Source organism: Procambarus clarkii, chromosome 8 (assembly GCF_040958095.1).
Source record: "Procambarus clarkii isolate CNS0578487 chromosome 8, FALCON_Pclarkii_2.0, whole genome shotgun sequence".
Taxonomy (NCBI): domain Eukaryota; kingdom Metazoa; phylum Arthropoda; class Malacostraca; order Decapoda; family Cambaridae; genus Procambarus; species Procambarus clarkii.
Window position 1 is genome coordinate 54,065,381 of NC_091157.1, and position 67,106 is coordinate 54,132,486.

Genomic DNA, 67,106 nt, shown 5'->3' on the forward strand with positions numbered 1-67,106 from the left:
AAGATTTTCTAGAATTAATTGACGATTGCATTCTTACGCAACACATTAAGGAACAAACGCGGGAAAATAATATTTTAAAATTAACTTTTCTACTATACACAGACGCCGTCTTGTAGAATCGGCTCTGATACACAATGTACCCAACATGAACTTGAGTCCTGGCTTTGTTGCTGTGGACTCTTCCCTTTCACAGTATATACTCAAATGCTCTAATCTTTCTAACAAACGTGACTTAACATAAGCTTACCCCTTCCATTTATCTTTCTTTCTCTTTCCTTTTCTTTCTCTCTTCTCCCCTTTTTCTGTTCATTGTCTTCTCCTGTCTTGCTATCCTCTTCTTTTTCCTATTACTATCTCCTTCTCATTCGGTGCTTATAATAGGAGCTGCCTCGTAAGGGCCAATAGGCCCTCTGCAGTTCTCATTATTACTACTATCCCCTACACCTTACTTCCCTCCTCAGCTCTCTCTTGCCTATTTATTGAATGTCGTCGTCGTCGTCGTCCCTTCAACTTCTAGTGTGTGATCTGGTCAACATACTTCAGCCGATCAATCATACTCCGATTGGTCAACATACTTCAGCCACGTTATTGTTGTGACTCATCGCCTGTCCATTCATCCATGTTTCGGTAAGCATGATAATATCTATTTTTTTCTGTGCAGACAAGAGCATTTAATTCGTTTATTTTATTTCTTAGACTTCTACTGTTAGTGTAATATACCCTAAGTGAATTGTTATTTTGAGGCCCTTCAATTTCAATGATCATTTTGCCAATTCCTTTCTCCCCCAAACATATACTTTTATTATCCTTCCTCCAAATCAATTCCCATACCACTATCTACTAACAGTTTAAACCCAAACAAACACCTCTAACCACTGGTTCCAACGAGTTCGCAACAACAACGACCCAAGCCCTTGATAGATGCACCCCATCCCGAGCATACATTTCATTTCTTCCAAAGAAGTGTTCCCAGTTGTCTACGAAAGATATTGCATTACATTTGCAATATCTTTCCAGCCTGCAAAAAACACCAAGTGCCCTCGACATCCATTCATTTCCCACTCCCTTTCTTGGAAGAATGCCACATATGATCGGGAATCCTCCCTTGCTCCTAACTATTTCTACTATTGTTTTGAATCTCTGTATTCAAATCAATCAAATCAAATGTTTGGTAGCCCTCGATAGATGCACCCCATCCAGAGCATACATGTCATTTCTTCCATAGAAGTGTTCCCAGTTGTCTATAAAAGATATTGCATTAGATTTGCAATATCTTTCCAGCCTGCAATTGACATCAAGTGCCCTCGACATCCATTCATTTCCCACTCCCTTTCTTGGAAGAATGCCACATATGATCGGGATTCCTCCCTTGCTCCTAATTCTATTGTTCCTTTGAATCTGTATTCAAATCAAATATTTATTTAGGTAAGGTACATACAAGAGATTTTACAAAGAGTGATGGATTGCCATATTGGCTAAGTATATTGTGTGTGGCTAGATAAGAGAAAAGCTGCTTGTAGATTAGATTTTCAAAAATTTGTGACAAGTTAGGCAGGATTGATATAGGTCTGTAGTTGTTAGCATCTGTAAGATCACCACATTTGTGTACAGGGGTTACTCTCGCTCTTTTTAGGATATCTGGAAAGGTTTGGAGTTCAAGTGACTTGTTATTAGTTCCTCACTCCTAACTCGCCCAACATCATTACCCCCTGCACTAATACAAATAATGGGTTTGTTCCCATTTCCTGTCATGATATCTTTCATGTTTCCAACAATATCACCAATACCAGCTCCCGGATAGCAAATCCTTAACCTGTTCCCCTTATCTCTGGCACAAAACGTTCTGTCTAAATACCTCACCTGGGAATCTCCCACAACCAAAGTTCGCTTCGTTCCAATCAGGAACGTTAGTTTACCTGCGCTTCAATGCTCCTCGTTGCTTTGCCTTTGCCTCCTCCTTGAACTACAGGTTCACCACAGCACTCGTCCTCTAACACATCAAATGCGTTAGAAGTCCTTAGGCTATTAGGTGTCGGTTTTGCCAAGGTCTTCTTAAGACCCCTATCCTTTACAACTTGCCAAGACGAGGTCTTTTTAATACTGGTTAATATATATAATATGCCTAAATATTTATATATATTAACTCTATATTTTTACCGTATATTTTCAATATAATGGGCCTCCGACGTCAACATTCAACGGTTTGTGTCTTCTTGGCTGGAGTGGAGACTTTCTTCTTGGTGGGTGAGGAGACTCTTGGTTGGGTTGAAGCGTTGCTACATCCAGCTACTGGGGCATTTGATGATGTAGGAATCATCATTTCTGCTTTGGAGGTCTTGGAGGCAACGGCAGGTATGTTCGTTTTGCTGCCTTGATCTATTCCGTTGCTGTTTCTTAGTGGAGTAGTGCTTCTTTGTTTCCTCCAGTTGTTGGAGGCCCTGTCCTTGCTCAGACTAGAAGGATTTGGTATGTCAGTTTGTTGCTGATCATCATTTATTCGGATTTGTCGAGGGGTGTACCACTGGCTTTTTACCGAGGGTCTGGTCGATTGGGGTCTAGAAGTTGTTACTTTGGGTTGCTGGGTTGACCCGAAAGCTAATATTATTTTTCCCCTTTCTGGACATCGTTTGTTCCAGGCGTGATGTGTATCCCCGCAGTTCGGACATTTTGCTTTCGTTTGTTTGCTTTCTTTGTGCAGATTCTTGCATATGTCGGTATTGTGGAGCTGCCTACATACACCACATCGTTCCAGGCCTCTGCAGCCATCTTTGTGGTAGCCGAAGCGCTGATATCTGTAGCAGCGCATGGGTTCTGGGTTGTACAGTCTTAGCCTGAATTGACCATAGATCCCAACACTCAGTGTTGATGCGAGGTCCTTTTATTGTTACAAGAACCTGTCTTGTTTCTATATTGTTGTGCTTGCATCTTTCCGCCGTTGTAACATTTGGGCATTCTAAGAGACTGTTTACATGAACTTCGACCGGGAAATTTTGGCTTCTAGTTTGGTTTCTTTGGACGTTTCTTCGGTTCTTCTTTGTTTGTTTGCCTTTCCGTTGCCTACAAGTTGCCACGGTGCTTCGTTTAGCGTTGGGTCGTCTTCAGCAATTTTCCTTGCTCTTGCTACTAGATCACTGTGTCCTTCTGACGTTAATAATTCAGGAAGGATGGTTAGGAAAGACATATATACGGGGGAGACATGGTTACACTGTATTAAAATAGTAACTGAGGGAGTGACTAACTGTGTACTGCTTCACTCAGCGACTAACCTTTTTCGACTGAACCTTGGGTGACAAGAAACCGACCACTCTCTTAGAACAGTGCAATTATAGTTCCTATTCCAAAACCTAAAGTCCCAGGAAATCCAAGACCCATCTCGTTAACAAGCTGTCTGGCCAAAACTGCAGAAAGAATGGCCTTAATCGAATTGAATGGAAAGCCAATCCACTACACCAAAATATGTTTGCTTACAGAAAAGGTGTTGGAACCACAGAATGCCTTACCTCCCTCCTGAATCAAATCAATGACATACCTGGAATCCTTATTTTTCACAACCAGTTTTTCACAACCCTATTTTTAAACAACCAGTTGAAATTCACTCAAGAAATTGAAAATCTTCGGCAACGCTGTAAAAACAGAAACTCAGCTTTGCGCTCCCTGACCAGTCTTAGAGAGGGTGCATCTCTACCAGTACTCAAAATGTACTACGTTCAAGCAGTTAGGTCACTCATCGACTATGCTTCCCTTGCTCTTACATCCCTCAGTGATAACCAATGGGAGAAATTGTCTCAAAGTGTCTCAAAATGATGCTCTGAGAACAATGCTGGGAGCACCTATATGGACGCGTAGAGAGAACCTTAGAATGGAAACAAATTTACCAGTATTAGAAAACAGGATGAAACATAAAAAACAAGGATAGCCACCATAATAGGAAAACTTACTGGAACAACCGCCAGGCTGTCAATCAAAGACAGCATACATAGATCCTTTCAGAAAGACCTACAGTATAGAACAAGCTCATGGATGGATAATGTGGTCAAGATTTTAGAGAAAATGGACCTGAAATGGACCATTGAAAACAAAGGGGAAGATAGACCATATCAACACTTTCGACAGCCTCCTCCATGGGAAGAATCGAATCTAAAGATAATCATTGAAAGATTACCAGTTAAAAAATCAGCATGTGACCCGCAGAGGCTCAAGGAAGTAATAGAACAACAAATGGAAACTATCTCTGGACCCACATCTCACATCTTCACAGACGGATCAGTTGATCAAGAAAAAGGTTCTGCTGGGGCAGCAGTTTACACTAGCAAACATGAAGCTTACTGGAGCATGAATAGTGGGTGCTCAACATTGCAAACAGAATTATATGCCCTGAAAGAGGCAATAAACTACACAGTTGACAATAATTTTCATGATGTCATCATTCATACAGACTCTAAATCTTCGCTCCAGGCATTGTTATCCAGTCAGCACAGAGACAATATACAACTTCTCACAGAAATTCAACATATAGGAAAAGAAGCCCATAATCGAGGGCTGTCAATCACCCTAAATTGGTTACCAAGTCACATCGGCATAGATGGTAATGAAAAGGCAGACTCACTAGCAAAAACTGTCACTACTCTACCTGTTGTACAGGTTCAAATACCTCCAAGTTTCTCACAGATAAAGGAGCAAATCAAGAAGAAAATATTCTCAACTATCAAAAGTCGCCAAAGTAGCGGAAGGAAGATCCACTGCGATATGGTACGAACAAGCCACTGTTCGTGTATCTTTGCCTCCTCTTTCAAGCCTGGTAAAAAGATATCCAGAGACATTGCAGTAGCCATACACAGACTCAGACTTGGTTACAAGTGCTGCTGGGAGGTAATGAACCCAATAGTTAAAGAGTGTCACATCTGTGAAACCGAAACAGAGGCGCCAAAATTGCACTACTTACTAGAATGTGAAGCTACTGAATCCCTGCACATCAAACTCAACATTAATTCAACGACAGCAGCTGCATTAGATGCACATTCCACCGACTACAATGATTAGAAAAGCTGTTGAGGAATGGGACTCATTAGTGAGCATTCTGCATCTACATCCGCCACCAAGATAATATTAACAAAACAAGATTAAAACCAGTGCACTAAAACAGAAGCGATAAATAAGCAGGGAAAAAGGAGATCTCCTCCTCAATTCTAAACGTAGACCCAAATATCACAGGAAAAAGGTTATCATGTATAACCAAACTCAATTACGGGCTCACCGTGCTACATGGACACTTCGTCCTGAGTAGCTAAATCTGAAACAACAACATTCTACATTCAAATTTAGTTTTGTCTTCATTAACCACCAGTCCCATATGGTGACCCATTGAACTGTTTGAACCTTTGAAATATCTTTGCCCTGAAACAAAATATCCTCGGCATATATGATCGGAGTTACCCCATTTGAGAATCTCTGAGATGCTATCATATTCATTAGCACATTAAACAGCGTGGGTCTCAACACTCCTCCCTGAGGTGTGCCGAGTTCAAAAGATCTCACACCTGACATACAACCCTTGATACCACACCTAAGCCTTCCTTTCGTAAAGATTATCCCCTATCCAGCGCAATAATCTCCTTTTAACACCAAGACCAGCTAATTCATATAAAATAACCTCTTTGTTGGCTTTATCAAAAGCTCCTTGTAAATCAATAAAAAATTCTATAATAATCATTATCATTAACTAGACATTTAATAATACAGTCAGAGGTACTTTTTCCTCTGTGGAATCCGAACAAATTACTAGACAGCTGATCACCTATTATATATAAAAGTCTATTTAAAATGATCCTCTACATCATTTTACAAAAACACGAGGGTAAGGACACAGATCTGTACTCTCCATTAGCTTTAGGAATAGGGATGATCAAAGCTTTTTTTCCATTTACTGCGAATTCTGCCCTCCTTATAACTAATATTAAAGAGGTCTATCAGTGGGCTTTTCGTCATAATGGCAAGTTCATTAAGTATTTCATAAGTTACTCCATCCTCCCCAGGGGCGGTAGATTTCCCAACTTTAATCGCCGTTATTAGTTCTTCTCTGGTAATACCAGAGAAGAACCCGAACAAATTGCTGGCCTGACACTGTTTATTAAACCATGGGTTATTATATTCCCTTTACTGTTGGTATAAATCTTTCTTCGGCCTCCTGGTATTTCCGTATGACTAGGTCCATCATATCTTGGACTGTTTTTCATCTAATTTTTTCCTCCCACTGCACTTTTTCACTCCCACTCCCGGATAGTCCCTTATCCTCCTGTAGTCAACTCTCCTTTCCCAGACTTCTTGTCCTATGGTCACAAGTTTGAATTCCATCATGTAGTCAAAGACTAGGACACAATTTTTCGCTGGCCCCTAGAGGTATTTCATGCTCCAAATTCTTGATGTCTTCTACGTTCTGGGTGAAAATCAGGTCTAATAGACTCGGTGCATCTCCTCCTCTTAACTTTGTGTCTTCCTTCACATGTTGTGTTAGGAAATTCCTGTCTATAACATCTACTAACTTTGCTCCCCACGTTTCGTCCCCTCCATAGGGATTCCTTGATTCCCAATTTATCATGATTTAGGTCCCCCATGACCAGCAGCTTTGCTCTCATTCTGTGAGCTAATGTTGCTGCCTTCTGCAGTTCATCTATGCATCTTATTGTTGTCATCATACTCCTGCCTGGGTCTTCTACTGTTTGGTGGGGGATTGTATATTACCAAGATCACAATCTTTCTCCCATCTGCTGTCAGGGTTTCATGTATGAAGCTTGTGCTCTCATTGGTAACCCGATTTCCCAGGTCTTCAATCTTCCCTTTCCGCTCTATTAGGAGCGCCACTCCCCCTCCCTATCTCTGTCCTCTCTTTTCTTATCACCTGGTAGCCCTCCAAAAAGATTGCATCTGAGATCACGTCATTTATTTTCCACTATTGCAACTATGTCAGGATCTGCCTCACTCACTTTTTATAAGAACATAAGACAAAGGTAACTGCAGAAGGCCTATTGGCCCATACAGTGCCAATATTTTATAACCATAACCATATATTATAACTATAACCATATTACTATAAATATATAATCTATTTATAACCACCCAATCTCACTCATATACATGTCCAACCCACGTTTGAAACAATCGAGGGACCCCACCTCCACCATGTTACTCGGCAATTGGTTCCACAAATCAACAACATTGTTACTGAACCAGTATTTACCCAAGTCTTTCCTAAATCTAAACTTATCCAATTTATACCCATTGTTTTGTCTTCTGTCTTGTGTTGATACTTTTAATACCATATTAATATCCCCTTTGTTATGTCCATTCATCGACTTGTAAACCTCTATCATGTCAACCCTAAATTTTCGCCTTTCCAGTGAATGCATCTTAAGCTTTGTTAATCTTTCTTCGTGTGAAAGATTTCTAATTTGGGGAATTAACTTAGTCATCCTACACTGGACACGTTCAAGTGAATTTATATTCATTCTATAGTACGGCGACAAATACTACGGAGACTTTACCAGTCTCCGTGGTGTAGTGGTAAGACACTCGCCTGGCGTTTTCACCATCTGGTCACCATTTGGTCCGGGAGACATCTCCCGTCACGCTGGGTGCAGTCGCACCTCCACAGATCTCTAGTATCATCTATTGATACTGGTGATGGCTCAAAAGGGCCACCACTTACGAGCTATTCATGCCCGTGCCACCTTTTGGGTGGCTTCATCTTCATCGTAACACATTCACAAGGGAGACATCATGCAGGGTGCATTCGCACCTCCACAGATCTTCAGTATCAGCTCTTGATACTGGTAATGGCTTAAAATAGCCACCACTTACGGGCTATTTATGCCCGTGCCACCCTTTGGGTTGCTTCATCTTCATCTTAACACATTCATAAGGGAGACATCTCCCATCATGCAGGGTGCATTCGCACCTCCACAGATCTCCAGTATCAGCTCTTGATACTGGTAATGGCTTAAAAGGGCCACCACTTACGGGCTATTCATGCCCGTGCATCCTTTTGGGTGGCTAAATCTTCATCATCATCGCCTGGCGTTCCTGGAGGGGTGTTTGGGGGGGGGGGTGAATGTGGGCTGGGGGGATCCGAGAAGTATCTGGGGGGTGAATGGGGGTCTGAGGGGGGTGAATGGGGGTCTGAGGGGGGTGCTTGGGGGGCGAATGGGGGCTGGGCATCTAGGGAGGTAGGTAGGAAGGTCTGGGGGTAGGGCCTGGTTAGGTAGGTTTGGAGTAGGAAGGGAATACTGGGTCTGAAGATTAGGAAGGGTCTGAAGATTAAGAAGGGTCTGAGAGGCATAGAGGGGTTGAGAGGTAGCGTATGGTTGAGAGTCAGATAGAGGTTGAGAGGTTAGGGGGAGAAGGATAGAGGGGGTAGGGGGGGGGGGAAGAGGGGCGGATGGATCATAGATAGTGAGAGAGGGGGGGAGGTGTTATTAGTCAGGGGGAACTCAGGGTAGGAGTGGTCATTAGGGAAGAAGGGAGGGAAAAGGGAAATGGAGGAGGAGGTGTAGGGTCCCCCCATCCCCCATGGGGGGACCATGTCCCCCCCCCCCCTCTCGCAAGGGTAGGGGGGTCACATGGCAGGAGAAGGAATGAGGAGGGGTGATGGCTGGGCAGGTTTTGGGGGTTGAGAGGATGAGGGCTGGGAGAGTTTTGGGGGTTGAGGGGATGAGGAGACCCTTGGAATGTGGGATGAAGCAGATGGATTTGAATGCGATGGTGTCAGGGGAGGTGTTGGGGAGATAAGAAGGAGGAGGGAGGGCTGATTTGGTCTGACGCTCAAATGGGAAGAGTTGTATAGTGGAGGTTTCCTCGCCTGTGGGCTATCTGTTCCTCTTTTGTCATGTATCTGTCAATATACATGTTGTAGTAGTTTTTGCTACCTCTGGGTAAGTGTTTGTGATGCAGTATGTAATCTTGCCAGATGTGTTCCAAAGTAATGAACATGTAACTATTGCAGGATGTGTTCAGAAACGGTAAACATATAACTATTGCAGGATGTGTTCGGAAGTGGTGTATTTCAGCCTGCCCACAGAGGTGCTGGAGCTGGTGTTTGCACATGTGCCTATAGTACATCTGTTGACTGTCGATGCAACTGTCTGCCGCTACTGGTACACAGTTATACTTAACCCTGCGGTGAGTAATGCAACCCTACAGTGAGTAATGCAACCCTGCAGTGAGTAGTAGAACCCTGCAGTGAGTAATTCAACCCTTCAGTTAGTAATAAAACATAATGTTGATATATGTAATCGTTCACTGAGTAATACATTATAGTGGTGAGTAATATAAACCTACAGTGAGTAATACAACACTGAATTAAATATTACATAAATTGTGCATTGAAGTTTTCATGTTATGTAGGAAATGAATTTCGAAATTATATGTAAGTATGGAAAATTGCTGCATTCAGAATGTGAAATTTTCGTAATTAACGTAATGTTCGTACTGATACATTAATGTACATACGTAATGTACGTACTGTTATGTAATTACATAATGTCATACTGTTAATTCGTTTGTCTTAATTCTCTATTGAACTATTTCAGTTTATCCCCTGGAGAAAAATTCACCATAGACTGAAACTGGCGCCATGGAGAGTACCATCCAGCATACCGCTCTTCCACACTTGCAGGAGTGACATGGTGCCAACCACTCACATCATGTCTACCCACTGTCAGCGCCACGGTTTTACTTCCGTGAGAGACTGTATCCCCAGTGTCATCAGGTAAGATAACACAACGATAGACTGTATCACCAGTATCATCAGGTAATATATCACCACGAGAGACTGAATCCCAAGTGTCATCAGGTAGGATAACACCATGAGAGACTGTATTACCAGTGTCATAAGGTAAGATAACACCATGATAGACTGTATCACCAGTGTTATCAGTTAAGATAACACCATGAGAAACTGTATCTCCAGTGTCATCAGGTAAGATAACATCACGAGAAGTTGTATTCCCAATTTCATCAGGTAAAATAACAGCATGAGAGACTATATCACCTGTGTTATCAGTTTAGATAACACCATGATAGACTGAATCACCAGTGCCAGCAGGTGAGATAACACCATGAGAGACTATATCACCAGTGTCATCAAGTAGGATAATACCATGAAAGACTGTATAAGTAGTGTCATGTAAGATAACAGTAGTGGATACCAAGACTATAACAGTTCATTTTAGCTTTCTCATGGCAGGATTGTAGTCTGGGTCGTTTTAAGTTACGTGGTGACACACGGTCATAGTCCGGGCCCTTTTTAGTTACCCCTACAATGCACAGTTGTAACACAGGGCATTTTTAGTTACCTCGGTGATGCGCGGTTCCAGTCTTCCCTAATTTTAGATGAGTGACATAATCAGCCAGTTTTTAATCATCTTTCAAATAGTCCAGTTTTTGAAAATGTAATGAAAATCAATGAAAATGGGATTTATAATAAATATTTATTATAAATCCCATTTCCATTGATTATTTATTTATACCCATTTTCAATTATTTATAATTAAATCATATTTTCAGTGATCGCATGTGTATTACCATTTTCAAAGATTGCTTGTTTATACCAAATAGCTACTTATAGATTAGTTAAACCTGAAACACATTTATTCCCCCCCCCATGTCAAGTCAGTCATTAACTGACACTAAAAATTTAAATAAACTGCACAAGGCCTCTCCACAAGAAGCAAGAAAAAAGCACAATGCTCTTTCACCCTATGCCCCTGTTACCTAGCAGTAAATAGGTACCTGGGAGTTAGTCAGCTGTCACGGGCTGCTTCCTGGGCTGCGTGTGTGTGGTGTGGAAAAAAGAAAGAAAAAGAAATTAGTGGAAACAGTTTATTGACAGTTGAGAGGCGGGCCGAAAGAGCAGAGCTCAATCCCCGCAAGCAAAACTAGGTGAAACTAGATGAATACACACGCACACACACCAACGTCTCTCCGATTATTGAATAAATACCTAATTGATATCCCTTAGAATCATCCACTTTAATCATGCTACCTATATAAAATTCCAGACTGGCAGTAGGATGCGGCTTCTTAAAACTATCCTTATAAGAATTCCATAAAGCTTACTTAAATGGCCTTAGGAATTTTTTGGATGAAATAGATTGGAAAATCTATTGGGCTGGTCCTGGAGCGAGAGGTGAACATTGCAATGGGTGATGTTAAAAGGGAATTTCGATGTGGAATCAAATTATAACTTACATACAAATATTATAAGAAAGCACAGGAACGTAGTACACAATACAAATTCAATAGATCGAATAATAATGACCCGAAATGGATAGTAAATGACCTGAAGAACCTTACAGGAAGAAAGAGAGCTTGTTACAAAAGGACTTAAAATAGAGAAGGCAGTTTAGAACAAGAATTCATTCCATTGGTTAGAAAAGTTTAAATAGAGATAAGGATGGGAAAAAGAGACCATGACGTTCGTATTGCAGGGCACGCAAAAACAAATCCTACAGGGTTTTATCAGTTATATCAAATAAAGATTAGGGAAAGGATAGATCCTTTGGTGAGGTTCTTCAGTTATATCTTGCTCTGGTTAGGCCCCATTTAGATTATGGAACTCAGTTTTGGTCGCCGTACTCAGTTTTGGTCACTTGAACGTGTCCAGCGTAGGATGACTAAGTTAATTCCCCAAATTAGAAATCTTTCATATGAAGAAAGATTAACAAAGCTTAAGTTGCAATTACTGGAAAGGCGAAGAGTTAGGGGTGACATAATAGAGGTTTACAAGTGGATGAATGGACACAACAAAGGGGATATTAATGGGCTATTAAAAGTATCAACACAAGACAGAACACGAAACAATGGGTATTAATTGGATAAATTTAGATTTAGGAAAGACTTGGGTAAATACTGGTTCGGTAACAGGGTTGTTGATTTGTGGAACCAATTACCGTGTAACGTGGTGGAGGTGGGGTCCCTCGAATGTTTCAAGCGCGGGTTGGACATGTATATGAGTGGGATTGGGTGTTTTTTTTGGTTTTATAGTAAATTATCAATTGTATTTTCTTATTTTTGTTTGTTGGGCTAACGTTCCTATCAACAATAACTCTCAGGACTCTTTCCTCTGTTTTATGAGCCTTCGAAAAGAAGTTCCTGTAAAATAGTCAAATAGGTGGTACAAGTGTTGTGTTGTGTTTGACTCTTCAGAGGTTGCATGGTGTTTCACTTTTCTTTTTATGACGTCTTCAGCAAAACCGTTAGAGTAGCCATTGTTGACTAGGACCTGCCTTACCCTACAGTGTTCTTCATCGACTTCACCTTCCATCCTGAGCTGTGGCTGAGAGCACAGTCGAAGTAATCATTGACAACACTTCTCTTGTACCTGTCTGGGCAGTCACTATTGGCACTGAGGAACATTTCTATGTTAGTTTCCTTAGTGTAGACTGCATTGTGGAAGCCTGTTCTCATTTCCATGGCTGTTACATCTAGGAAGGGTAGCGTCCCATGATTCTCCATCTCGTACGTGAAACTCAATACAGAATTCTTCTCGAATGCCTCCTTCATTCAATGCAGGAACCTGATGTCAGAGGTCTGCAGCAGCTGAAGGAGGCTTTCGAGCAGAATTCTGTGTTTAGTTTCATGTAGGAGAGGGAGAATGCTGGGAAGCTGCCCTTTCTAGATGTAACAGATGTAGATGTAAGAGACAACATTAGCAGCATGATAGAGCATCACTAACGGTGTTGTGGATATTGGAGGATGACGGGCAGCAGGCAGGTGCCAGAAGAAAGGGTAAAGGATCACTAACAGTATTGTGAATATTGCAGGATGATGGGAAGCAGGCAGGGGCCAGGAGCTGGAGCAGCCACCAAGTTGGTCCTTGAGAGACACAGACTGTACACCTTGGCAAGTGATACTCTGGAGAACATGGAGGAGGCGCTCATGCCCAGACCCTTCAACCTCTGGCACGTCGCTACCCTCATTGTGTTCCGTAGGTGTTCCATGCTCATGTTCTCCTCTCATTGTATTTATTTTCCTGCCTCGCTCCTGTTCTCCTCCACTTGGTCCTGTTCTCTTTCCTCCTCCTTCCCAAGTCTGCAGTTCTCCTCTAGTTCGTGTTCTCCTCACTTTTATCCTGTTCTTCCATAGCTCGTGTTCACCTTCAATTGCTCATGTTTTCCTCCCCTTTCTCCTGTTCTCCTTCCCTTCCTTCTGTTCTCCCTCCCACTATGTCCTGCTCTCCTTCCCTTTCTTCCGTTCTCCTCCAACTGTTATTCTTCTCTTCCTATGCTATTGCTATACTCCACCTGTTCCTGTTCTACTCCCATTTTGTCTGTTTTAGCTGTTCTGTTCACTATCCATTGCTTCCGTTCTCCTTCCCTTGCTTCTGATTTCCTCCCTTAGCTTCTGTTCTCCTCTCCTTTCTTCTGTTGTCCTTTTCTTTCTCCCGTTCTCGTACTAATACTGTTCTCCTCCTTTGCTCTTGTTCATCTCTCATTGCCCTCCTCTCAGCTCACCTTCTCGTTGTCCTGATCCTGTTCTCCTTCCCTGGCTCCGGATTTCCTACATTTCCTCTTGTTCTCCTCCCGTTGCCTCAGTTCTAGTTGTTCCGTTTCTGTTCTATTTCCCTTGCATCTGTTTTCCTCCCCTTGCTTCTGTTCTCCTCCCCATTCTCCAGTTCGCCTTTCCTTTCTGCAGTTCTCCTCCTCTTCTTCCGGTTCTCGTCCCACTGATACTGTACTCTTCCTCTTGCTCTTGTTCACCTCTCATTGCCAAAGTTCCCTTTGATCCGATCCTGTTCTCCTTCTCTTGATCCGGCTTTCCTCCATTTCCTCTTGGTCTTCACCCCCTAGCTCGTGTTTTAATCCCATAGATCGTGTTCCCCTCCACTTGATCGTGTTCTCCTCCCCCTATTTCGCGTTCTCATTCCATTGATCGTGTTATCCTCCCCATGATTGTGTTCTAAACCCCATAGAACATAACATAAGAACATAAGAACAAAGGTAACTGCAGAAGGCCTATTGGCCCATACGAGGCAGCTCCTATTCTATAACCACCCAATCCCACTCATATACTTGTCCAACCCGTGCTTGAAACAATCGAGGGACCCCACCTCCACAATGTTACGCGGCAATTGGTTCCACAAATCAACAACCCTGTTACTGAACCAGTATTTACCCAAGTCTTTCCTAAATCTAAACTTATCCAATTTATATCCATTGTTTCGTGTTCTGTCCTGTGTTGATACTTTTAATACCCTATTAATATCCCCCCGGTTATGTCCATTCATCCACTTGTAAACCTCTATCATGTCACCCCTAACTCTTCGCCTTTCCAGTGAATGCAACTTAAGCTTTGTTAATCTTTCTTCATATGAAAGATTTCTAATTTGGGGAATTAACTTAGTCATCCTACGCTGGACACGTTCAAGTGAATTTATATCCATTCTATAATATGGCGACCAAAACTGAACTGCATAATCTAAATGGGGCCTAACTAGAGCAAGATATAGCTTGAGAACCACACCAGGTGTCTTGTTACTAACGCTGCGATTAATAAATCCAAGTGTCCGATTTGCCTTATTACGAACATTTATGCATTGATCCTTTTGTTTTAAATTCTTACTAATCATAACTCCCAGATCCCTTTCGCAATCCGACTTCGCAATCACAACACCATCTAGCTCGTATCTTGTAACTCTATCATCATTACCTAACCTCAGAACTTTACATTTATCAGCATTAAACTGCATCTGCCAATCCTTTGACCATTTCAAAACCCTATCTAGATCAACTTGAAGTGATAGTGAGTCCTCCTCCGAATTAATTTCCCTACCGATTTTCGTATCATCGGCAAATTTGCAAATGTTGCTACTCAAACCTGAATCTAAATCATTTATATATATTATAAACAACAGAGGTCCCAGGACAGAGCCTTGAGGCACTCCACTTACAACATTTTCCCACTCTGACTTGATTCCATTTATACTAACTCTCTGTTTCCTTTGGTATAGCCATGCCCTAATCCAGCTTAATATAGCACCCCCAATACCATGAGACTCTATTTTTTTAATCAGTCTTTCATGTGGCACTGTATCAAAAGCTTTGCTAAAGTCAAGGTATACAACATCGCAATCCTTACCACTATCAACTGCCTCAACAATGCTAGAATAAAAAGATAACAAATTTGTTAAACATGAACGGCCATTTATAAAACCATGTTGCGACTCAATTATTAATTTATGTTTTTCAAGATGAAGACGAATTTTATTTGCTATTATAGATTCGAGTAACTTTCCCACATGAACGTGTTACCCTCCCCTTGATCGTGTTCTCCTTCCCTTAGCACGTGTTCTCATCCCATTGATCATGATATCCTCCTCTTGATCATGTTTTCCTGCCCTTAGTTCGCGTTCTCATCCCATTGATCGTGTTATCCTTACCTTGATTGTGGATTGTGGTACCCATTATAATTATGATCAAATTTATTCATTTGATATATCACGGAATAGTGATTTCTGTATGTATCGAACTGAGTTAGGTTGAGTATAAATAGGAGGTGTCACGTATGGGCCAAGTAGGAAGATGCCTTTTTTATTGTTTTTAGATAGCCAATACTTTCCACAGCCAGGCTGTTTACTCATCCTTGCTGATAAGCAACAATAAATGTTATACAGGTGGAAATGTTAATTGAATATCGACAAGGAAATATACTCCATAATTCACCTATTCCGTATAATGTGAGGGAAGTGAATTAGCAATGATTTGATGTTGGCAGTGTCGGAGGACGTGTGGGACGTGGAGGGGGCGGTCCACCTGCTGCTTCACCCTCACTCTCCCCTCACTTATGTTGATGTCACAGAGGCCTTCTACTGCTTAGCTTCCCTTCTGATTTACTGCACAGATCACTTCTGTTTTCCAACAAGGTGAGTTAACTATTATTATTATGTTCGGGTCATTCTTGTGGTGAGAAGTTTCACGATAAAAAGTATAAATGATCACAATAGTAGCAACAATAGTAATCTCATCTGGATAATATATAAGAAACGTTATATAGATGCAATGAGGTTTGTCGAATTGCCCCTTTAAAAGAATGTCGGATAGCAAGGTGACCCTCACGAACTTGGTGGTATGGGACCAGAAGAGTCTCTGGAATTCCACTATTATGTGACCTTTGTAATCTAAATACAAAAAAGAGAGAGATGTCTGTCCAATGTCAAAGGCAATACGCTTGCATAGCCTCACCCAGTTTTGTAAAGTGATTACCGAGGTGTATTTGTCCAACACAGTCGGATTGGGTGTGCTTTATTATCTAACTATAAAGTGGTCGGCTCCCATTGTCACCACCATCAAGTTGGTGGAAACTCTGGCACTATGTTAATGACGTAAAATATTCAATTCCCAGGCATGTTTCCAGGTTGTGTTGACATAGGGTGGGATCCAGCACGGATGTATCGACATTAGATTAATGATGCCCGTCTTACCAAGCACTTGGTTGATCCGGGTACCAGGTTGATCTGGGCACTTGATCGATCCGGGCACCAGGTTGATCTAGGTGCTGGTTTGATTAGGGAACTGGGCTAATTTGGGTACTAGGTTGATATCGGAATTGGGTTGATATGAGCAATGGGTTGATATGGGCATTGAGTTACTCTGAGCACTGGGTTGATCTGGGCACTGGGCTGATCTGGGGTCTTGGGTTGATCTTGGCACTGGATTGTCTTGGCACTGGGTTGTCTTAGCATTGGGTTAGTCTGGAAACCAGGATGATCTGAGCACTGTGTTGATCTGGGTACTGAGTTAGACTGGGAACCGGGATGATCTGAGCACTGTGTTGATCTGGTCACTGGGTTAGTCTGGGAACCGGGATGATCTGGGCACTGGGTAGATATGCGTACTTGGTTAGTGTCAAAGAAACCTGAAGTACAATGTGTAGTGTCACAGTAATCTGACGTACGAAGAGTAGCGTCACAGTGACCTGACGAACCAATGACCTATCACACAACATCAGGTGTCAGAGTGACCTGATGCACCCAGTGTAGCGTCACAGGTACCTGACAAATTGTCGTTTCACAATGACCTGACGTTCCAGGTGTTGCGTCACATTGACCTGACGTACCAAGTGTAGCGTCACAGTTACCTGACGTTCGAAGTGTAGCGTCACAGTGACCTGACGTACCAATGTAATGTCACAATGACCTGACGTACCAAGTGTATCGTCACAATGTCCTGACGTACTAAGTGTAACGTCACAGTGACCTGACGTACCAAGCGTAGTGTCACAATGACCTGACGTACCAAGCGTAGTGTCACAATGACCTGACGTACCAAGTGTAGTGTCACAATGACCTGACGTACCAAGTGTAGTGTCACAATGACCTGACGTACCAAGTGTAGTGTCACTATGACATGACGTACCAAGTGTAGCGTCACAGTGACCTGACGTTCCAAGTGTAGTGTCACAATGACCTGACGTACCAAGTGTAGTGTCACAATGACATGACGTACCAAGTGTAGCGTCACAGTGACCTGACGTACCATGTGTAGCGTCACAATGGCCTTATGTACCAATGTAGTGTCACAATGACCTGACGTACCAAGTGTTGCGTCACAATGACCTAACGTACTAATTGTTGCGTCACAATGACCTGACGTACCAATTGTTGCGTCAAAATGACCTGACGTACCAAGTGTAGCGTCAAAGTTCGAAGTGTAGCGTCACATATACCTGATGTACCAAGTGTTGCGTCAAAATAACCAGACGTACGAAGTGTAGCGTCACAGTTACCTGACGTACAGAGTGTAACATCAGAACGACCTGACGTGTCAAGTTGAGCGTCACAGAAATCTGACGTAACAGATGGAATAAGTTGTAACAGGTCCGGACTTGGGACAGTTCTAACAGGTTGAGTGTCCGACAAAGTAGAGTCTAGGGACTTTTGTAACAAGTAGCGTCATAGCAGTGAGTCTTCCACATTGGTGTGAACATCAGATGATGTTTTATCAAGAAGTAGAAAGAGGGTTAATAATTAATCAATTTTAGTAATTATAGTTAATTTAAGTTCGTTCAAGGGAAATATTTTTATGATGTTTACAGTCCAGAGACTGATGTTTTAAGAAGAATTCACGATATTATTAGCTGGTGAGGTTAATGGTGACATATTGCAATGATTTCCTCGTGTTCGTCTGAGGGAAAAATCCATGGCAATCTCGTTTTCTTTGAGTTATCTTGTGAGTAGTAAATAAACAGGAAGAATATTTGTCAAATGTATTGAAAGTTAATAAATGGGGTTGTTTTTCCGATAAGTACCACCACCTGGAGTATTAAACTCTACCTCTATGATAACTTACAGGTACTACAACCTAGTGTATTATACGCTACCGCTATGATAGCCTTACAGGTACTAACTTCTGTATGGTGTATTATACACTACCTCTTTGATAACATTACAAGTACTACCACCTAGTGCATTATGCACTACCACTATGAAAAGCCATACAGGTTCCACCACCAGGTGCATTATTCTCTTTCACTATGATAACCTTAGAGCTACTTCAACCTGTTGTATTATACAATTTCTCTATGATAATCTTAGAGGAACTACCACATGGTGTATTATATACTACCTCTATGATTTACTTACAGGTACTACTACATGGTGAATTATACACTACACCTGTATGAGAACAGATGGAGAACTGCAGGAATAAATTATCACGAAGACCTACAGCAGGTGATTGGGGGTCAACAGCTGCAGCAGGTGTCTGTGGGTCAACAGTGGCAGCAGGTGTCTGAGGGTCACCTGCTCCAGCAGGTGCCTGTGGGTCAACAGCTGCAGCAGGTGTCTGTGGGTCAACAGCTGCTGCAGGTGTCTGAGGGTCACCAGCTCCAGCAGGTGTCTGTGGGTCAACAGTTCCAGCAGGTGCCTGTGGGTCAACAGAGGCAGCAGGTGTCTGAGGGTCAACAGCAGCAGCAGGTGTCTGAGGGTCAACAGCAGCAGCAGGTGTCTGTGGGTCAACAGCTCCAGCAGGTGTCTGTGGGTCAACAGCAGCAGCAGGTGCTTGTGGGTCAAAAGCGGCAGCGGGTGTCTGAAGGTCAACAGCTCCAGCAGGTGTCTGTGGGTCAAAAGCGGCAGCGGGTGTCTGAGGGTCAACAGCGGCAGCAGGTGTCTGTGGGTCAACAGCGGCAGCGGGTGTCTGAGGGTCAACAGCGGCAGCATTTGTCTGTGGGTCAACAGTGGCAGCAGGTGTCTGTGGGTCAACAGCGGCAGGTGTCTGTGGGTCAACAGCGGCAGCACGTGTCTGTGGGTCAACAGCGGCAGGTGTCTGAGGGTCAACAGCGGCAGCAGGTGTCTGTGGGTCAACAGCGGCAGCAGGTGTCTGAGGGTCAACAGCGGCAGCAGGTGTCTGTGGGTCAACAGCGGCAGCAGGTGTCTGTGGGTCAACAGGGGCAGCAGGTGTATGTGGGTCAACAGCGGCAGCGGGTGTCTGTGGGTCAACAGCGGCAGCAGGTGTCTGTGGGTCAACAGCGGCAGCAGGTGGCGTTGGGTCAACAGCTGCAGCAGGTGTCTGTGGGTCAACAGCGGCAGCAGGTGGCGTCAGGTCAACATAGAACACAGAAGGTCATCCACAGCGAGACTCTTCATCTTACTCAAGAACAACTAAGAATCATCAATCATAAAATAAAAGCTAATCATGTAAGTAACGTCCTTTAGTTTGCACTTTCTGCCAGTAATGTAAGTAACGTAACAATGTGTGTGTACTTACTGAAGACAGTCATGTAAGTAACGCCATAATATATGTACTTACAGCCAGTCATGTAAGTAACGTCACTACGTGTGCACTTACAAAAAGCCATTCAAGTAAGTAGCATCATTCCGTGTGTACTTAGATCCATTCATGTAAGTAACTTCGCAATGTGTGTTCCTACAGCTAGTCATGTAAGTAACTTCGCAATGTGTGTTTTTACTGTCGGTCATATAAGTAACGTTACTACTTGTGAACTTACAGAAGACAGTCATATAAGTAACGTCACTACGTGTGTACTTACAGTAAACACCGGGTTGTACAGTTACAGTACCGGGTTGAGAAGAATGTTATAATTGTTGTCCAGATTGTGAAGAATGATATAATTCAAGCAGGTAATGTTGACCAGACCACACACTAGAAGTTGAAGGGACGACGACGTTTCGGTCCGTCCTGGACCATTCTCAAGTCGATTGAGAATGGTCCAGGACGGACCGAAACGTCGTCGTCCCTTCAACTTCTAGTGTGTGGTCTGGTCAACATACTTCAGCCACGTTATTGTGACTCATCGCCTGCAAGCAGGTAATATTATAATCAAGCAGATAATTGTTGTCAGGTTGTGAATGATGCTAAAATAATTGTCATGTTGTGAATGATGTCATAATTGTTGTCCAGGTTTCAATGGATGTTATATTTCCCGTCCATGTTGTGAATGATTGTATTATTGTTGTCAAGGTTGTGAATGATGATATAATAATTGCCTGAACTTTGAGGATGTTATAATTGTTGTAAGGCTGTGAATTATGTTATAACTGGTGGTTCAGGTTATGAATTATATTTTTAATTTGTTGTCTAGGGTCTGAAACCTAGAATAATAGATATGCTAATTGTCAATGACATTAAAGATGGTTGTCCAGTTTGTGAATAATGTTATAATTATTGTCCAGGTTGTGAAGATCGACGCCTTTGCAGGAGCAGGCAAGACTACAACCCTGCGGAGGTTGTGCCAAGAGCGACCACACACAAGGTTTCTCCTGCTTGTCCCCACTAAGTCACTCGAAGAACAATGTTCACAAACATTCCCCATCAATGTTACGGTGAACACTGCTCAGTCTATGGCTTTAGCACAAATTGGAACAAAGTAAGTTGAGCATGCTGGTTGCAATCATACTATTTGGCTATCCGGTGGCTACATTCACACTACAGGGTGCATGGTGGCTACAATCACACTACAGGGCTGCCTGGTTGCTACATTCACAATACAGGGCTGCCTGGTGGCTACAATCACACTACAGGGCTGTGTGGTGGCTACATTCACACTACAGGGTGCCTGGTGGCTACACTCACATTACAAGGCAGCCTAGTGGCTACACTTACACTACAGGGCTGCCTGGTGGCTATGCGCACATTATAGGGCTGCCTGGTGGTTACACTCACACTATAGGGCTGCCTGGTGGCTACACTCACACTATAGGGGCTGCCCGATGGCTACACTCACACTATAGGGCTGCCTGGTGGCTACACTCACACTATAGGGCTCCCTGGTGGCTACACTCACACTATAGGGCTGCCTGGTTGCTGCACTCATACTATAGGGCTGCCTGGTGGCTACACCCACACTATAGGGCTGCCTGGCGGCTACACTCACATTACAGGGCTGCCTGGTGGTTACACTCACACTATAGGGCTGCCTGGTGGTTACACTCACACTATAGGGCTGCCTGGTGGTTACACTCACACTATAGGGCTGCCTGGCGGCTTCACTCACACTTTAGGGCTGCCTGGTGGCTACACGCACACTAGAGCCTCAAACTAAAGTTCTGGTGCTGGTTTAAGATTATCTGAACCTCACACTTGGCAGTGCTGTTGTCGCGTGTTTGATCTTAACTCCGTCTCTCTTCTTGGCCTTGGAAATGTAATAGTCATATACGAACCTGACTGATCTACAGTTGATGGCAGTTGTACTAAAGCAACTTCCTGCTGTTCTCCAGGTTCATGAGGAAACTATTCGCCCGCACCAGTCTTCATCAATGTGACGGACAAAACAAATATATCTTAATATTTCAAGAAATCTGACATTTCAGTGTTTGGATTAGGGATTTCAAAAGAGCAACAAATCTTTATGGTTGGTTTGGAAGAAATTATTATTCAATAATGTTTTGTTCTTTTGTTTTTCAGGTTTTCGTCAATTAATAAATTGGAGGACACATTTGGTCTGATTGATACATCTAAGTTCATCGACTTATGTAACCAGTCAAAAACCAGGTAAGACCAGCAAAGGCAATGAACAGTAGGATGTGTTGAAATATGGTCACTAAATTACTACATTATTTTCTCAATGTCTAATTTAAATGTCATCACAAACATTAGAGAATTGATGTGTGAAAGTCTGGTATAATATTATGTTTCATGTTGATCATTTAAGTCATTGGACACTTAACTCCCTTGGAATTAATTATCTGTATGTATGACAGCTATCTGTATAGCTTATGAGTGAAACACTGCCTCTCCTGTATGTATAGTAGCTGATTGTACAGCTTAATAGGGACACACGTACTGTTTGTCCTACATGAATGACAGCTGCTATTACAGCTTAATAGTGGCACACTGTATATCTTGCATATACAGCTTAACGATATACTGCATGTATGACAGCTTCACAGTGACACACTGCATGTCCGGCATGTATGATAGCTGCTTGTACGGCTTAACAGTGACACACTGTATGTCCTGCTTGTATGACACCTGCTTGTACGGCTTAACAGTGACACACTGTATGTCCTGCACTTATGACACCTGCTTGTACGGCTTAGCAGTGATACACTGCATGTCGAGCATGTATGGCAGCTGCTTGTACAGCTTAATAGTGACACACAACATGTGTAGCTGGAAAAACCCTTTCCAGCTATACAACCGGTATAGCTGGAAAAACCAGCTATACAACCGGTATAACTGGAAAAACCCTTTAGGATTTGTCTTCGCTTGCTCTGCTATGCGAACTTCAAAGTTTCTTTTTGCTTTCTTTATCTCTTTTTTAGTATTTCTAACCAGTTGTACGAATTCCTGTTCTAAACTGACTTCCCAATTCTTAATCCTTTTTGTACCACGCTCTCTTTTTACCTATAAGGTTCCTCAGATCCTTTGTTATCCACTTTGGATTATTAGTATTCAATCTATTCAATTTATATGGTATACTACATTCCTGGGCTTTGCTTAGAATATTTTTAAATAGGTTATATATTTTGAATCCACATCGAAAAACCCATTTTACGTCACCTATCGCTGGGTTCACGTCTTGCTCCAAGACAGGCCCACACCCTATTCCCAAGACTTTCCAATCTATTTGACCCAAAAAATTTCTTAGGCTATTGAAATCAGCTTTTCGAAAGTCAGGCACTAACAGAATTTTCTCCTACAGATATATTCCATTCAATGCTAAACCTGATTTCTTCATGATCACTGTTCCCTAGCTCACTCCCTATTTCGATGTCCTTAATTTGTGTTTCCCTGTTAGTTTACACTAAATCTAAAATATTATTTCCCCGCGTTGGTTCCTTTATGTGTTGCGCAAGAAAGCAATCGTCAATTAATTCTAGAAAATCTTCTGCTTCAATATTCCCTGTTTTGTTTAACCAGTTTATTCCACTAAAATTAGAGTCACCCATGACATAAATACTGTTAGATATAGATGCTCTAGATATTTCATCCCATAGATGCTTTGCTTCCATTCTGTCTAAATTTGGTGGCCTATATATAACTCCTATTATAATATTATTTGCTTTTTCGTTTAATTCCATCCAAATAGTTTCTATATGTGGCTCAGTTTTGAAAACTTTCTTTGAGACTACATTTCAAATTGTCCCTAACATATATGGCTACTCCCCTCCTCGTCTAATATATCTATCTGTGCGAAATAGTTTTAATACATTTATTTGATATTCACAATCTTTAGCACAAAACGTTCTATCCAAATATCATATCTGGGAATCTCCCACAACTAAAGTTCGCTTAGGTACTTCCTTTACTCTCTGAGGGGCCTGCGCTTCATTGCTTTCCCTTTCGCGTGATCTGCAGTCTCACCACAGCACTCGTCCTCCAATATGACAAATGAATTAGAAGTTCTTAGGGTGTCTGTAGGCGGCTTTATCAAAGTCTTCTTCTTCCCCTGAACTTTACAACTTTCCAAGACGAGATCTTTTTACTACTGGTCTCCTTCGTTTCTTCTTGTTGTCGTTTCAGCTGTAGTACCTCCCGTAAAGAGTCCAACTCTGTCTTCAGGGTTCCAACTAGAGTCATCAGGTCCCTCACTACAACTTCCATATTGCTATGATAATATAACTACACTCAGGAGCTCCGGCTAACACACCCTCTCACCCTTACACAACTAGTGTATTATACCACTAGGGTATAATACTATATATACCACTATACCACAAAACCAAGATAATACTAAACTCGTTCTTTAGACCACTAGGGTATTTCACCACTGGTTTATTACAAAAGTAGGTTTTAAACCACTAGGTTATTAAGCAAATAGATGGTTTTATGGTTATTAATAGATGGTTATTAATAATGGTTTTTTCAGCTATACCGGTTGTATAGCTGGAAAGGGTTTTTCCAGCTATACATGTTGTGTGTCACTATTAAGCTGTACAAGCAGCTGTCATACATGCTGGACACCACTAGGGTATTACACCACAAGGTTACTACACCAGCAGGATTTTACACCAATAGATTATTACACCACTAGGTTGAACAAATCCATTCTGCTCGGGTGCAGGGGGGGGGGGGGGGGATTGTGTAAAAGCCTGGTTTGTGCCTCGGAAAGGCTACGGGATCCAGTAAGTTCAGTACAACTTCGGTTTCAACCCATTTTACCCTGTCGTAGCTCAGTCGATTAAGGCAGTGTCTGGGATGCTCCCAGACGCAGGTTCGAATCCTCGTCACTGCCCTTGTGGATTTCTTCATTTGATGCATCACGTTAGTGTGATCTCTGTGTGTGACCACTAGGTTATTACTCTACATGATTCTTACACCACTAGGTTATTACTCTACATGGTTCTTACTCCACTACGCTATTTCTCTACATGGTTCTTACACCACTAGGCTATTACTCTACATGGTTCTTACACCACTAGGCTATTACTCTACATGGTTCTTACACCACTAGGTTATTTCATCACTATGCTATTACACAACTAGCTTATTATGCCAATTGGTTATTATGCCACTAGGTTATTACACTTCCAGCTTACTACACCTCTAGGCTATTACACCACTAGGTTATTTCATCACTATGCTATTACACAACTAGCTTATTACGCCAATTATTATGCCACTAGGTTATTACACTTCCAGCTTACTACACCTCTTGGCTATTACACCACTAGGTTACTACTCAATTAGGTTATTGCACTTCGAGGTTAGTACATTAATAGGTTATTAATCCAATAGGTTATTACTACTCTAGGTTATTATACCACCAGCTTATTTCACCACTACTCCATTTGGTTATTACACCTCAAGGTTATTACTCCACTAAATTATTACAATACTAGATTATTTCACCACTAGGTTATTACACCATTATGTTATTACTCCACAAGGTTATTACACCAAAAGATTATTACACTACTAGCTTATTACACCACTTGGTATTTCTCCGCAAGGTTCTTACACCACTAGGGTTATTACCACACTAGTGCATTATACCACTAGGAAATTACAAAACCAAGTTAATACTAAACTCGGTTTTTAGACCACTAGGGTATTTCACCACTAGGTTATTACACCACAAGGTTGTCGCACTACTAGTATATTTCATTACTTGTTTATTACACAGCTAGGTTTTTAAAGCACTAGGATTTTATTTAAAATATTATAAATTATATATAACTATTAAGCCACTATATTATTACACCACTAGGTTATTACACAATTATAATATTACATCACTAAATAATTTCACCACTAGGTTATTACACTACTATATTATTACACCACTAGGTTATTACACAATTAGAATATTACATCACTAAATAATTTCACCACTAGGTTATTACACTACTATATTATTACACCACTAGGTTATTACACAACTATATTATTACACCACTATGTTATTACACTACTAGAATATTACACATTAGGTTATTAAAAAAGATTATTACACATTAGGTTATTAAACTAGATTATTACACCTCTTTGTTATTACACAATTAGGTTAATATACCACTAGGGTAATACACTACTAGATTATTACACTACTAGAGTAATACACTAGATTATTGCACTACTAGAGGCTACACTCAGACTACAGGGCACCCTGGTGGCTACTCTTACTTCAAGGCTGCGTGGTGGCAACATTCACACTAAAGGGTTCTTGGTGGCTACAGTCACTTTACAAGGCTCCCTTTTGGCTACACTCAACCTTCAAGGCTGCCTGGTCGGCTACGTTCACACTACAGGGTCTCCCTTGTGGCTACACTCACACTCCAGAGCTGCAACGTGGCTATACTCACACTACAGGGCTCCCTTGTGGCTACACTCTCACTCCAGAGCTGCCATTTGGCTACACTCACACTACAGGGGCTCCCTTGTGGCTACACTCACACTCCAGAGCTGCCTGATGGCTACACACGCATTACAGGGCTGCGTGGTGGCCACACTCACACTACAGGTCTGCCTGGTACCTATACTCACACTACAGGTCTGCCTGGTAGCTATATTCACACATCAAGGTTGCCTTGTGGCTATACACAAACTTCAGTGCTGTCTGGTGGCTACACTCATATTACAGGGCGCCCTGGTGGCTACACTTATATTACAGGGCTCCCTGGTGGCTACACTCACATTAAGGTGCTGCCCGGAGGCTATATTCACATTTCAGTGCTCCTTGTTTGCTGCACTCACATTATAAGGCTGCCTGTTGGCAACACTCACACCACAATGCTGCCTGTTGGCTTCACTCATACGTCAAGGCTACATTGTGACTACACTCACACTGCAAGGTCGCCTGGTGGCTACAATCACACTACAGGGGCTACCTGGTGGCTTCATTCACATTACAGGGCTGTCTAGTGGCTACACATTACAGCCCCGTTCCTGTGCTAGGTTAGTCCACTACGGGCTCACCATATCCCGTGCTACTTGGAACTTTTTGTTCCCTGCAGATGAATCTTAAACAATAACGACAGAGCCTACACTCACTATATAGAGCTGCCTGGTGACAACACTCAGACTTTTTTGCTGTTGTTGTTTTAGATTCAGCTTTTCAGAACTAGTACCAAGTAGCACGGGCTATGATGAGCCCGTAGTGGACTTACCTAGCACAGGAACGGGGCTGTCTCTCTCTCTCTCTCTCTCTCTCTCTCGCTCTCTCTCTCTCGCTCTCTCTCTCTCTCTCTCTCTCTCTCTCTCTCTCTCTCTCTCTCTCTCTCTCTCTCTCTCTCTCTCTCTCTCTCTCTCTCTCTCTCTCTCTCTCTCTCTCTCTCTCTCTCTCTCTCTCTCTCTCTCTCTCTCTCTCTCTCTCTCTCTCTCTCTCTCTCTCTCTCTCTCTCTCTCTCTCTCTCTCTCTCTCTCTCTCTCTCTCTCTCTCTCTCTCTCTCTCTCTCTCTCTCTCCCTCTAAGCTCTCTCTCTCTTCTATATCTCTCTCCTATCTGTCTGTCTCCATCTCTCTCTTTCTCTATTTTGCTGTATCTCTCTCCTCCCTCTCTTCATTTTTCTAAATGCAATAAAGATAATTTTTCCTAATAATTGCAATAAATAAAAATTAGAACTATCATTTTAAAAACTTCTGCTCCAAAACGTTATCGCATAACATTTTAAACATTTATTAAAACGTTATGACCTCATGTTTTATACGTGTACTTTTAAATTCTAAAAACATGTATATTAAATGTAATTTAAAACGTACCCAAAACAATGAAATGTCGTTTTAAGCACGTTTTGAAAACGGGAAAATGTTTAGTGGAACAAGGCTACCTATTGGATACAATCTCACTACAAAGTTTCCTGGTGGCTACACTGACACTTCAGGGCTGCCTGATGGCTAGACTCTCACTACAGGGCAGTTTGGTGGCTACATCCATACTTCAGGGCTGTCTGGAGGCTACAAGGTACACTACAGAACAGCTTTGTGGCTTACACTCACACTACAGCCCAGCCTGGTGGCTACACTCACACTACAGGGTGGCCTGGTGACTACAGTCACACTACAAGGCTGCCTGGTGGCTACAAGAACACTACTGAGTTGCATGGGGTCTACAATCACACTACAGGGCAGCTTTATTACACATTACATGGCAGCTTGGTGGCTACATCCACACTACAAGACTGCCTGGATTGTACACTCACATTTCAGGGCGGCCTGGTGGCTACACACACACTACAGGGCTGCCTGGTGGGTGCACTCACACTATAAGGGTTGCCAGATAGTTACACTCACACTACAGGCTGCCTGCTTGTTTCAATCACAGTACTGAGATGACTGGTGGCTACACTTACTCTATAGGGCTGCCTGGTGGCTATAATCGCAGTACAGTAATAAATAACTTGTTTTGCACTATTCCAATAACTTGTATACACTCTTCCAACAACTTGGTACACTTCCAATAACTTGTGTACACATTCCAATATTTCCGTGGTGAACAGTTTCCGTGGTGTAGTGGTAAGACACTCGCCTGGCGTTCCGCGAGCGCTATGTCATGGGTTCGTATCCTGGCCGGGGAGGATTTACTGGGCGCAATTCCTTAACTGTAGCCTCTGTTTAACGCAACAGTAAAATGTGTACTTGGATGAAAAAACGATTCTTCGCGGCAGGGGATCGTATTCCAGGGACCATAGGATTAAGGACTTGCCCGAAACGCTGCGCGTACTAGTGGCTGTACAAGAATGTAACAACTCTTGTATATATCTAAAAAAAAAAAAAAAAAAAAACTTTTGTACACTCGCCAATAACGTGTGGAAATTTCCCAATAGCGTTTGAATATTCCCCAATAACGTTTGAATATTCTCTAATAACGTTTGAATATTCGCCAATAACTTGTGTCACTATTACAATAATATGTGTACACTCTTTCAATATCTTGTGTGAACTCTTCATATAACTTTTGAATACTCTGCCAATAACTTGTGTACAATCTGTCAATAACTTGTGTAAACTGTCCTAATAAGTGTTGTACACTTCTCCAACAACTTACAGCTCTAAGACTCTTGACTTGGTAAGAAGAACTATTGATTGCTTCATGAGTTCCTCGAACGAGTACATCACCCTGCAGCACGTGCCCAACGACACGCGCCATATTTGGGAAATTGAGACCCTGACGGACGAATGTCGATATAAGGTTAGTCCAATTGTTGGTGTGTAATATAATGTGTAGGTTAAGTCCATGTTAAGTGTTAGTAAAATATGTTGGTGAGTCTGTAATATAATGTATAGGTTCAGTCCATGTGGAAGGTTAGTCTAATATGTCGTTGAATCTGTAATATAATGTGTAGGTTCCGTCATGTAAAGTGTTAATCCAATATGCTGGTGAGCCTATAATATAATGTCTAAGTTCAGTCCATGTAGATCGTAAGGTCCAGTATATCGGTGAGTCTGTAAATTAATGTGTAGGTTCAATCCATGTAGATGGTTAGTCTAATATGTTGGTGAGTCTGCATTATAATGTGTAGGCTCAGCCCATGTTGAGTGTTAGGTCCAATATATTGATGAGTCTGTAAAATAATATGAAGGTTCAATCCATGTAGAGTGTTAGTCCAATATGTGTGTTAAGTCTGTAGTATAATGTGTAGGTTCAGTTCCTGTTGAGTGTTAGTCCAATTTGTTGGTGAGTCCTTAATATAATGTGTAGGTTCAGTAAATGTTGAGTGTTAGTCTAATTTGTTGGTGGGTCTGTAAAATAATGTATAGCTCAGTCCATGTGGATGGTTTGTCCAATATGTTGGTGAGTCTGTAATGTAATGTGTAGGTTCAGTCCATATTGAAGGATAGTCTAACGTGGTGTTGAGTCTGTAATTAGGTGTAGGTTCAGTCTATGTAGAAACTTAGTCCAATATATTGTTGAGTCTGTAATATAATGTGTAGGTTCAGTTAAGTAGAAGTTTAGTCAATATGTGGCGAGTCTGTAATATAAAGTGTAGGTTCAGTCCATGTAAATGGTTAATCCAAAATGTTGATGAGTCTGCAATATAATGTGAAGGTTCAGTCCATGTTGAGTGTTAGTCTAATAATTGCTGAGTCTGTAATATATAGTGTGTAGGTTCAGTCCATGTTGAGGGTTAGTCCGATATGTTGGTGAGTTTGTAATATAAAATACAGGTTCAGTACATGTTGAGGTTAGTCCAATATGTTGTTGTGCTGGTAAGTTAACGTGTTGGTCCAGTGCGTGTCAAGGCAAGATGTGTTGACACATTGTTGACGGGGTATCACCTCAAGAGGACTCCACTGACATTAGAGAAAGCAACTGTTTTTTTTGCATTTAGTGCATTCAGGAAGTAGCAAAGAGACACAACGGTAGTACAAGTAATGCATCAATGTATACAGTAAAGACAACCTTGACAACTGCGAACTCATTGTTGATTTAATGAAATAATATTATGTGACAAAGAAAAGATGAGGTTTTTTCCTCAGATGGGGAGAAGGTATGAGTTGTAGCAGACATACGTGATGCTATGTTAGTCTGGATTAATCCCTTAAACGACGAAACGTTATGTATAAAGGTAACTCTCATCTCACTGTTTCACTGACCTACTAGACAAGTACAAAACAGAAATTGTGTTGGTAACTCCATTTGAGGTGAATGTTGAATATAATTCTCCACGTGAGGGAAATGTTGGCTGTAACTCTCCCAACTGAGTGAATTGTTGACTGTAACTCTCACCTTAAGGGAAAAGTTTGGCTATAACTTTCGACTTGAAGGGAATGTTGTTTATTCTACCACTTGAAAAGGAATGCGGACTATTGCTCTCCACTTGAATGCAATAATCATTGCAACTCTTGTTCCCTTTTTGCAATCACTAAAATGGAATCCCAATACCAAGATAAAGGACACTAAACTCCCCACTGGTCTCCCAAGCATTGTGGAATAGAGTGGAGAGTCTCATGTCGTCCGTCTATCGGCCTGCCGTATCATCTGTCGTGAATCTATTGATCTGAACACCAGCAATCTGAACACCACAAGAAGTAAATGTGGAACAGGAACACACTCCGGCTGAGTAAGGGTCCTCGGTGCTGTGGTTCTCACCAACACTACAGAACATGGCAGGTCGTCGGGTGCAACGAGAGCAAAGTTGGTTGCAATTTTCAATCTGAGAAGATCATTGGCTTTAGCTCTGCTTATAGGAAATGTTGGCTGTATTTCGCGACTTAGAGGGAATATCTGCTGTATTTCTCCACTTGAGGGGAATGATTGCTGTATTTATCCACTTCAAGGGAATGTTGGCTGCAACTGGCCACTTGAGGGAAATGTTTGCTGTATTTATGCACTTGAGGGGAATGTTTGCTGTATTTATGCACTTGAGGGGAATGTTTGGTGTATTTTTTCACTTGTCACTTGAAGGAAATATTGGCTGCAACTCTCTACATGAGGAGTGAATGAATGTGGTCTGTAAACATCACTTAAAGTGAATGTAGTCTGTAGCTCCTCATATAAAAGGCATGCTGGCTGCAACTTACTGGGAATGTGGTTTGGAGCTCGTTACTTAAGAGGAATATTGGTTGCATCTTCCCACATGAGAGGAATACTGGCTACAACTTTCCACTGGAGGGGAACTTTTCACTTACCCGGAATCACTGGTGATGTACACTTACCCTAGGATGCTAGATGAGCATATTTTCCTTTGGGCGCTAAGAGGGCATATTTTCCCTAAGTAACAAAGTAGCATACTTTCACCTGAGTGCCAAATGAGTATATTTCCCTTAAGCGCTAGGGAAGCATACATCCCTAGAGGTACATACTTCCCTTAGAGAATCATGTTTCTCTTAACTAATTTAATTTAAGTTAATTAATTTAATATAACACTTTCAGCCTCCCGGCTGAAAGTGAAAGTCCACTTAAAGTGGACTCCGTCGGACACGCTCTTGTGTCCACGTGGGAGGAAAGTTTAATCACTAGATGATCATACTGCCCTCATGCGCTAGAGGAGAATATTTTCCTGTATCTTCACATATAGATGCAAGGTCAAGTGCAGAACTATTGCATTATGTTCCGCTGTAGTTACAGTGACGATAACTGATCTGCGATGTACTTTGTGTTTATATTTGAATTTTGTATTGTCAGGTCCTGTCACTTGCCGAGTCAGTGTGGATGGAGATGAACAGGTGCTGGGAGAGGCAGCAAATTTCCATGACACAGGTGAGTGAGTTATGAACAGTGTTGTAACAAGTGCTCGGCCAGGCTGCAGGTGTCCATGACACAGGTGTGTTATTGACAGTGTTGTAATCCACTTTCTTGAAATGGGAAATCAGCAGCCAGGAGAGGTGTACTGGAAAACTGGGAAACTTTGTGACATTTTCCAATTTAATAACACTGATGGATCGCATACTTCCCATTGTTACCCAACTGACAGATGGTATGTTTTCCATTTATATAAATGTTGTGGTGCGAGCACGTGTGACGGCTGTGTGTTGTCAACAGGACGGACTGGTGAAGGCCTGGCAGCTAACGAAGCCTCGTATCCAGGGGTATGACGTGTTGCTGGTCGACGGAGCAGAGGACATCAATGATGCCGTCTTGGATATCCTCCTCAACCAACACTGTGCGAAGGTCAGTAGGGGAAGAACGGAGAGGAAGAGCAGCAGGGGAGAGACGGAGAGGGTAGAGCCGCAAGGGAGAGAACGGAGAGGGTAGAGCAGCAAGGGAGAGAACGGAGAGGGTAGAGCAGCAGGGGAGAGAACGGAGAGGGTAGAGCAGCAAGGGAGAGAACGGATAGGGGAGAGAACGGATAGGGTAGAGCAGCAGGGGAGAGAACGGATAGGGTAGAGCAGCAGGGGAGAGAACGGAGAGGGTAGAGCAGCAGGGGAGAGAAAGGAGAGGGTAGAACAGCAGGCGAGAGAACGGAGAGGGGTAGAGCAGCAGGGGAGAGAACGGAGAGGGTAGAGCAGCAGGGGGAGAGAACGGAGAGGGTAGAGCAGCAGGCGAGAGAACGGAGAGGGTAGAGCAGCAGGGGGGAGAACGGAGAGGGTAGAGCAGCAGAGGGAGAGAACGGAGAGGGTAGAGCAGCAGGGGAGAACGGAGAGGGTAGAGCAGCAAAAAGGGGAGAACGGAGAGGGTAGAGCAGCAGGGGGAGAACGGAGAGGGTAGAGCAGCAGTGGAGAGAACGGAGAGGGTAGAGCAGCAGCAGGGAGAGAACGGAGAGGGTAGAGCAGCAGAAAGGAGAGAACTGAGAGGGTAGAGCAGCGCGTGGAGAACGGAGAGGGTAGAGCAGCAGTGGGAGAGAACGGAGAGGGTAGAGCAGCAGCAGGGAGAGAACGAAGAGGGTAGAGCAGCAGCAGGGGTGAGAACGGAGAAGGTAGAGCAGCAGGGAGAGAACGGAGAAGGTAGTGCAGCAGGGGGAGAGAACGGAGAGGGTAGAGCAGCAGGGGAGAACGGAGAGGGTAGAGCAGCAGGGGGAGAACGGAGAGGGTAGAGCAGCAGGGAGAGAACGGAGAGGGTAGAGCAACAGGCGAGAGAACGGAGAGGGTAGAGCAGCAGGAGGAGAATTGCGAGGGTAGAGCAGCAGGCGAGAGAACGGAGAGGGTAGAGCAGCAGGGGGAGAGAATGGAGAGGGTAGAGCAGCAGAGGGAGAGAACGGAGAGGGTAGAGCAGCAGGGGAGAACGGAGAGGGTAGAGCAGCAAAAAGGGAGAGAACGGAGAGGGTAGAGCAGCGGGTGGAGAACGGAGAGGGTAGAGCAGCATGCGAGAGAACGGAGATGGTAGAGCAGCAGGCGAGAGAACAGAGAGGGTAGAGCAGCAGGGGGGAGAGAACAGAGAGGGTAGAGCCAGGGGGGAGAGAACGAGAGGGTAGAGCAGCAGGCGAGAGAACGGAGAGGGTAGAGCAGCAGGCGAGAGAACGGAGAGGGTAGAGCAGCAGTGGGAGAGAACGGAGAGGGTAGAGCAGCAGCAGGGGAGAGAACGGAGAGGGTAGAGCAGCAGAAAGGGAGAGAACTGAGAGGGTAGAGCAGCGCGTGGAGAACGGAAGGGTAGAGCAGCAGTGGGAGAGAACGGAGAGGGTAGAGCAGCAGCAGGGAGAGAACGAAGAGGGTAGAGCAGCAGCAGGGGAGAGAACGGAGAGGTAGAGCAGCAGGGGGAGAACGGAGAGGGTAGAGCAGCAAAAAGGGAGAGAACGGAGAGGGTAGAGCAGCGGGTGGAGAACGGAGAGGGTAGAGCAGCATGCGAGAGAACGGAGATGGTAGAGCAGCAGGCGAGAGAACAGAGAGGGTAGAGCAGCAGGGGGAGAGAACAGAGAGGGTAGAGCAGCAGGGGGGAGAGAACAGAGAGGGTAGAGCAGCAGGCGAGAGAACGGAGAGGGTAGAGCAGCAGGCGAGAGAACGGAGAGGGTAGAGCAGCAGGGGAGAGATCTAAGAGGGTCGAGCATCATGGGAGAGAACAGTGAATAGCGGCAGGAGAGATAAGGGAGAGGGAAGAACAGCAGGGAAGACAAGGGAATGGGTAGAGCAGCTGGGGAGAGAAGGGAGATGAGTGAGGGACCTGGTGAGAAAAGAGAGAATGGAAGAGGACTGGAGGAGAGAGGAGGGATGCGGGTGAGAGTGAAAGAAGGATGGCAGACAAGTCAGGGGTCAGGGCATTGAACGACGACGCTGGAGAGAGAAGGAAAACAGCTGGAGAACTGCTGAGGAGGGTGGACAGAGGGCAGGCGAGTTATATTTAGATCGGAGAGATTGTCGAGTGAGAGGTCTGAGGAGGCATGCCGGAGAGGAGACATGATGCTGGCTTCCAATTTTCATACACTTTCTAACACCCTCTTTCGTGACGCTGGCTGCCCACTACCCTAAACTCTCCTACGTGATGCTAACTCCTCATTACCCTAAACTCTCCTACGTGATGCTGGCTGCCCACTATCCTACACTTTCCTACGTGATACTGGCTGCCCACTACCCTAAACTCTCCTACGTGATGCTGGCTGCCTACTACCCTACACTCCTCTACCTGATGCTGCCTGCCCACTACCCTACACTCTCCTACGTGATGCTGGCTGCCCAGTGCCCCACACTCTCCTACGTGATGCTAGCTGCCCACTATCCTACATTCTCACACAGCACCCTCTACGTGGTGCTGGCTGTCATCTATTATAAACTCCTTCACCCTTCCATTATATTGTGCTGGCTTTCATCTACCCTATACTCCGTTACTCTTCCGTTGTGTTGTGCTGGTTTTCATCTACCCTATACTCCGTCACCCTTCCTTTATGTTGTGCTGGCTTTCATCTACCCTATACTCCGTCACCCTTCCTTTACGTGGTGCTGGCTGTCATCTATTGTATACTCCTTAGCCCTTGTATTAGATGGTGCTGGCTGTCATCTGCCTTATAATCAGTCGCCCATCCTTTACATGGTGCTGGCTGTCATCTACTCTATACTTCACCACTATTAAATTCTGTGATGTTGGCTGTCATCTACTCTGTCACCCAACGTTGACGGGGTGCTGGCAATCATCTACTTTCTTTACTTCTTTACGTCACCCTTCTTTTATGGTGTGCTGGATGTCATCTACTGTATACTCCTTAACCCTTTTATTTGGTGGTGCTGACTGTCATCTACCCTGAACTCCGTCACCCTTCCTTGACGTATTGCTAACTGTCATATATGCTATACTCGATTACCCTTCCTTGACGTGGTGCTTGCTGTCATCAACATTATATTCCGTCACCCTTCCAACATGGTGCTGGCTGTCACCTATCCTACACACCGTCACCCTTCCTTGACGTGGCGATGGCAGTCTTCTACCCTATACTCCTTTAAACTTCCATAACGTGGTGCTGGCTGACATTTACCCTATGCTCCGTTGCCCTTCCTTGACGTGGGGCTGCCTGTCATCTATCCTATAATCCGCCACCCTTCCTTGACATGTTGCAGGCTGTCGTCAACCTTACACTTAGTCACCCTTCGTTTACGTGGTGTTGGCTGTCATATACCCTATACTCCGTTACCCTTCCTTTACGTTGTGGTAGCTATCATTTACCCTATACTCCATCATTATTCCTTTACATGGTTTTGGCTGACATCTACCCTATACTCCATCACCCTTCCTTTCTGTGGTGCATGCTGTCATCTACCCTATACTCTGCCACTCTTCCTTGACGTGGTGTTGGTAATCATCTCCCCTGTTCTCCGGCACCCTTCCTTTACGTGGAGCTCCTGTCATTTAACATATGCTCTGTCACCTTTCCTTGATGTGGTGCCGGCTGTCATCTAACCTTTTCACCGTCATCCTTCCTTTAACCGGTGCTGGATGTCATCTACCCTGTAAGCTATCACCCTTCCTTGAAGTGGTGCTGACTGTCAATCTACCCTATTCTTCATAACCCTTCCTTTATGTGGTGTAGGATCTCATCTTCCCTATACTCCGTCACCCTTCCTTGAAGTGGAGCTGTCTGTCATCTACTTTATAATCCATCACCCTTCCATGTCGTGGTGCTGGCTGTCGACTACCATACACTCTGTCACCCTTCGTTTACGCTGTGCTGACTGTCATTTATCCTATCACCTTTGCATGACGTGGTGTTGGCTGTCATCTACTCTTTACTCCGTCACCCTTCCATGATGTGGTGCTGGCTGTCATATACCCTATTCTCCATGACCCTTAGTTGCCTTAGTGTCGGCTGCCAACTACCCTATTCTCTATCACCCTTCCTTTAGGCGGTGCTGGCAATATACTCTGCCATATACTCTGTCACCTTTCCTTTATGTGGTGCTGACTGTCAACTACCCTATACACCGTCACCCTTTCTTGAAGTGGTGCAGACTATTATCTACCCTAAAATACGTAACCCTTCCTTTATGTGGTGTTTGCTCTAATCCACCCAATACTCTATCACCCTTCCTTAACGGGTGCTGGTTGTATTCTACCCTATACTCCGTCACCCTTCCTTGTCGTGGAGCTGGCTGTCATCTACCCTATATTCCATCACCCTTCTATGATGTGGTGCTAGCTGTCATCTACCCTATACTCCATCACCCTTCTATGATGTGGTGCTGGCTGTCATCTACCCTATACTCCATCACCCTTCTATGATGTGGTGCTGGCTGTCATCTACCCTATACTCCGTCACCCTTCTATGATGTGGTGCTGGCTGTCATCAACTCTATACTCCGTCACCCTTCATTTACTTGGTACTGGGTGATATTTCATATATATCTATTGTGCGCAGATTTTCATCTGGTGACAGTTGTCATTGAATTGTGTTGTTGTTTATGTTTCAGGTGTTTGTGGGAGACTCTTGCCAACAGCTGCGCTTCTTCGGAGGGACAGTCAGCGCCCTGGATAAGGTGACAGCCACTCACAAGTTTTCCCTCAGCCAGTCCTTCAGGTTCGGACCGGAGGTGTCATATGTAGCACAATGTGCTCTGGAGGCTCGCCTATTGGTTCCCCACCGGACTGTCGTCGGAGCAAGAAAAAAAGACTCATTTGTCCATGCTCCAGATCCTAAACTTTTTGACCCAAGCTCAAAACTCAAAAGGGCTTATATAGCTATGACAAATACGGAACTTTATAGAATAGCCACGAAGATATGTGAGGATAAAGAGTACATTGCAGCATCCATGACATTTGCTGGTGGATTGAGTAAGTATGGATATGACGATGTTATGGACATATTTAATTTAAATCAAATTCAGGAGGGTCTTGCCACAAGAGAATCAGCAAATATTCAGAATCCATTAGTGGCCAAATTCGAAACCATAGCCGACCTTACGAACTTTGCTAAAACGTGTGAAGACCGGGAGCTACTTTCCAAAATTAATATGTTCCATTACAGTGGGAGTAGGACACCCTATCACGTGACTCTGCTTACTCAGAGGTGCAACACAGAGGCATCCGAGGCAGATATATGCTTCAGTACCGTTCACATGGCCAAAGGACTTGAATGGGACTGGGTTATATTGACAGATGGCATTATTAACCCATTATTCAACTTACATGACTTATATGCATATAATGATGAAATGTTGAGGCAGGCGTATGTGTCCTCGACACGAGCCAAGAAGTTCTTAACCATCAACAATGCGGTTCTCTATGCCCTCCTTTCCGCCCATGACGAGCTGGACGTGTTAGTAGCGAGGAAGAGCGTCCAGGAGAGCGTTGTGTGTCTGTGGTGCCACGCCCCCGTCACCCCCTCGCCCTCCCCGCTCATAATTAAGGTACCCTCGCAATCACTTTTTTAATAAACTCTTGTCATGATTTTTGTTCAAAGGTATTATATATATTAAGTGGTAATTTTGTGTAATATATAATTGCCGGACTTGAAAATAGTAATGATACATGACATATTATATTTCTTATATAGGAGAAAGATGTCACATAATCTTGAATATACTTAATTTTGTATATAATTTTTAGGCACTGTCATACTACATATCTGATAAAGGTTACCGGTTTCCCGGAGGATATATGTGCGACGGGTGTGCAACAAACGCAGTAGTCACAAGCCTCACCAGGTGAGAAACAATTTGTTAGTGGTGCTGTGAGTTGTTAGTGGTGCTGTGAGTTGTTAGTGGTGCTGTGAGTTGTTAGTGGTGCTGTGAGTTGTTAGTGGTGCTGTGAGTTGTTACTAGTGCTGTGAGATGTTAGAGGTGCTGTGAGTTGTTAGTGGTGCTGTGAGTTGTTAGTGGTGTTGTGAGTTGTTAGTGGTGCTGTGAGTTGTTAGTGGTGCTGTGAGATGTTAGAGGTGCTGTGAGTTGTTAGTGGTGCTGTGAGTTGTTAGTGGTGCTGTGAGATGTTAGAGGTGCTGTGAGTTGTTAGTGGTGCTGTGAGTTGTTAGTGGTGCTGTGAATTGTTAGTGGTGCTGTGAGATGTTAGTGGTGCAGTGAGTTTTAAGTGATGTTGTGAGGTGATAGTGGTGTTTATGAGTTGTTAGTGGGGCATTATGTTGTTAATTGTACATAACGTTGTTAGTGGTGCATCAAGTTGTTAGGTGGTGCTGTGAGTTGTTAGTGCTGCATCAAGTTGTTAGTGGTGCTGTGAGTTATTAGTGGTGCATCAATTTGTTAGTGGTGCATCAAGTTGTCAGAGGAACATTAAAGTTCTTAGATGTGCATCAAGTTGTTAGTGGTGCATCAAGTTGTTAGTGGTGCATCAAGTTGTTAGCGGTGCTGTGAGTTGTTAGTTGTGCTGTGAGTTGTTATTGGTGCTGTGAGCTATTTGCGGTGTTATGAGTTGTTAGTGGGGATCAAGTTTTTAGAGGTGCTGTGATTTGTAAGTTGTGTTGTGAGTTGTTACTTGGGCATCAAGTTGTTAGTTGTACTGTGAGTTAGTGAGGCTGTGAGTTGTTGGTGGTGCTCTGAGTTGTTAATGGTGTGTGAGTTGTTAGCGGTGCATCAACTAACAAAGCATTAATATTATTGTTTTAATTACCTTTATTCTTCTATTGAAATTCATATATTTTTCTTCATGAATAATATTATGTTTCAGAATCACTGGAATAGAAGTGGTGAAATGCAAATCTTTGCTCGAGCCTCCCGCTTAAGGTTGATCACTGGGAAGCAGCACGAATCAACCCTCTACAACGAGAACGCAATGAGATGGGTAATTATTATGTTAGAAAGGTCTACAGACTAATAGCAGACATTTAAAGCTCAGTTGACTATTTCCTGACCTAAAAAGCTCAGTAGACTGAAATCTATTGTTCAAAGCTTTGGTGCCTAACCCATGATCTTTCAAAGATTAGTAGACAAACACCTTATCTTCAAAGCACATTACACTACTAAATGACCGTCAAAGTTCAGTAAACTAATACCTGACCTTCAAAGCAAAGTAAACTAGTGCCTGACCTTCAAAGCTCAGTAAACTAATACCAGACCTTCAAAGCTCAGTAGACTAATAAACAACCTTCAAAATCAGAAGATTAAGACCTGACCTTAAAAACTGTGTTGACTATTACCTGACCTTTGAAATCTCAGATTCACATCGAAACTTAAAAAATTATTAGATTAACGCCAGACCCTCAAATCAGAGTAGAGTAATCCCTGACCTTGAAAGCTTTGTAGACTAACACCTAACTTCAAAAAATTAGTAGACTAACACCTAACTTCAAAAGTTTAGTAGACTAACACCTAACTTCAAAAGATTAGTAGACTAACACATGATCTTCAAATCTTAGTAGCCAAAACCGTACTTGCTAAGCAGAGAAGACTAAGACAACAATTAAAACACAATAGACTAACAACTTACTTTCAAAGCATAGTTGACTAATACCTGACTTTCAAAGATCAATAGATTAATAAGTTATCTTCAAAGTTCAATACACTAATACGTGACCTTCAGAGCTAAATATACTAATTCCTGCAACTCAAAGCACAGTAGATTAACACCAGCCCTTCAGAGTACAGTTTTCTCTCACTTGACCCTCAAAGTTTAGTAGACAAACACTTGTCCTTCAAAGCACAGTTGGCTCACTTCTGACCTTCAAGGTTTATAAGATTAACACCTGATCTTCTAAGCTTAGAAGACTAACACCTGACCTTAAAGCACAGTAGACTTGCATCTGACCTGCAAAGCACCGTAGATTTACAATTGCCCTTCAAAGCACAGTAGACTAATACCTGACCTTCAGAGCACAGTACATTAACACCTGACCTTCAAAGCACAGTTGATTAACACCTGACCTTCAAAGCACAGTATACTAACTCCTGACCTTCAGAGCACAGTACACTAATACCTGACCTTCAAAGCACAGTACACTAATACCTCACCTTCAAAGCACAGTAGACTAGCACCTGACCTTCAGAGCACAGCACCCTAGCACCTGACCTTCAAAGCACAGTAGACTGGCACCTGACCTTCAGAGCACAGTAGGCTAGCACCTGACCTTCAGAGCACAGTACACTAGCACCTGACCTTCAAAGCACAGTACACTAGCACCTGACCTTCAAAGCACAGTAGACTAGCACCTGACCTTCAAAGCACAGTAGACTTGCATCTAATCTTCAAAGCACAGTAGACTAGCACCTGACCTTCAGAGCACAGTAGACTAGCACCTGACCTTCATAGCACAGCAGACTAGCACCTGACCTTCAAAGTACAGTAGACTAGCACATGACCTTCAAAGCACTGTAGACTAAGACCTGACCTTCAAAGCATAGTATAATATCACATGACCTTCAAAGCACAGTAGACTAACACTTGCCCTGCAAAGCACAGTTGACTAATACCTGCCCTGCAAAGCACAGTACACTAATACCTGACCTTCAAAGCTCGGTAGACGAACATCTGACCTTCAAAGCACAGTAGACTAACACCTGACTTTCAAAGCACAGTAGACTAACACCTGCCCTGCAAAGCTCGGTAGACTTACACCTGCCCTTCAAAGCTCAATAAACTAACACCTACTCTTCAAAGTACAGTAGACTAACACATTTTTATTTTTATTTGTTTCAGTGTTATTCTGGCATAGGCCTTAAGCCTCTGGCTGGCCCACTATGTGTTACTTGTTTTTGTTTCTCTTTTATTTAGGCAGAGTATGAGTATTTATGACTTGTATGTTCGTTTCAGTATGAATGTGCTGCATGTGTTTGACAACTTCTTCTGCTCTGTTGAATCATAGTTATCATATTGGGTTTGTGACTGCACTGTGTTAGATAATAGTAGACTAGCACCTGACCTTCAGAGCACAGTAGACTAGCACCTGACCTTCATAGCACAGCAGACTAGCACCTGACCTTCAAAGTACAGTAGACTAGCACCTGACCTTCAAAGCACTGTAGACTAAGACCTGACCTTCAAAGCCATGTGGTGTGTGTCGGGCATTTCTCCACAGTGCTGACATTTCCTCCCAACTTCTGGAACCTGTATGCCTATTTCCTATGCACATGGGTATCGAAGCTTGATGCTATATAAGTGTACTTATGTTTTGTGTTTTTTGATAAAAGGCTTCCTTTTATCAAAATAAGCGGTTCCTAGTTAGTTGAATTCTTGCACAAAACCGCAGAACCTGATGTTGCTGCTGCTTTGTTGTGGTCACTGTACATCTTCTGCATTACTCTATTTAAATTAATTGTACTCACTTAAATCGTGACGGACTCTGTGAAATGTAAATGTCTATATTTCTTCTCTTGGTTGCAAGTTCTGAAACTTTGTGTACAATATCCTTCCCTATTAATCTCACATGACTTGGAACCAAGTTGATAAGTACCCGACGGCCTTGACTTTTGAATCTTTGCATTAATGCTATGACGTTTGTGGTCAGATGGATGTTATCACGTATGTGTTCTTGTTGGAAGGTTTCAGTGGCAGTTCTCGAATCTGTATGTATAACATGTTGTCTGTGTTCAGCAAGAGTATGTTCCAAAGCATTTTGAATGGCTAGCATTTCTGTTTGTAAAGTTGAACACCCGTTTGAGAGTCTCCAACTAACTACAGAATTTCCTGCATGAACAAATCCACAAAGGCAGTGACGAGGGTTCGAACCTATGTCCGAGAGCATCCCATACACTGCCTTAATCGACTGAGTTACAACAAGGTTAACAGAATTGCATCCAGAAGTTCTTCTGACTTTACTTGGATCCTGCAGCCTCTCCGAGACACAAACCATGATTTTACGCAATTACCCCATGCACTCGAGCTCTGTCAATAGGCCGTTCTACCTCTTCGCCCTTACTTCATTACACACAGAAATGACAATAGCGTGATGCCTCAAATGAACAAATACATATGGGCCGTAACGAGGGTTCGAACCTACGTCCGAGAGCATCCCAGACGCTGCCCTAATCGACTGAGCTACGACATGGTTAAAAGAATTGCAACCAGAAGTTCTACTTCAACTACTTCAGAATGCGCTCTATGTCATCTTAATTATTGGGACCGCTTAAAAGTTGACACACTCCCGCTACACAAACACACCTCCTTGACAAACACCTCCAAGAATTACCGGATTCATATGTCAGGCTGCGAGCAGCCGCGTCCAAAAGCCTTTTTTGACCATACGACTAACCGGCGGGCTGAGGGGCCATTGAACCCCAGAAGCTACACAAGGAAAGACGCTGACTTGTGAAGAGTTTTTTAAATTTGTCAGTTACCAATCCAGTTTGGACTTGGGACTTGGCCAAGTGATGGTTCACTGACTTAAGTTTATTGTCTGTCTCTTGTGTTGAATGATTCCGTTGATCTTGAGTTGCCACTACTTCTTGCAGTTGTTTTTGTGGATTTTTATGGTCTGGTGTCTTGACTACCCGACTGTTGTTGGTTGTCTGTATGTCCATGTCGCGTTGTTTGTCCTCTTGTGCTCTGTCTTGTCTCATTCTGTTTCTTGTGTAACTGAGGTCTGCTGCAGGATCTTGTCCATTATTACACAAGTGATTTCTTGAGTCTATTGTTGTGAGGCGTTCTTCATCATCTGTAGGCAATTGATAATGGTCTCTGCCATGATCTTCAGGATGTTTTTATAGGTGGATTTCGGTAAAACAGTAAATTTGCTGTGTTGATTCCGAAAGTGATTGCTGTTCCTCCCATGTCTCACACTTGCCTTCTGGACTGTGTCTTGCCCTCCCACATCTCACACTGGTCCTGTATTGCATGTCCGCTCCACCCATCCTCACACACTTGCTTTATAATTATATAAAATATAATTGTGACTGTAAGGGTTGTATACGTGCCCGTCTTCTCTGGAATTACATGGGGTTGTATCACAGCAACCTCCCCCCCCCTCCAACCACCAGACGTATACAGTACTGTACTCCGGCTTCTCCCAAAATGCCACATATAAGACTTGTGTTTTATGATAGTGAAGCAAGACACTTATCTTACTTAGTACACTTAAAAAAACAATCATGAACGTTTGGGCAAGATTTTTTAAATCGAGACTTACATAATTATTGTTTACTGTAAGATTAGAATAATGTTTGTTTCTCTCTCAGGAACAGCAGGGTGCTATTAACAGAACAAAAAGGAGGATCCGCGTTTTAGCTAATCTGATTGTCTTAAAACGCCATAGGTCCCTGGTTTCCAATGATGGTCTTCCCCCGGTCGTCTAGGTCCAGAACCACCACCATGATTAAATGATCATGAAAATTTTGAAGAATTCTGTAAAAGAAAAATAAAATTATTTCCATTTCAATAATTTTTCCAATGTTAGAGTGTTTGATTTTCATTTATGACTTATTTGTGTTTATTTTACTTTTCCTGTGATACCTCCTGTGTGTGTGTGTGTGTGTACTCACCTATTTGTGCTTGCGGGGGTTGAGCTTTGGCTCTTTGGTCCCGCCTCTCAACTGTCAATCAACTGGTGTACAGATTCCTGAGCCTAGTGGGCTCTATCATATCTACATTTAAAACTGTGTATGGAGTCAGCCTCCACCACATCACTGCCTAATGCATTCCATCCGTTAACTAACCTGACACTGAAAAAGTTCCTTCTAACGTCTCTGTGGCTCATGTGGGTACTCAGTTTCCACCTGTGTCCCCTTGTTCGCGTCCAAGGAACGTGTCCCTTGTTCGCGTTGTGTGTGTGTGTGTGTGTGTGTGTGTGTGTGTACTTACCTAATTGTGCTTGCGGGGGTTGAGCTCTGGCTCTTTGGTCCCGCCTCTCAACCGTCAATCAACTGGTGTACAGATTCCTGAGCCTATTGGGCTCTATCATATCTACATTTGAAACTGTGAATGGAGTCAGCCTCCACCACATCACTTCCTAATGCATTCCATTTGCTAACTACTCTGACACTGAAAAAGTTCTTTCTAACGTCTCTGTGGCTCATTTGGGTACTCAGCTTCCACCTGTGTCCCCTTGTTCGCGTCCCACCAGTGTTGAAAAGTTCGTCCTTGTTTACCCGGTCGATTCCCTGAGGATTTTGTAGGTTGTGATCATGTCCCCCTTACTCTTCTGTCTTCCAGTGTCGTGAGGTGCATTTCCCGCAGCCTTTCCTCATAACTCATGCCTCTTAGTTCTGGGACTAGTCTAGTAGCATACCTTTGGACTTTTTCCAGCTTCGTCTTGTGCTTGACAAGGTACGGGCTCCATGCTGGGGCCGCATACTCCAGGATTGGTCTTACATATGTGGTGTACAAGATTCTGAATGATTCCTTACACAGGTTCCTGAACGCCGTTCTGATGTTAGCCAGCCTCGCATATGCCGCAGACGTTATTCTCTTTATGTGGGCTTCAGGAGACAGGTTTGGTGTGATATCAACTCCTAGATCTTTCTCTCTGTCTGTTTCATTAAGTACTTCATCTCCTATTCTGTATCCTGTGCCTGGCCTCCTGTTTCCACTGCCTAGTTTCATTACTTTGCATTTACTCGGGTTGAACTTCAACAGCCATTTGTTGGACCATTCACTCAGTCTATCCAGGTCATCTTGTAGCCTCCTACTATCATCCTCTGTTTCAATCCTCCTCATAATTTTTGCATCGTCGGCAAACATTGAGAGGAACGAATCTATACCCTCTGGGAGATCATTTACATATACCAGAAACAGTATAGGTCCAAGGACTGACCCCTGCGGGACTCCACTTGTGACGTCTCGCCAATCTGAGACCTCACCCCTCACACAGACTCGTTGTCTCCTGTTGCTTAGGTATTCCTCTATCCACCGGAGTACCTTCCCTCTGTGTGTGTGTGTGTGTGTGTGTGTGTGTGTGTGTGTGTGTGTGTGTGTGTTGTGTGTGTGTGTGTGTGTGTGTGTGTGTGTTTTCACAGTTTTTCATAGTACAGTTTTCTCTCACTTGACCCTCAAAGTTTAGTAGAGAAACACTTGTCCTTCAGAGCACAGTTGGCTCACTTCTGACCTTCAAGGTTTATAAGATTAACACCTGATCTTCGAAGCTTAGAAGACTAACACCTGACCTTAAAGCACAGTAGACTTGCATCTGACCTGCAAAGCACCGTAGATTTACAATTGCCCTTCAAAGCACAGTAGACTAATACCTGACCTTCAGAGCACAGTACATTAACACCTGACTTTCAAAGCACAGTAGACTAACACCTGACCTTCAAAGCACAGTATACTAACTCCTGACCTTCAGAGCACAGTACACTAATACCTGACCTTCAAAGCACAGTACACTAATACCTCACCTTCAAAGCACAGTAGACTAGCACCTGACCTTCAGAGCACAGCACCCTAGCACCTGACCTTCAAAGCACAGTAGACTGGCACCTATCCTTCAGAGCACAATAGACTAGCACCTGACCTTCAGAGCACAGTACACTAGCACCTGACCTTCAAAGCACAGTACACTAGCACCTGACCTTCAAAGCACAGTAGACTAGCACCTGACCTTCAGAGCACAGTAGACTAGCATCTAATCTTTAAAGCACAGTAGACTAGCACCTGACCTTCAGAGCACAGTAGACTAGCACCTGACCTTCAAAGCACAGTAGACTAAGACCTGACCTTCAAAGCATAGTATAATATCACATGACCTTCAAAGCACAGTAGACTAACACTTGCCCTGCAAAGCACAGTTGACTAATACCTGCCCTGCAAAGCACAGTACACTAATACCTGACCTTCAAAGCTCGGTAGACGAACATCTGACCTTCAAAGCACAGTAGACTAACACCTGACTTTCAAAGCACAGTAGACTAACACCTGCCCTGCAAAGCTCGGTAGACTTACACCTGCCCTTCAAAGCTCAATAAACTAACACCTACTCTTCAAAGTACAGTAGACTAACACATTTTTATTTTTATTTGTTTCAGTGTTATTCTGGCATAGGCCTTAAGCCTCTGGCTGGCCCACTATGTGTTACTTGTTTTTGTTTCTCTTTTATTTAGGCAGAGTATGAGTATTTATGACTTGTATGTTCGTTTCAGTATGAATATGCTGCATGTGTTTGACAACTTCTTCTGCTCTGTTGAATCATAGTTATCATATTGGGTTTGTGACTGCACTGTGTTAGATAATGTTTCAGTGGTGTGTGTCGGGCATTTCTCCACAGTGCTGACATTTCCTCCCAACTTCTGGAACCTGTATGACTATTTCCTATGCACATGGGTATCGAAGCTTGATGCTATATAAGTGTACTTATGTTTTGTGTATTTTGATAAAAGGCTTCCTTTTATCAAAATAAGCGGTTCCTAGTTAGTTGAATTCTTGCACAAAACCGCAGATCCTGATGTTGCTGCTGCTTTGTTGTGGTCACTGTACATCTTCTGCATTACTCTATTTAAATTAACTGTACTCACTTAAATCGTGATGGACTCTGTGAAATGTAAATGTGTATATTTCTTCTCTTAGTTGCAAGTTCTGAAACTTTGTGTACAATATCCTTCCCTATTAATCCCACATGACTTGGAACCAAGTTGATAAGTACCCGACGGCCTTGACTTTTGAATCTTTGCATTAATGCTATGACGTTTGTGGTCAGATGGATGTTATCACGTATGTGTTCTTGTTGGAAGGTTTCAGTGGCAGTTCTCGAATCTGTATGTATAACATGTTGTCTGTGTTCAGCAAGAGTATGTTCCAAAGCATTTTGAATGGCTAGCATTTCTGTTTGTAAAGTTGAACACCCGTTTGAGAGTCTCCAACTAACTACAGAATTTCCTGCATGAACAAATCCACAAAGGCAGTGACGAGGGTTCGAACCTATGTCCGAGAGCATCCCATACACTGCCTTAATCGACTGAGTTACAACAAGGTTAACAGAATTGCATCCAGAAGTTCTTCTGACTTTACTTGGATCCTGCAGCCTCTCCGAGACACAAACCATGATTTTACGCAATTACCCCATGCACTCGAGCTCTGTCAATAGGCCGTTCTACCTCTTCGCCCTTACTTCATTACACACAGAAATGACAATAGCGTGATGCCTCAAATGAACAAATACATATGGGCCGTAACGAGGGTTCGAACCTACGTCCGAGAGCATCCCAGACGCTGCCCTAATCGACTGAGCTACGACATGGTTAAAAGAATTGCAACCAGAAGTTCTACTTCAACTACTTCAGAATGCGCTCTATGTCATCTTAATTATTGGGACCGCTTAAAAGTTGACACACTCCCGCTACACAAACACACCTCCTTGACAAACACCTCCAAGAATTACCGGATTCATATGTCAGGCTGCGAGCAGCCGCGTCCAAAAGCCTTTTTTGACCATACGACTAACCGGCGGGCTGAGGGGCCATTGAACCCCAGAAGCTACACAAGGAAAGACGCTGACTTGTGAAGAGTTTTTTAAATTTGTCAGTTACCAATCCAGTTTGGACTTGGGACTTGGCCAAGTGATGGTTCACTGACTTAAGTTTATTGTCTGTCTCTTGTGTTGAATGATTCCGTTGATCTTGAGTTGCCACTACTTCTTGCAGTTGTTTTTGTGGATTTTTATGGTCTGGTGTCTTGACTACCCGACTGTTGTTGGTTGTCTGTATGTCCATGTCGCGTTGTTTGTCCTCTTGTGCTCTGTCTTGTCTCATTCTGTTTCTTGTGTAACTGAGGTCTGCTGCAGGATCTTGTCCATTATTACACAAGTGATTTCTTGAGTCTATTGTTGTGAGGCGTTCTTCATCATCTGTAGGCAATTGATAATGGTCTCTGCCATGATCTTCAGGATGTTTTTATAGGTGGATTTCGGTAAAACAGTAAATTTGCTGTGTTGATTCCGAAAGTGATTGCTGTTCCTCCCATGTCTCACACTTGCCTTCTGGACTGTGTCTTGCCCTCCCACATCTCACACTGGTCCTGTATTGCATGTCCGCTCCACCCATCCTCACACACTTGCTTTATAATTATATAAAATATAATTGTGACTGTAAGGGTTGTATACGTGCCCGTCTTCTCTGGAATTACATGGGGTTGTATCACAGCAACCTCCCCCCCCTCCAACCACCAGACGTATACAGTACTGTACTCCGGCTTCTCCCAAAATGCCACATATAAGACTTGTGTTTTATGATAGTGAAGCAAGACACTTATCTTACTTAGTACACTTAAAAAAACAATCATGAACGTTTGGGCAAGATTTTTTAAATCGAGACTTACATAATTATTGTTTACTGTAAGATTAGAATAATGTTTGTTTCTCTCTCAGGAACAGCAGGGTGCTATTAACAGAACAAAAAGGAGGATCCGCGTTTTAGCTAATCTGATTGTCTTAAAACGCCATAGGTCCCTGGTTTCCAATGATGGTCTTCCCCCGGTCGTCTAGGTCCAGAACCACCACCATGATTAAATGATCATGAAAATTTTGAAGAATTCTGTAAAAGAAAAATAAAATTATTTCCATTTCAATAATTTTTCCAATGTTAGAGTGTTTGATTTTCATTTATGACTTATTTGTGTTTATTTTACTTTTCCTGTGATACCTCCTGTGTGTGTGTGTGTGTGTACTCACCTATTTGTGCTTGCGGGGGTTGAGCTTTGGCTCTTTGGTCCCGCCTCTCAACTGTCAATCAACTGGTGTACAGATTCCTGAGCCTAGTGGGCTCTATCATATCTACATTTAAAACTGTGTATGGAGTCAGCCTCCACCACATCACTGCCTAATGCATTCCATCCGTTAACTAACCTGACACTGAAAAAGTTCCTTCTAACGTCTCTGTGGCTCATGTGGGTACTCAGTTTCCACCTGTGTCCCCTTGTTCGCGTCCAAGGAACGTGTCCCTTGTTCGCGTTGTGTGTGTGTGTGTGTGTGTGTGTGTGTGTGTACTTACCTAATTGTGCTTGCGGGGGTTGAGCTCTGGCTCTTTGGTCCCGCCTCTCAACCGTCAATCAACTGGTGTACAGATTCCTGAGCCTATTGGGCTCTATCATATCTACATTTGAAACTGTGAATGGAGTCAGCCTCCACCACATCACTTCCTAATGCATTCCATTTGCTAACTACTCTGACACTGAAAAAGTTCTTTCTAACGTCTCTGTGGCTCATTTGGGTACTCAGCTTCCACCTGTGTCCCCTTGTTCGCGTCCCACCAGTGTTGAAAAGTTCGTCCTTGTTTACCCGGTCGATTCCCCTGAGGATTTTGTAGGTTGTGATCATGTCCCCCCTTACTCTTCTGTCTTCCAGTGTCGTGAGGTGCATTTCCCGCAGCCTTTCCTCATAACTCATGCCTCTTAGTTCTGGGACTAGTCTAGTAGCATACCTTTGGACTTTTTCCAGCTTCGTCTTGTGCTTGACAAGGTACGGGCTCCATGCTGGGGCCGCATACTCCAGGATTGGTCTTACATATGTGGTGTACAAGATTCTGAATGATTCCTTACACAGGTTCCTGAACGCCGTTCTGATGTTAGCCAGCCTCGCATATGCCGCAGACGTTATTCTCTTTATGTGGGCTTCAGGAGACAGGTTTGGTGTGATATCAACTCCTAGATCTTTCTCTCTGTCTGTTTCATTAAGTACTTCATCTCCTATTCTGTATCCTGTGCCTGGCCTCCTGTTTCCACTGCCTAGTTTCATTACTTTGCATTTACTCGGGTTGAACTTCAACAGCCATTTGTTGGACCATTCACTCAGTCTATCCAGGTCATCTTGTAGCCTCCTACTATCATCCTCTGTTTCAATCCTCCTCATAATTTTTGCATCGTCGGCAAACATTGAGAGGAACGAATCTATACCCTCTGGGAGATCATTTACATATACCAGAAACAGTATAGGTCCAAGGACTGACCCCTGCGGGACTCCACTTGTGACGTCTCGCCAATCTGAGACCTCACCCCTCACACAGACTCGTTGTCTCCTGTTGCTTAGGTATTCCTCTATCCACCGGAGTACCTTCCCTCTGTGTGTGTGTGTGTGTGTGTGTGTGTGTGTGTGTGTGTGTGTGTGTGTGTGTGTGTGTGTGTGTGTGTGTGTGTGTGTGTGTGTGTTTTCACAGTTTTTCATAGTACAGTTTTCTCTCACTTGACCCTCAAAGTTTAGTAGAGAAACACTTGTCCTTCAGAGCACAGTTGGCTCACTTCTGACCTTCAAGGTTTATAAGATTAACACCTGATCTTCGAAGCTTAGAAGACTAACACCTGACCTTAAAGCACAGTAGACTTGCATCTGACCTGCAAAGCACCGTAGATTTACAATTGCCCTTCAAAGCACAGTAGACTAATACCTGACCTTCAGAGCACAGTACATTAACACCTGACTTTCAAAGCACAGTAGACTAACACCTGACCTTCAAAGCACAGTATACTAACTCCTGACCTTCAGAGCACAGTACACTAATACCTGACCTTCAAAGCACAGTACACTAATACCTCACCTTCAAAGCACAGTAGACTAGCACCTGACCTTCAGAGCACAGCACCCTAGCACCTGACCTTCAAAGCACAGTAGACTGGCACCTATCCTTCAGAGCACAATAGACTAGCACCTGACCTTCAGAGCACAGTACACTAGCACCTGACCTTCAAAGCACAGTACACTAGCACCTGACCTTCAAAGCACAGTAGACTAGCACCTGACCTTCAGAGCACAGTAGACTAGCATCTAATCTTTAAAGCACAGTAGACTAGCACCTGACCTTCAGAGCACAGTAGACTAGCACCTGACCTTCATAGCACAGTAGACTAGCACCTGACCTTCAAAGCACAGTAGACTAGCACCTGACCTTCAAAGCACAGTAGACTAAGACCTGACCTTCAAAGCATAGTATAATATCACATGACCTTCAAAGCACAGTAGACTAACACTTGCCCTGCAAAGCACAGTTGACTAATACCTGCCCTGCAAAGCACAGTACACTAATACCTGACCTTCAAAGCTCGGTAGACGAACATCTGACCTTCAAAGCACAGTAGACTAACACCTGACTTTCAAAGCACAGTAGACTAACACCTGCCCTGCAAAGCTCGGTAGACTTACACCTGCCCTTCAAAGCTCAATAAACTAACACCTACTCTTCAAAGTACAGTAGACTAACACATTTTTATTTTTATTTGTTTCAGTGTTATTCTGGCATAGGCCTTAAGCCTCTGGCTGGCCCACTATGTGTTACTTGTTTTTGTTTCTCTTTTATTTAGGCAGAGTATGAGTATTTATGACTTGTATGTTCGTTTCAGTATGAATATGCTGCATGTGTTTGACAACTTCTTCTGCTCTGTTGAATCATAGTTATCATATTGGGTTTGTGACTGCACTGTGTTAGATAATGTTTCAGTGGTGTGTGTCGGGCATTTCTCCACAGTGCTGACATTTCCTCCCAACTTCTGGAACCTGTATGACTATTTCCTATGCACATGGGTATCGAAGCTTGATGCTATATAAGTGTACTTATGTTTTGTGTATTTTGATAAAAGGCTTCCTTTTATCAAAATAAGCGGTTCCTAGTTAGTTGAATTCTTGCACAAAACCGCAGATCCTGATGTTGCTGCTGCTTTGTTGTGGTCACTGTACATCTTCTGCATTACTCTATTTAAATTAACTGTACTCACTTAAATCGTGATGGACTCTGTGAAATGTAAATGTGTATATTTCTTCTCTTAGTTGCAAGTTCTGAAACTTTGTGTACAATATCCTTCCCTATTAATCCCACATGACTTGGAACCAAGTTGATAAGTACCCGACGGCCTTGACTTTTGAATCTTTGCATTAATGCTATGACGTTTGTGGTCAGATGGATGTTATCACGTATGTGTTCTTGTTGGAAGGTTTCAGTGGCAGTTCTCGAATCTGTATGTATAACATGTTGTCTGTGTTCAGCAAGAGTATGTTCCAAAGCATTTTGAATGGCTAGCATTCTGTTTGTAAAGTTGAACACCCGTTTGAGAGTCTCCAACTAACTACAGAATTTCCTGCATGAACAAATCCACAAAGGCAGTGACGAGGGTTCGAACCTATGTCCGAGAGCATCCCATACACTGCCTTAATCGACTGAGTTACAACAAGGTTAACAGAATTGCATCCAGAAGTTCTTCTGACTTTACTTGGATCCTGCAGCCTCTCCGAGACACAAACCATGATTTTACGCAATTACCCCATGCACTCGAGCTCTGTCAATAGGCCGTTCTACCTCTTCGCCCTTACTTCATTACACACAGAAATGACAATAGCGTGATGCCTCAAATGAACAAATACATATGGGCCGTAACGAGGGTTCGAACCTACGTCCGAGAGCATCCCAGACGCTGCCCTAATCGACTGAGCTACGACATGGTTAAAAGAATTGCAACCAGAAGTTCTACTTCAACTACTTCAGAATGCGTTCTATGTCATCTTAATTATTGGGACCGCTTAAAAGTTGACACACTCCCGCTACACAAACACACCTCCTTGACAAACACCTCCAAGAATTACCGGATTCATATGTCAGGCTGCGAGCAGCCGCGTCCAAAAGCCTTTTTTGACCATACGACTAACCGGCTGGCTGAGGGGCCATTGAACCCCAGAAGCTACACAAGGAAAGACGCTGACTTGTGAAGAGTTTTTTAAATTTGTCAGATACCAATCCAGTTTGGACTTGGGACTTGGCCAAGTGATGGTTCACTGACTTAAGTTTATTGTCTGTCTCTTGTGTTGAATGATTCCGTTGATCTTGAGTTGCCACTACTTCTTGCAGTTGTTTTTGTGGATTTTTATGGTCTGGTGTCTTGACTACCCGACTGTTGTTGGTTGTCTGTATGTCCATGTCGCGTTGTTTGTCCTCTTGTGCTCTGTCTTGTCTCATTCTGTTTCTTGTGTAACTGAGGTCTGCTGCAGGATCTTGTCCATTATTACACAAGTGATTTCTTGAGTCTATTGTTGTGAGGCGTTCTTCATCATCTGTAGGCAATTGATAATGGTCTCTGCCATGATCTTCAGGATGTTTTTATAGGTGGATTTCGGTAAAACAGTAAATTTGCTGTGTTGATTCCGAAAGTGATTGCTGTTCCTCCCATGTCTCACACTTGCCTTCTGGACTGTGTCTTGCCCTCCCACATCTCACACTGGTCCTGTATTGCATGTCCGCTCCACCCATCCTCACACACTTGCTTTATAATTAAATAAAATATAATTGTGACTGTAAGGGTTGTATACGTGCCCGTCTTCTCTGGAATTACATGGGGTTGTATCACAGCAACCTCCCCCCCCCCCAACCACCAGACGTATACAGTACTGTACTCCGGCTTCTCCCAAAATGCCACATATAAGACTTGTGTTTTATGATAGTGAAGCAAGACACTTATCTTACTTAGTACACTTAAAAAACAATCATGAACGTTTGGGCAAGATTTTTTAAATCGAGACTTACATAATTATTGTTTACTGTAAGATTAGAATAATGTTTGTTTCTCTCTCAGGAACAGCAGGGTGCTATTAACAGAACAAAAAGGAGGATCCGCGTTTTAGCCAATCTGATTGTCTTAAAACGCCATAGGTCCCTGGTTCCAATGATGGTCTTCCCCCGGTCGTCTAGGTCCAGAACCACCACCATGATTAAATGATCATGAAAATTTTGAAGAATTCTGTAAAAGAAAAAGAAAATTATTTCCATTTCAATAATTTTTCCAATGTTAGAGTGTTTGATTTTCATTTATGACTTATTTGTGTTTATTTTACTTTTCCTGTGATACCTCCTGTGTGTGTGTGTGTGTGTGTGTGTACTCACCTATTTGTGCTTGCGGGGGTTGAGCTTTGGCTCTTTGGTCCCGCCTCTCAACTGTCAATCAACTGGTGTACAGATTCCTGAGCCTAGTGGGCTCTATCATATCTACATTTAAAACTGTGTATGGAGTCAGCCTCCACCACATCACTGCCTAATGCATTCCATCCGTTAACTAACCTGACACTGAAAAAGTTCCTTCTAACGTCTCTGTGGCTCATGTGGGTACTCAGTTTCCACCTGTGTCCCCTTGTTCGCGTCCAAGGAACGTGTCCCTTGTTCGCGTTGTGTGTGTGTGTGTGTGTGTGTGTGTGTGTGTGTGTGTGTGTGTGTGTGTGTGTGTGTGTGTGTGTGTGTGTGTGTGTGTGTGTGTGTGTGTGTGTGTGTGTGTGTTTTCACAGTTTTTCACAGTACAGTTTTCTCTCACTTGACCCTCAAAGTTTAGTAGAGAAACACTTGTCCTTCAGAGCACAGTTGGCTCACTTCTGACCTTCAAGGTTTATAAGATTAACACCTGATCTTCTAAGCTTAGAAGACTAACACCTGACCTTAAAGCACAGTAGACTTGCATCTGACCTGCAAAGCACCGTAGATTTACAATTGCCCTTCAAAGCAAGTAGACTAATACCTGACCTTCAGAGCACAGTACATTAACACCTGACTTTCAAAGTACAGTAGACTAACACCTGACCTTCAAAGCACAGTATACTAACTCCTGACCTTCAGAGCACAGTACACTAATACCTGACCTTCAAAGCACAGTACACTAATACCTCACCTTCAAAGCACAGTAGACTAGCACCTGACCTTCAGAGCACAGCACCCTAGCACCTGACCTTCAAAGCACAGTAGACTGGCACCTATCCTTCAGAGCACAATAGACTAGCACCTGACCTTCAGAGCACAGTACACTAGCACCTGACCTTCAAAGCACAGTACACTAGCACCTGACCTTCAAAGCACAGTAGACTAGCACCTGACCTTCAGAGCACAGTAGACTAGCATCTAATCTTCAAAGCACAGTAGACTAGCACCTGACCTTCAGAGCACAGTAGACTAGCACCTGACCTTCATAGCACAGTAGACTAGCACCTGACCTTCAAAGCACAGTAGACTAGCACCTGACCTTCAAAGCACAGTAGACTAAGACCTGACCTTCAAAGCATAGTATAATGTCACATGACCTTCAAAGCACAGTAGACTAACACTTGCCCTGCAAAGCACAGTTGACTAATACCTGCCCTGCAAAGCACAGTACACTAATACCTGACCTTCAAAGCTCGGTAGACGAACATCTGACCTTCAAAGCACAGTAGACTAACACCTGACTTTCAAAGCACAGTAGACTAACACCTGCCCTGCAAAGCTCGGTAGACTTACACCTGCCCTTCAAAGCTCAATAAACTAACACCTACTCTTCAAAGTACAGTAGACTAACACATTTTTATTTTTATTTGTTTCAGTGTTATTCTGGCATAGGCCTTAAGCCTCTGGCTGGCCCACTATGTGTTACTTGTTTTTGTTTCTCTTTTATTTAGGCAGAGTATGAGTATTTATGACTTGTATGTTCGTTTCAGTATGAATATGCTGCATGTGTTTGACAACTTCTTCTGCTCTGTTGAATCATAGTTATCATATTGGGTTTGTGACTGCACTGTGTTAGATAATGTTTCAGTGGTGTGTGTCGGGCATTTCTCCACAGTGCTGACATTTCCTCCCAACTTCTGGAACCTGTATGACTATTTCCTATGCACATGGGTATCGAAGCTTGATGCTATACAAGTGTACTTATGTTTTGTGTATTTTGATAAAAGGCTTCCTTTTATCAAAATAAGCGGTTCCTAGTTAGTTGAATTCTTGCACAAAACCGCAGATCCTGATGTTGCTGCTGCTTTGTTGTGGTCACTGTACATCTTCTGCATTACTCTATTTAAATTAACTGTACTCACTTAAATCGTGATGGACTCTGTGAAATGTAAATGTGTATATTTCTTCTCTTAGTTGCAAGTTCTGAAACTTTGTGTACAATATCCTTCCCTATTAATCCCACATGACTTGGAACCAAGTTGATAAGTACCCGACGGCCTTGACTTTTGAATCTTTGCATTAATGCTATGACGTTTGTGGTCAGATGGATGTTATCACGTATGTGTTCTTGTTGGAAGGTTTCAGTGGCAGTTCTCGAATCTGTATGTATAACATGTTGTCTGTGTTCAGCAAGAGTATGTTCCAAAGCATTTTGAATGGCTAGCATTTCTGTTTGTAAAGTTGAACACCCGTTTGAGAGTCTCCAACTAACTACAGAATTTCCTGCATGAACAAATCCACAAAGGCAGTGACGAGGGTTCGAACCTATGTCCGAGAGCATCCCATACACTGCCTTAATCGACTGAGTTACAACAAGGTTAACAGAATTGCATCCAGAAGTTCTTCTGACTTTACTTGGATCCTGCAGCCTCTCCGAGACACAAACCATGATTTTACGCAATTACCCCATGCACTCGAGCTCTGTCAATAGGCCGGTCTACCTCTTCGCCCTTACTTCATTACACACAGAAATGACAATAGCGTGATGCCTCAAATGAACAAATACATATGGGCCGTAACGAGGGTTCGAACCTACGTCCGAGAGCATCCCAGACGCTGCCCTAATCGACTGAGCTACGACATGGTTAAAAGAATTGCAACCAGAAGTTCTACTTCAACTCTACTTCAGAATGCGCTCTATAAGTCATCTTAATTATTGGGACCGCTTAAAAGTTGACACACTCCCGCTACACAAACACACCTCCTTGACAAACACCTCCAAGAATTACCGGATTCATACGTCAGGCTGCGAGCAGCCGCGTCCAAAAGCCTTTTTTGACCATACGACTAACCGGCGGGCTGAGGGGCCATTGAACCCCAGAAGCTACACAAGGAAAGACGCTGACTTGTGAAGAGTTTTTTAAATTTTCAGTTACCAATCCAGTTTGGACTTGGGACTTGGCCAAGTGATGGTTCACTGACTTAAGTTTATTGTCTGTCTCTTGTGTTGAATGATTCCGTTGATCTTGAGTTGCCACTACTTCTTGCAGTTGTTTTTGTGGATTTTTATCGTCTGGTGTCTTGACTACCCGACTGTTGTTGGTTGTCTGTATGTCCATGTCGCGTTGTTTGTCCTCTTGTGCTCTGTCTTGTCTCATTCTGTTTCTTGTGTAACTGAGGTCTGCTGCAGGATCTTGTCCATTATTACACAAGTGATTTCTTGAGTCTATTGTTGTGAGGCGTTCTTCATCATCTGTAGGCAATTGATAATGGTCTCTGCCATGATCTTCAGATGTTTTTATAGGTGGATTTCGGTAAAACAGTAAATTTGCTGTGTTGATTCCGAAAGTGATTGCTGTTCCTCCCATGTCTCACACTTGCCTTCTGGACTGTGTCTTGCCCTCCCACATCTCACACTGGTCCTGTATTGCATGTCCGCTCCACCCATCCTCACACACTTGCTTTAATTATATAAAATATAATTGTGACTGTAAGGGTTGTATACGTGCCCGTCTTCTCTGGAATTACATGGGGTTGTATCACAGCAACCTCCCCCCCCCTCCAACCACCAGACGTATACAGTACTGTACTCCGGCTTCTCCCAAAATGCCACATATAAGACTTGTGTTTTATGATAGTGAAGCAAGACACTTATCTTACTTAGTACACTTAAAAAACAATCATGAACGTTTGGGCAAGATTTTTTAAATCGAGACTTACATAATTATTGTTTACTGTAAGATTAGAATAATGTTTGTTTCTCTCTCAGGAACAGCAGGGTGCTATTAACAGAACAAAAAGGAGGATCCGCGTTTTAGCCAATCTGATTGTCTTAAAACGCCATAGGTCCCTGGTTTCCAATGATGGTCTTCCCCCGGTCGTCTAGGTCCAGAACCACCACCATGATTAAATGATCATGAAAATTTTGAAGAATTCTGTAAAAGAAAAATAAAATTATTTCCATTTCAATAATTTTTTCCAATGTTAGAGTGTTTGATTTTCATTTATGACTTATTTGTGTTTATTTTACTTTTCCTGTGATACCTCCTGGTGTGTGTGTGTGTGTGTGTGTACTCACCTATTTGTGCTTGCGGGGGTTGAGCTTTGGCTCTTTGGTCCCGCCTCTCAACTGTCAATCAACTGGTGTACAGATTCCTGAGCCTAGTGGGCTCTATCATATCTACATTTAAAACTGTGTATGGAGTCAGCCTCCACCACATCACTGCCTAATGCATTCCATCCGTTAACTAACCTGACACTGAAAAAGTTCCTTCTAACGTCTCTGTGGCTCATGTGGGTACTCAGTTTCCACCTGTGTCCCCTTGTTCGCGTCCAAGGAACGTGTCCCTTGTTCGCGTTGTGTGTGTGTGTGTGTGTGTGTGTGTGTGTGTGTGTGTGTGTGTGTGTGTGTGTGTGTGTGTGTGTGTGTGTGTGTCACAGTTTTTCACAGTACAGTTTTCTCTCACTTGACCCTCAAAGTTTAGTAGAGAAACACTTGTCCTTCAGAGCACAGTTGGCTCACTTCTGACCTTCAAGGTTTATAAGATTAACACCTGATCTTCTAAGCTTAGAAGACTAACACCTGACCTTAAAGCAGTAGACTTGCATCTGACCTGCAAAGCACCGTAGATTTACAATTGCCCTTCAAAGCACAGTAGACTAATACCTGACCTTCAGAGCACAGTACATTAACACCTGACTTTCAAAGCACAGTAGACTAACACCTGACCTTCAAAGCACAGTATACTAACTCCTGACCTTCAGAGCACAGTACACTAATACCTACCTTCAAAGCACAGTACACTAATACCTCACCTTCAAAGCACAGTAGACTAGCACCTGACCTTCAGAGCACAGCACCCTAGCACCTGACCTTCAAAGCACAGTAGACTGGCACCTATCCTTCAGAGCACAATAGACTAGCACCTGACCTTCAGAGCACAGTACACTAGCACCTGACCTTCAAAGCACAGTACACTAGCACCTGACCTTCAAAGCACAGTAGACTAGCACCTGACCTTCAGAGCACAGTAGACTAGCATCTAATCTTCAAAGCACAGTAGACTAGCACCTGACCTTCAGAGCACAGTAGACTAGCACCTGACCTTCATAGCACAGTAGACTAGCACCTGACCTTCAAAGCACAGTAGACTAGCACCTGACCTTCAAAGCACAGTAGACTAAGACCTGACCTTCAAAGCATAGCATAATATCACATGACCTTCAAAGCACAGTAGACTAACACCTGACCTTCATAGCACAGTAGACTAGCACCTGACCTTCAAAGCACAGTAGACTAGCACCTGACCTTCAAAGCACAGTAGACTAAGACCTGACCTTCAAAGCATAGTATAATATCACATGACCTTCAAAGCACAGTAGACTAACACTTGCCCTGCAAAGCACAGTTGACTAATACCTGCCCTGCAAAGCACAGTAGACTAATACCTGACCTTCAAAGCTCGGTAGACGAACATCTGACCTTCAAAGCACAGTAGACTAACACCTGACTTTCAAAGCACAGTAGACTAACACCTGCCCTGCAAAGCTCGGTAGACTTACACCTGCCCTTCAAAGCTCAATAAACTAACACCTACTCTTCAAAGTACAGTAGACTAGCACATTTTTATTTTTATTTGTTTCAGTGTTATTCTGGCATAGGCCTTAAGCCTCTGGCTGGCCCACTATGTGTTACTTGTTTTTGTTTCTCTTTTATTTAGGCAGAGTATGAGTATTTATGACTTGTATGTTCGTTTCAGTATGAATATGCTGCATGTGTTTGACAACTTCTTCTGCTCTGTTGAATCATAGTTATCATATTGGGTTTGTGACTGCACTGTGTTAGATAGTGTTTCAGTGGTGTGTGTCGGGCATTTCTCCACAGTGCTGACATTTCCTCCCAACTTCTGGAACCTGTATGCCTATTTCCTATGCACATGGGTATCGAAGCTTGATGCTATATAAGTGTACTTATGTTTTGTGTATTTTGATAAAAGGCTTCCTTTTATCAAAATAAGCGGTTCCTAGTTAGTTGAATTCTTGCACAAAACCGCAGATCCTGATGTTGCTGCTGCTTTGTTGTGGTCACTATACATCTTCTGCATTACTCTATTTAAATTAACTGTACTCACTTAAATCGTGATGGACTCTGTGAAATGTAAATGTCTATATTTCTTCTCTTGGTTGCAAGTTCTGAAACTTTGTGTACAATATTCTTCCCTATTAATCCCACATGACTTGGAACCAAGTTGATAAGTACCCGACGGCCTTGACTTTTGAATCTTTGCATTAATGCTATGACGTTTGTGGTCAGATGGATGTTATCACGTATGTGTTCTTGTTGGAAGGTTTCAGTGGCAGTTCTCGAATCTGTATGTATAACATGTTGTCTGTGTTCAGCAAGAGTATGTTCCAAAGCATTTTGAATGGCTAGCATTTCTGTTTGTAAAGTTGAACACCCGTTTGAGAGTCTCCAACTAACTACAGAATTTCCTGCATGAACAAATCCACAAAGGCAGTGACGAGGGTTCGAACCTATGTCCGAGAGCATCCCATACACTGCCTTAATCGACTGAGTTACAACAAGGTTAACAGAATTGCATCCAGAAGTTCTTCTGACTTTACTTGGATCCTGCAGCCTCTCCGAGACACAAACCATGATTTTACGCAATTACCCCATGCACTCGAGCTCTGTCAATAGGCCGTTCTACCTCTTCGCCCTTACTTCATTACACACAGAAATGACAATAGCGTGATGCCTCAAATGAACAAATACATATGGGCCGTAACGAGGGTTCGAACCTACGTCCGAGAGCATCCCAGACGCTGCCCTAATCGACTGAGCTACGACATGGTTAAAAGAATTGCAACCAGAAGTTCTACTTCAACTCTACTTCAGAATGCGCTCTATGTCATCTTAATTATTGGGACCGCTTAAAAGTTGACACACTCCCGCTACACAAACACACCTCCTTGACAAACACCTCCAAGAATTTCCGGATTCATACGTCAGGCTGCGAGCAGCCGCGTCCAAAAGCCTTTTTTGACCATACGACTAACCGGCGGGCTGAGGGGCCATTGAACCCCAGAAGCTACACAAGGAAAGACGCTGACTTGTGAAGAGTTTTTTAAATTTTTCAGTTACCAATCCAGTTTGGACTTGGGACTTAGCCAAGTGATGGTTCACTGACTTAAGTTTATTGTCTGTCTCTTGTGTTGAATGATTCCGTTGATCTTGAGTTGCCATTACTTCTTGCAGTTGTTTTTGTGGATTTTTATGGTCTGGTGTCTTGACTACTCGACTGTTGTTGGTTGTCTGTATGTCCATGTCGCGTTGTTTGTCCTCTTGTGCTCTGTCTTGTCTCATTCTGTTTCTTGTGTAACTGTGGTCTGCTGCAGGATCTTGTCCATTATTACACAAGTGATTTCTTGAGTCTGTTGTTGTGAGGCGTTCTTCATCATCTGTAGGCAATTGATAATGGTCTCTGCCATGATCTTCAGGATGTTTTTATAGGTGGATTTCGGTAAAACAGTAAATTTGCTGTGTTGATTCCGAAAGTGATTGCTGTTCCTCCCATGTCTCACACTTGCCTTCTGGACTGTGTCTTGCCCTCCCACATCTCACACTGGTCCTGTATTGCATGTCCGCTCCACCCATCCTCACACACTTGCTTTATAATTATATAAAATATAATTGTGACTGTAAGGGTTGTATACGTGCCCGTCTTCTCTGGAATTACATGGGGTTGTATCGCAGCAACCTCCCCCCCCCCCCTCCAACCACCAGACGTATACAGTACTGTACTCCGGCTTCTCCCAAAATGCCACATATAAGACTTGTGTTTTATGATAGTGAAGCAAGACACTTATCTTACTTAGTACACTTAAAAAACAATCATGAACGTTTGGGCAAGATTTTTTAAATCGAGACTTACATAATTATTGTTTACTGTAAGATTAGAATAATGTTTGTTTCTCTCTCAGGAACAGCAGGGTGCTATTAACAGAACAAAAAGGAGGATCTGCGTTTTAGCCAATCTGATTGTCTTAAAACGCCATAGGTCCCTGGTTTCCAATGATGGTCTTCCCCCGGTCGTCTTGGTCCAGAACCACCACCATGATTTAATGATCATGAAAATTTTGAAGAATTCTGTAAAAGAAAAAGAAAATTATTTCCATTTCAATAATTTTTCCAATGTTAGAGTGTTTGATTTTCATTTATGACTTATTTGTGTTTATTTTACTTTTCCTGTGATACCTCCTGTGTGTGTGTGTGTGTGTGTGTGTACTCACCTATTTGTGCTTGCGGGGGTTGAGCTTTGGCTCTTTGGTCCCGCCTCTCAACTGTCAATCAACTGGTGTACAGATTCCTGAGCCTAGTGGGCTCTATCATATCTACATTTAAAACTGTGTATGGAGTCAGCCTCCACCACATCACTGCCTAATGCATTCCATCCGTTAACTAACCTGACACTGAAAAAGTTCCTTCTAACGTCTCTGTGGCTCATGTGGGTACTCAGTTTCCACCTGTGTCCCCTTGTTCGCGTCCAAGGAACGTGTCCCTTGTTCGCGTTGTGTGTGTGTGTGTGTGTGTGTGTGTGTGTGTGTGTGTGTGTGTGTGTGTGTGTGTGTGTGTGTGTGTGTGTGTGTGTGTGTGTGTGTGTGTGTGTGTGTACTCACCTAGTTGTACTCACCTAGTTGTGTTTGCGGGGGTTGAGCTCTGGCTCTTTGGTCCCGCCTCTCAACCGTCAATCAACAGGTGTACAGATTCATGAGCCTATCGGGCTCTGTCATATCTACACTTGAAACTGTGTATGGAGTCAGCCTCCACCACATCACTTCCTAATGCATTCCATTTGTCAACCACTCTGACACTAAAAAAGTTCTTTCTAATATCTCTGTGGCTCATTTGGGCACTCAGTTTCCACCTGTGTCCCCTTGTGCGTGTTCCCCTTGTGTTAAATAGACTGTCTTTATCTACCCTATCAATCCCCTTCAGAATCTTGAATGTGGTGATCATGTCCCCCCCTAACTCTTCTGTCTTCCAGCGAAGTGAGGTTTAATTCCCGTAGTCTCTCCTCGTAGCTCATGCCTCTCAGCTCGGGTACTAGTCTGGTGGCAAACCTTTGAACCTTTTCCAGTTTAGTCTTATCCTTGACTAGATATGGACTCCATGCTGGGGCTGCATACTCCAGGATTGGCCTGACATATGTGGTATACAAAGTTCTGAATGATTCTTTACACAAGTTTCTGAATGCCGTTCGTATGTTGGCCAGCCTGGCATATGCCGCTGATGTTATCCGCTTGATATGTGCTGCAGGAGACAGGTCTGGCGTGATATCAACCCCCAAGTCTTTTTCCTTCTCTGACTCCTGAAGAATTTCCTCTCCCAGATGATACCTTGTATCTGGCCTCCTGCTCCCTACACCTATCTTCATTACATTACATTTGGTTGGGTTAAACTCTAACAACCATTTGTTCGACCATTCCTTCAGCTTGTCTAGGTCTTCTTGAAGCCTCAAACAGTCCTCTTCTGTTTTAATCCTTCTCATAATTTTAGCATCGTCCGCAAACATTGAGAGAAATGAATCGATACCCTCCGGGAGATCATTTACATATATCAGAAACAAGATAGGACCGAGTACAGAGCCCTGTGGGACTCCACTGGTGACTTCACGCCAATCGGAGGTCTCACCCCTCACCGTAACTCTCTGCTTCCTATTGCTTAGATACTCCCTTATCCACTGGAGCACCTTACCAGCTACACCTGCCTGTCTCTCCAGCTTATGTACCAGCCTCTTATGCGGTACTGTGTCAAAGGCTTTCCGACAATCCAAGAAAATGCAGTCCGCCCAGCCCTCTCTTTCTTGCTTAATCTGTGTCACCTGATCGTAGAATTCTATCAAGCCTGTAAGGCAAGATTTACCCTCCCTGAATCCATGTTGGCGATTTGTCACGAAGTCCCTTCTCTCCAGATGTGTTACCAGGTTTTTTCTCACGATCTTCTCCATCACCTTGCATGGTATACAAGTCAAGGACACTGGCCTGTAGTTCAGTGCCTCTTGTCTGTCGCCCTTTTTGTATATTGGGACCACATTCGCCGTCTTCCATATTTCTGGTAGGTCTCCCGTCTCTAGTGACTTACTATACACTATGGAGAGTGGCAGGCAAAGTGCCTCTGCACACTCTTTCAGTACCCATGGTGAGATCCCATCTGGACCAACAGCCTTTCTAACATCCAGATCCAGCAGGTGTCTCTTGACCTCCTCTCTCGTAATTTCGAACTCCTCCAAGGCCGCCTGGTTTACCTCCCTTTCTCCTAGCACAGTGACCTCACCCTGTTCTATTGTGAAGACCTCCTGGAACCTCTTGTTAAGTTCCTCACACACCTCTCTGTCATTCTCTGTATACCTGTCCTCGCCTGTTCTAAGTTTCAATACCTGTTCTTTCACTGTTGTTTTCCTTCTGATGTGACTGTGGAGTAGCTTTGGTTCGGTCTTGGCTTTGTTTGCTATATCATTTTCAAAATTTTTCTCTGCTTCTCTTCTCACCCTGACGTACTCATACCTGGTTCTCTGGTATCTCTCTCTGCTTTCTGGTGTTCTGTTATTCCGGAAGTTCCTCCACGCCTTTTTGTTCAGTTTCTTCGCTTCCATACATGCCCTATTATACCATGGATTCTTCTGTTGCTTCTCGGATTTTTCCCTTTGGGCCGGGATGAACCTGTTTACTGCCTCCTGACACTTTTGGGTAACATAGTCCATCATACCCTGTACAGACTTGTCTCTGAGGTCTGTGTCCCAAGGTATTTCACTTAGGAAACTTCTCATCTGTTCATAATTCCCCTTTCGGTATGCCAGCCTTTTGATTCCTAGTTCTTTTTGGGGGGAGATAAGTCCTAGCTCTACCAGGTACTCAAAGTTCAATACACTGTGATCACTCATTCCCAAGGGCGCTTCCATCTTAACTTCCCTTATATCCCATTCATTTAGGGTAAATATCAAATCAAGCATTGCTGGTTCATCTTCTCCTCTCATTCTTGTTGGTTCTTTGGTGTGCTGGCTTAGAAAGTTTCTTGTTGCCACGTCCAGCAGCTTAGCTCTCCATGTTTCTGGTCCTCCATGCGGGTCTCTGTTCTTCCAATCTATCTTCCCATGGTTGAAGTCTCCCATAATTAGTAGTCCAGATCCATTCCTTCTAGCAACAGAAGCTGCTCTTTCTATTAAGTTAATGGTGGCCATGTTGTTTCTATCATATTCCTGTCTAGGTCTTCTGTCATTTGGTGGTGGATTATATATGACTGCGACTATAATTTTTTTCCCTCCATTTGTTACAGTACCTGCTATGTAGTCACTGAAACCTTCGCAGCCCTGAATATCCATCTCCTCAAAATCCCAGCCTTGTCTTACCAGCAGAGCTACTTACCAGCAGAGCTGTGTGTGTGTGTGTGTGTGTGTGTGTGTGTGTGTGTGTGTGTGTGTGTGTGTGTGTGTGTGTGTGTGTGTGTGTGTGCGTGCGTGCGTGCGTGCGTGCGTGTGTGTGTGTGTGTGTGTGTGTGTGTGTGTGTGTGTGTGTGTGTGTGTGTGTGTGTGTGTGTGTGTGTGTGTGTGTGTGTGTGTGTGTGTGTGTGTGTGTGTGTGTGGTGTGTGTGTGTGTGTGTGTGTGTGTGTGTGTGGTGTGTGTGTGTGTGTTTTCACAGTTTTTCACAGTACAGTTTTTTCTCACTTGACCCTCAAAGTTTAGTAGAGAAACACTTGTCCTTCAAAGCACAGTTGGCTCACTTCTGACCTTCAAGGTTTATAAGATTAACACCTGATCTTCTAAGCTTAGAAGACTAACACCTGTCCTTAAAGCACAGTAGACTTGCATCTGACCTGCAAAGCACCGTAGATTTACAATTGCCCTTCAAAGCACAGTAGACTAATACCTGACCTTCAGAGCACAATACATTAACACTTGACCTTCAAAGCACAGTAGACTAACACCTGACCTTCAAAGCACAGTATACTAACTCCTGACCTTCAGAGCACAGTACACTAATACCTGACCTTCAAAGCACAGTACACTAATACTCTCACCATCAAAGCACAGTAGACTAGCACCTGACCTTCAGAGCACAGCACCCTAGCACCTGACCTTCAAAGCACAGTAGACTGGCACCTGTCCTTCAGAGCACAGTAGACTAGCACCTGACCTTCAGAGCACAGTACACTAGCACCTGACCTTCAAAGCACAGTACACTAGCACCTGACCTTCAAAGCACAGCACCCTAGCACCTGACCTTCAGAGCACAGTAGACTAGCATCTAATCTTCAAGCACAGTAGACTAGCACCTGACCTTCAGAGCACAGTAGACTAGCACCTTACCTTCATAGCACAGTAGACTAGCACCTGACCTTCAAAGCACAGTAGACTAGCACCTGACCTTCAAGCACATTAGACTAAGACCTGACCTTCAAAGCATAGTATAATATCACATGACCTTCAAAGCACAGTAGACTAACACCTGACCTTCATAGCACAGTAGACTAGCACCTGACCTTCAAAGACAGTAGACTAACACCTGACTTTCAAAGCACAGTAGACTAAGACCTGACCTTCAAAGCATAGTATAATATCACATGACCTTCAAAGCACAGTAGACTAACACTTGCCCTGCAAGCACAGTTGACTAATACCTGCCCTG

At 43.3% G+C, this 67,106-nt stretch overlaps 2 protein-coding genes across 2 annotated transcripts; one reads left to right on the forward strand and one right to left on the reverse strand.

The window, feature by feature from the left end:
• Positions 1-20,638: 20,638 nt before the first annotated feature.
• LOC138361613 (F-box DNA helicase 1-like) lies at positions 20,639-41,493 on the forward strand. The gene is made up of 8 exons (XM_069320843.1): positions 20,639-20,874; positions 21,912-21,998; positions 28,937-29,078; positions 32,016-32,090; positions 32,373-32,501; positions 37,157-38,092; positions 38,292-38,389; positions 41,403-41,493. Exons 1-8 carry the CDS (start codon positions 20,639-20,641, stop codon positions 41,491-41,493), a joined length of 1,794 nt encoding a protein of 597 aa, XP_069176944.1.
• A 456-nt stretch (positions 41,494-41,949) lies between these two features.
• Positions 41,950-56,870, reverse strand: LOC138361625 (suppressor of Mek1-like). Its single transcript, XM_069320854.1, has 5 exons — positions 56,747-56,870; positions 53,227-53,574; positions 48,049-48,396; positions 42,934-43,281; positions 41,950-42,191 (listed from the first exon to the last, which is right to left on the reverse strand). Exons 1-5 carry the CDS (start codon positions 56,868-56,870, stop codon positions 41,950-41,952), a joined length of 1,410 nt encoding a protein of 469 aa, XP_069176955.1.
• Positions 56,871-67,106: the final 10,236 nt, after the last annotated feature.

Excerpts from the sequence above, each read along its gene's own strand:
- LOC138361613 (XM_069320843.1), top strand. The coding sequence starts at position 20,639 with ATGGTTGTCCAGTTTGTGAATAATGTTATAATTATTGTCCAGGTTGTG. Across the intron at positions 29,079-32,015 it reads CGGACGAATGTCGATATAAG|GTCCTGTCACTTGCCGAGTC; the intron begins GTTAGTCCAATT and ends TTGTATTGTCAG. Across the intron at positions 38,093-38,291 it reads CCTCCCCGCTCATAATTAAG|GCACTGTCATACTACATATC; the intron begins GTACCCTCGCAA and ends TATAATTTTTAG.
- LOC138361625 (XM_069320854.1), bottom strand. The coding sequence starts at position 56,870 with ATGGTTTGTGTCTCGGAGAGGCTGCAGGATCCAAGTAAAGTCAGAAGA. Across the intron at positions 53,575-56,746 it reads TGGGATGCTCTCGGACATAG|ATGATGAAGAACGCCTCACA; the intron begins GTTCGAACCCTC and ends AATTGCCTACAG. Across the intron at positions 48,397-53,226 it reads ATTTAAAAAACTCTTCACAA|ATGATGAAGAACGCCTCACA; the intron begins GTCAGCGTCTTT and ends AATTGCCTACAG.